This window comes from Chaetodon auriga, chromosome 23 (assembly GCF_051107435.1).
Source record: "Chaetodon auriga isolate fChaAug3 chromosome 23, fChaAug3.hap1, whole genome shotgun sequence".
Taxonomy (NCBI): Eukaryota; Metazoa; Chordata; class Actinopteri; order Chaetodontiformes; family Chaetodontidae; genus Chaetodon; species Chaetodon auriga.
Window position 1 is genome coordinate 6,570,791 of NC_135096.1, and position 57,065 is coordinate 6,627,855.

At 46.0% G+C, this 57,065-nt stretch overlaps 1 protein-coding gene across 1 annotated transcript; it reads left to right on the forward strand.

The window, feature by feature from the left end:
• Nucleotides 1-653: 653 nt before the first annotated feature.
• Nucleotides 654-53,834, forward strand: LOC143315776 (aryl hydrocarbon receptor-like). The gene is made up of 11 exons (XM_076723171.1): nucleotides 654-1,032; nucleotides 10,325-10,512; nucleotides 43,509-43,696; nucleotides 43,785-43,874; nucleotides 47,486-47,612; nucleotides 47,738-47,877; nucleotides 48,098-48,300; nucleotides 48,539-48,648; nucleotides 48,791-48,932; nucleotides 49,143-50,922; nucleotides 51,835-53,834. Exons 1-11 carry the CDS (start codon nucleotides 974-976, stop codon nucleotides 51,919-51,921), a joined length of 3,114 nt encoding a protein of 1,037 aa, XP_076579286.1. The 5' UTR covers nucleotides 654-973; the 3' UTR covers nucleotides 51,922-53,834.
• The last annotated feature ends 3,231 nt before the right edge of the window (nucleotides 53,835-57,065 follow it).

A 57,065-nucleotide genomic window follows, 5' to 3' on the forward strand; every position in this document is an offset into this window, starting at 1 on the left:
ATTATTTGAATTAATTGTAATATATGAAAATAGATTGAGACAGAGAATAGATTTATTAACACTATTGCAAATCTATTACTGCTAATAATAATAATAATCATTATCATCATCACCATAACAGTAATGATAGCAATAATGTAAGACTAATAGTTATCATAATAATAGTAGATTTAGTATAGCGTGAATCCAAATTTATCTAAATGTTTATTGAAATAAATATAGGAATTTACTATAATATTGCTAAATATATTCAATTAAATTTTTGTTATTATTGTCATCATCAACAAGAAAAAAAAATACAATAATGATGATTTATTCTCTATGCAAATAAACTCTTCTAAAATTATTTTCATACTGTAATGTAATCCGACGAAAAAAAATCCTACTTAAGGTCTGCCCGGTTGGAATGCAGTTTTCCAGTCATTCCTCGTTTGCGGAGTCCATCTCAATTGGCCCACATTCGGACGACCTTAAATATTTCCGCTCCCGCGTCACACACACGCACGCAGACAAACCGCGACGGGAGCGCGCCGCGGCGGCAGCAGCGGCAGCAACAGTCCTGTCAAATCAGAACGGGGGTGACGCTCAAGCGCAGAACTTACATAAAAAAATCCCCCGAGTACTTTTCAGGCTCCGTTTAACGTCTTATGATCACGGTATTCGCGGTGCCCCGATGTGGAACTACTCAAACGTCGGGATTATGAAAAGTTGTGTTTGTTAGCTGGCGTCTGGCGGACGTTTGGAGTAGCTTTGCACAACAGAAAGTAGTCTTTTTTTTTTTCCAGCTCCGAGGCGCACCGGACCATCCGAGGACTAACGTTCAGGGGATTTTACTGAGTTTACCGAGTTTTCAACTGTATTTTGTCGTTTTTCGAGGGATGCGAGTCGTCCGAAAACGCTTGGACCTCTTAACGTGTACATAAACTGCGGGGTAAAAGCCACTTCTTCTCCCTTTGATTGCTCTGAATTCAGCATGCTGGCGAACACGGCGCTGTACGCGGCGAAGAAACGGAAGAAGCCGGTCCAGAAAATGTAAGTTGGGCACCGTAAACACGCTCGGATCCCTGAAAATCTTCCGGCCGTATTCCTGCAGTAACTCACAGTGTGTTCTGGGTACATAAGAACCGGATATACAGTGGTTTGATTGTGCTCACTGATCTTATGATCTCTGTGGTATGTCCATGGTATTCATACGATATTCCTGTGTGTCTGGCGACCCTGTTGAACTCTCTTGTACTTTTACTGTAATACTTTTGCAGGACTACCATTGCAGCATTGTGGTTCAGTAATGAACTTATAACAGCCACGACACATGTTACTCCAAGACACAAAGTCGAATTACTTGTTGACTCGTGATTTATTGCACTATAATCTGTCTTTGTGCTTCATTTTTATTCCCATAGCATTCCAACAGGTAATACTATGCACCTTATACAAACTGGAGCTTGTTGTTTTTTAGGTGGTTACAGCTGTGCAAACACCTCCAGACCAGTCAGTCAGTATGCATTACAGCCTGAGTTACATGCTAATAAGAGCGTAGCAGGTTATGAGCTCCACGCTGCATTTGCAATAGTAGCTATATTGTATTTTAGTTGAATCCATAAGGCCGTAAAGTCGATTTTCTCTGCTTGTGGTTATGCAGCGTTGGCCAGCCGCAGCGAGGTAATGTTGAGCGCTCAAGTCCAACAACACTGCAGGCCTATCCAGCATGGAAAATAAAGAAAACTGTTGCTTCAGTATTACTTAAATCTAATTATATCATCCGAGACAGCTGGGCTTCCCAGACTGATTCGTGCAAATGGTCTCTGTGCTCTAAAACTGTACAAACTCGTTGAACTTGGTGCTTTTTCCCCCTCTGAAAATGCCCTTTCAGAGTCAATATATTGAATCGGAGCTTATTATTTATGTAGAGTTTTTGTTCGAGTGTGCTCTGTAGGCGGGGAGGTTAACAGAGCGAGTGAATCCCCACATCGGTAAAATCAGCACATCACCTTCTTCTGAATCCTTTTTTTTGAGTGAAACAAGTATTTATTTAAAGTCCCATACATATTGTCGCCTCATGACTTCCCCCCTCTAGGACCCATGGGTGGCCCCAGACCACAATTTAAGACCCGCTGCAGCACCAGAAAATCAGTCTCCAACAGACGAGCTTTTTGCACAAGGAGAGAAACTTTTTTTTAGTCGATTTCACTGATGTTTTAATCGTTTTCTGTGATGCACTGATTTCTCACAGGACTTTTAGGGGCTTTTGTACTTGTCAAGCAACGTTAATCACCACGTCTCTGCATCTTTTAGAACCCCCTTCAAGGACTTCGGGGTGGTCTCTGGAGCCCATTTTGGGAGCCAGTGCTTCATACTGGAGCAAATAAAGACAGTGGTCTCCTTCGGGTTGCACCGTAACAGAATCCTTTCAGCTCTATGAAGAACCGGACGAGGGCCTGTAGATTACAGACTCTGTAGTGCTGTAAAGAACCATTATGAAGGGCGCAGTGTTCTCAGCACACAACTAAACATGGCTCAAAATTGATCCTCCATGGTTCAGAATTGACCTTTCTATGGAGGAAACCCTTAAAATGATCTAATACTTCTTTGTAAAGACTTACAATGTTATCAAACACGCCCCACCCTAAGTTTTATAACGTCTGTAACAAAGGGTCATCACAGAAGCTTTCTAGGGAATCAGGCCTATGGTAGAGAAAAGCGTCATGCTGAAATAGTGTATTTGGTGCTGTAAAGAACCTTTTAGAGTTCTATCAAGCACCGTTCATGGTTCTGTAATGTACCTTTTTGCAGTGTTTTATGGGCCAGTGCGCTCAAATAGTTCATTGTTGATCCATTAAGTTGACTGTTAAGAGCTGTTTAAAGGTGTTCTCCAAAGCACCAAGAAGAGCTTTCATGGCGCTGTAAAGAACCTTCTCGAGAGATGACCTGCATCTCCACGCGGAAGGGTTCTTCAGCGCTTTAATCTCTTTGCAGACACCCTTCATGTTGCTGCAGACCCTTAGAGAAGTTCTCTAAAAGCACCGTTATGAAATGCCCCTTCATGGTGCTGTAAAGAACTTGCAGAGAGCTTCTCCGACCTCCCCGTCCTGCAGCCTGAACGCACCGCGGTGGCGTAAGGAACCCTTTGAGAACGCTCGAGCTGCTCTCAGCTGTCACGCTGTCCTCCTCACCGTTTTACCAGTTTGTGATTTTGTAACTTTAACAAGCCAGACGGGAGTGTTAACTGCTCCATACAGAACCGCAGGCCCGAGCGGGGAGAACCGCGGCAGAACCCTGCCAGAATCGTGGTTTCAGTGTGTGTGTGGTACTACCTGCATTAATCATAATCAGGACGTGGAGAGAGAGCACTCTCACGCGATGTTTCCACGAGGGAGGAGGGAGGGAGGGAGGATGGCGTAATCTGAGACGCTCTCTATTTTTTTTTTTTTCTCCTCCTCCTCCTCCTCTCGACTGCCACAACATACTTTTTTCCTGTCTTTTCCTTCTGTCTCTCTGTGTGTGTTTTTTTGGGGGGTTGTTTCTTTCCTCCCTCCCTCAACACAAATTAACATAGTTCTGTGTCACGCAAACGGTTACATAAGTCTGCCATGTTCTCTCGTCTTGGTTTTTAGGAAAAGTCGCTCTCAGGGAATTTATCTTTCTTTTCTTTGTCTTTTTTTTTTGGGGGGGGGGGGGGGGGGGGTGCAGTTGGTGGAGAGAGAGTCTGTTAAACTCACAAACAAGTCCAGAGATGGCGGTATAGCATTTTACCCTGAGGCAGTTTACCTTCATGTTTACACTGTGTTGTAAAACTAGAGCATTTAAATGTATGGTAATGTCTGTCTGTGTGTGTGTGTGAGAGAGAGAGAAAGAAAGAGAGGCTTTATTCAGCTTCACACAAGTGATGAAGCAAACACCAGGAACTTGATACATGGCCAAAAACGTGAACATCGCACCCTTACGCGATAGCTGAACACATCTTCCCGAAAAACCACGCGCGTCAACGTGCCGCTGCACCAGCCTAAGCTCCTCCGGGTCCAGTCTTTCCACCGGTTGCTGGAGCCTGTCATGCAGAAATTCGCTCCCATCCGACCGAACTGCCGGGCGATAAGATCTGGCTCGCAGTCAGCGTTCCAGTTCACGTCGAAGGTGTTGGATGGTTTGGGGTTTCGGGATGGGTTCCAGTAGCCGCTTCCAGTTTGGATCCGGGTCCAAGTTAGGAAAATACTCGGATTACTTAAGATCCACGGCCAACGGATTCCTTATCGGATCTGTCACGCACAATCTCTGTTAGGTGCCCCTTTCTGGCACCGCAGGCATCAGCAAGAAGGAAAAACTGGTGATGTGTACAAACCCACGGTGGATGGCCTAAACCGTAACATAAAATCTGGATACACTCAACCAAAGTTAACAAAGCAATTGCCCGACGATAAAGTCGAATTTGTGTGACTGTGTTGTTTATGCTTTACCTTCTACGGCCTCCGCATCTGCAGCACAGCTCTCCTCAGTGAGGAACAATCGCTGCTTTCCCTCCAAGCTCAAGAAAAAAACGAGTCAGGACAGGGTTAATGAATGTCACGCAGCGGTGGCTAAAGATGTGGCGAAAACGATGCAGAGTGAAATAAAAAAAAATAAAGAAAGCAGCGATTGGATTCGGAGCCGGATTCTGAGTTTGGATTCAATAAAACGCCGTCGAACCCCATTCTTAGTCGAGATCAGGGCTCTGACAAAGCTGATCAACTTTATTTCAAGTTAAAAAAATTAGATTGCTACAAATTCATGCCATGCCCTCAAAGTAGATACGGCCCTTGTCCTTTGTTACGATCGGTTGGATGTCAAAGGTGTCGGAGGCGTTTTGAAGTGCTTGCGGAGTTGATGAACTTCATGGAAAGAAACCTAAAACAACACACGCTGGCGTCTTTCCACAGCCGTACTCTGACACTAACACATGGAACATGCGTGCGCTTGTGGTTCGCGGTCAGCGTCGGCCTGCAGATGAATTCGGATGATGTCTGTTTGAAGGCAAAAAGAGGAGCGACTGGACCAAAAAAAACCGGTCAGATGACGACGTGCTGGTCAGATGTTGTTGTCTTGTGTCGGCCAGGGGTCGAGCTGGTGGCCGTGTGATGCGTCGCCGCGACAGTAGACGCCCTGTTGCTCTTTCCGACTGACATGTGACCGACATCAGCCTCTCAGCTTTCGCTTCCCAGACGTTACGACACCAGCAGACATCAAAAAAACAGTGATGCTGCTGGGTTGCTGCTCAGTTGTTTATTATCTTTAATTCCCTCAAACAGGATATGTCTTATATGCTGATGTCATTTCAGGAAATACACTGATGCATACCACGAGCTTTAGGTTGCCGTTGCTTCACTGTAACACTGGATTTGCATGATTTTAGCATCAATGTGTTTAAGTATCTTGATTTTCAGGTATTTCGTTAACTTGAGTAGCTGAAACATTCTTGCTCCCTTGTACTAAGGTCTGATGTCAGAAGGTGCTGATGATGATGATGCTGCTCCTCCCAGCTGCTTTTCCAGGTTCGGGTCAGTCTTTTTCAAGAATCAGCTTCACTAAGAGCTGATCACATTGGCAGGCCGTCGCATCCGCAGCTCACGAGCTGTCGGCTGTCAGACGCTGCGTCGCAAATACGTTCAGTTCCTTTTGTTTACTTTTCAAACCTCTCGTCGAAACGCCTGCGGGAGATTTCGCCGTCGCCAGCATGTTCAGATGTCACTGCAGCTTTTGTTCTCGCCGAGCAGGAACGGGCACGGCGTTTCCTCTTTCCAGTTGCCGCAGCTTTAATTTCTCTTGGCGTGTTTTCACGTTGGAAAGCAGAGTGTGCTGGGAAGCTGCCGGAGCCTGAGGTTCAGCTCTGAGAGGTCCTTAATGTCCGCCACGACGGCCAGATCACACCCGCGCTGAGTTTACGCTTCAGGCTTTCCTTCGTCTCTCACATTATATGATACAGAAACAATATTGTTGTTAGCCACGACTACAGTAGGTGAACATACACCGCTGATGTCGACCCTGAGCACTTTACTGCGGCTGAAACGTGCAGCTCCTGACGTATCTGCTCTGGTGTTGACTGTCTGATATCAGTGGAGCTCTGATGCTCCTCTTGTGCTCCTTTTTTTTTTTTTTTTTTTTCCCCTGTATCATAACTCCAGCGGGGAACAGACGCCAACATCGTATTTAGTTTCTTTTGTTCTGCAAAGGTGTCGTTGCCCCGTTGGAGACAAAGTGCCTTTGTGTGAACGCAGGGGAGTGTTTCTTCAAGTCCAACAAACCCCCACTCTCTCTCACACACACACACACACACACACTCATATACACACGCCCCTTCCAGGACAGATTTAGTAGATAAAGCTTGAAGTAACAACACCGGCTGCTCATTGTTCTTGCAGGGAGTTGTGCCGTCAGGAATGCAGCGATAGCCATCTCGCCTCGATTTCAGATATGTCGTGTTCTGGAGTATTATTGGAAGCAGATGTCTTATTTACGGGAGGGAGGGGAGGAGGGCCTCGTCAGGGCCGGTGTCCACATTTTACACGTTTATGTTACGGTCGAGGCAGTCAGCACACAGCTTTATCCCTCACAGACGTTGTGCTTTTTAACAGCTGGGAAAACGTGATCAGCGTCACAAGGGAGGGATTTCTTGTCAAATGAAATGTTTGCAAGTAAACAAAAAAATATCCATCTTCACATTTCTGTTTGGTATTTACAGTTATTGCTATTAATATATTTCACAATACAGTTCAGGCGTGAGTCGCTCTGGACCTTAATGCTGTTTTTAGCAGCATTTTGGCCCTTTTTGAGAGCAGTTAAGCTGTGAAATTGCACATTTTCTGATTTGAAACCTTCTGTTCTTCTGGTTCGTCTTCTGGTATTTTTCCTTTATTTACCCGACTGGTTGTTATATTTCCTCTAAATTTCACATATTATGGACATTAACCAGCTGAATGACCCGTGGATACAAGAAGTTACTCAGCCACAATGCTGAGTCAGAGCTATGGAGCCAAGACATGGTGTTAATCGTGCCCAGGGGCTAAATTATTAAATACTGTAGTGTTGATGTGCTGTGTTTTTTATTGGTTAAAGGGTAAAATATTGTAAAAAACACTGCAGCATCTTCTCTGCCGTCTGTGCCGAGCTCCTCCAGCTACTCTCTGAAACTTTTGCGAGCAAAAAGCCGAGACTTTCTCAGTGTAACTGTGCACAAAGCATAAAGACGTAAACTAAAATGTGCTCCGTCTGCAGTCTCCATCCGTCGCCGCTCTGTTTTCCGAAAGCACAGCGAGCTCGTAGCAAATTGTGACAAACAAGCTAAAACAAACGCTGCCTGCGTGTATAGTCTCACTGTTTCGCTTAGTTTGCCGCTTTTCTTGAAATTTGGCAAATTCTTTTAAACTTAGCTGCTGGCTGAGACAAAGCAGCCCCCTCCCTCGGCCAGCGGGACCGGCAGGCAGTAAATCGCATCAGCAAAGGGAGGACAGAGGACAGGAGGAAGGACAGACACTGACTAATGTCTGTGTTCTTGACTCAATTTCACTCAATACTTTATTGTTGCTCCTCCAGAAACCACATTTAGTTCTATTTAATGTATAAACTGAGCTGATGATATGATATGAGCAGTAGTATTGATAAAGTCCTGATGAAACCCATCCCTGGGGGGGGGGGGGCTCTTTGGAGATCACCTATTTGCTTGCCAGTGAACTTACCAAGCATGCAGATCATTCAGTCTTTTTATTGATTGACTCCAAAACGCTGACCTGTGTATGAGCGCTCATCAGGTTGTTGGCTTTGTGGTTTTAATCCACTTCCTTTACGTGCTTGTAGTAGTAGTAGTAGTAGTAGTAGTAGTAGTAGTAGTAGTAGTGGCCCTCCACTAAGATGCTGTGTTGAACAATGCATGAGCATCAAGATAAGTTACAGTTACTATATCACCAAAATAAAAGCCATCAGTGCTGAGCAGCTTTGGGTTGGTGTATTTGAACTGTAAAATACAACATTTGCATGCTACTTATTAGCAAATAGACGCTCCAGAAGTGTATTTTTTTTTTTTTGTTGTTGCTGAACTGGTTTGTGTTGGTCTTCAGGCTGCACGTTTCGACACTTGAAGGTACCAGTCATCGGGAGGTTAAAGGGTCGAGGCCACAGTGCTTAGAAAGTATGCAGTCATGCAGGTGCGCACACACACACCCAGTGAGAATCATTCATGTGTGCACACACATGCACACACAGTTAGCTTCACGATTGGCCTCACTTGACCCAAAATCCCCAGCGGAGCCATCAGCAGGAACATCTGAACCTGATTTAAGTTGAGAACCAGCAGACATGCAGCTGCTCCGCGTGAGACCGACCTGTAACTGAAGGGTCACTGGTTCCACTCCCGCAACAACCAAACACTCTGCTAAAGCGTTCCCCGAGCAAGACGGCGAAACCCGACCTGCCGAGATTCTTTCCAAGTTCAAAGTCTTCGTCATTTCATTTGATTAATGTTTTTGCTTCCCGGAGCCAAAGGTGATGTCTTTGAATAGCTGTGGAACTAATAGGCTAATCATTTCAGCTTTGTTCTTTGGATCCATGTGCTCATTGGCGGCAGGTCGCAGGGTTTTATCGCTGATATTTTTCTTCATTTTAGTTGTCTTTCTGTGAGTTCTTGAAAATAATTGCTGTTGCTCAAGGGCAGAGGGAAGTAATTCCTCCACTAAAGGTCTGAACCAGCATTCTTTCCACCTTATGCTGCAAAAAACTGCTTGGATGTCATTTCACAGTGTCGCTTTGCAGCCATCACCTGCTGCTTTGGTTTGACTCGTAGCTCGTCCGGGCTGTGATTGACAGGAGGCGGAGTTGCACAACCGCAGAGTTCAGCGCGTTAGCTGTTGGTTCAAAGATTTATTGTGCAGGAGAAAACACGGCCGTCAGTCACCTGGAAACTTTGAATGTTTAAGCGGAAAGCAGAAGTTAAGACTGCTGGTGTTTCTTAGTCGAGTAGATAAGAATCACTGAGCAGAACTTGTTTCTATTCTGATATCAGTTTTTGATGATCTTAACTGACTGAAGGGGAAGTCTCTTCTTGTTCTCTGTGCCGATTTGGAAATACACGGCTATAAATGAGCCCGAGAGGTTTTGAAAAGTGATCTTGTCAGACAGCGTGCGGGTAAAAACTGAAAAATTGTCTCAAATCAGGGGAAAAAAAAAAAAGCTCCGGCGTTCACCACAGAGCTCCATCACCAAGTGAGCCAAAACCAGCCAAAATCTTGGTGGAAACCAGTGGCATCACACCTTCTCTGGGAGAAAGAAAAGCCCCTCTGTGCAGCGAAGGTCTGGTTTGAGTTAAAGATGAGAGGCCGCGGGGTTTACCGCCGGTCAGCGGAGTTCAGTTACAGATACAGACCTGCCAAGCATGAGCGATCAGGCTTTGTTTACCTCTTTCCACAAGTTAAAACAACAGAACAGTCAGTCTTATCTAGCCAGCGTCCACCAGTCCATATTCATTTCACTATGTACAACGCGACAAACACCGAATCACATTTCAGAAGGTGGAACCAGAGAATGCATTTGTGCAGCCCACTGCATCATAACTCCACAGGTTATGCGAGTTGTTGCTAGTTGAACGCACAGGTGATAAACAAGCCGTGGAACAGGTGACATAAGGATGCCTACCTGGTTCCCACGGCAGCAGCGGATGGAGCAGGTAGCTTGTTGCTATGCTTCTGTGGAGAGAGGAGGTGGTCCGTTATTTTCCACTCAGCAAACCTTTTAACCCCAGACGTTCAGCAGCTGCGAGGTGAGGCGGCTCGGCCTGCGTGGGCCCGAAGACCGAGATTTGAATGAATTTGAATCGATTAGTGTGTCTATGTGGAAAAAAGAACAAGTGAAATGAAGCCCTGATCACCTGCCGGCTCCGTGCACTGTCATAAATCAAGTCTCCATCCAAATGTAGCACAAATTTTAACCAAATTTCATCAAAATTGGCAAAGGGACATGCAAACGTTTCTTTGCTTAATCACTGTTATGTGGCACCCTCACGTCTCTCCTGCTGTGCGTTGCTGTCCTCGCTGTCACAGATCCACAGACGCACACGCACGTCAGTATCCCGAACACGTTTAGCTTCAAGCTTGGTTGCGGCGTTCTCGTGACCTTTCTGAATCCCAAACTCAAGCCTTGACTCTCATGAGAAACTGACCTTTTCACAAAGTGAGATGAGGTTTGGCGTCTCTCTGATTGGCCTCTGTCAGTGTGTAAAGCTCCTTTTTACGAAGCTGTCCATTTGAGTCACCGTCCTAATTACTTCTTACTCTTGTGTTTTTTTAATGTCCTCTCTCTGTCCCTGCAGTCCCAAACCACCACCTCCTGATGGCACCAAGTCCAACCCCTCCAAACGCCACAGAGACCGACTCAACAGCGAGCTGGACAAACTCACCAGCCTGCTGCCCTTCACCGAGGAGGTCAGGGCTCGGCTAGACAAGCTGTCCGTGCTCCGCCTCAGCGTCGGGTATCTGAAGGTCAAGAGCTTCTTCAATGGTGAGTGTAGAAAGTATGAAAGTTTGATCATCGGCCGCTCGCTGACTGAAGCAGCCATTGCGTGTTTTACCGCTTATTTTGTGCCCTGGAGACAGCTGGTCTGGTTCTTACTGGGGTTGTATGAGGCATTTTCCCTCTTCATGGCCCAGTCTCGTGAGATGATGGTTCATGGCTTCTGTAAAAGCGATTTGGGTGCTCGTGCACGAACAAGGCCGATACAAATTGAATAAATTACCGTCGCCGAGTTGGGATTTTAGAGCCTTTTTTTCTGAAAATGATGCCGTGGGAGCGTCTAGAGAGAACCAGAACAGCACAGTCACAGACTCAGCTGATGATTCGCTGTAGGTTCATCATTTTTGCCTTTGAAACAGACGCAGTTCTGTAGATGACCCATCGTTTCAGATCGTTCTTTACGGATGCTGAGCTCTGCTGCTTTCCTGTGGGGAAAACCAGCTCGTGGAAACTCTTAAAATACACTCGACCAATCAAACACACTGCAGGAGAAGGAAAGCAGTTTATTCTAAGCCTTTTTATAACCAGGTTTAGTCCCATTGAGTGCCCTAAACAAGACAGAAGCATGGATACAAACACAACAGTGGCAAACACCCTGCATGGATTCGGCTGCGAGATGCCGCTCTTAGTTTTGTTGGCTGTTTGTGGCTGATGCCTCGACTGCAGCCCAGAGAGCAGAAGTTAGACAGGAAGGGTCGCACCAAAGACAATACAGTATTTTGGGGAAACGGCTTGGTAAAGTAAATCCAGGTTTTAACTTAGAATATCTTTAACAAAGTTGTCCTCAGCTGCGATTGGCACAAACAATAAATCCTCCCAACACAAAGCAGTAAATAAGCAAAGCAGAACACATCCAACAGAAACGTCTGGTTATGTCTCTTAAATACTGGAATAATAAAACCGCTCCAGCGATCACTTTATTGGTTTGAGAAATAGGCCCTCGTTGCTGGAATGAATGAGAGTTTTTGTTCTGAAAGTTCAAGCTGCAGCGCGAGCCAGAAATCTCAGCTGCTGGCGAGTAATCAACGAGTCATTGGCGCTGACTATCAGCCGTTTGTATCAACCCCCTGCAGACATGTTATGGTCTATTTGTGCTCCGAGGCAGTAAAAAAAACTGACTTATTGCCTCTTTAATATGTGTGTATCTGTAGAAACTGTTCTCATCAAAACAAAGGAGAGTTTCAGTCTTCTTTGTCCAACAGGCTCGGCCTGTTGCCAAAGGAAACAGACAGCGGAGCCTGTTGCTTCAGAGGCATCGGTTATTTGGCAGTCCTGGTCACTTAGTGTCGGCTGAACAAATGCATTTGGAGGCAGCGTCGGGAGTCTGGTTACTTTCAAGCTACGCTGTCACCGTGGGCTGGGGTTGTGTGTTCTCGCGGCTTCGCTCAGCGCTTTCATTTCGAAAGGGGATCAGAGGGCGGGAGAGAGAGTTTTCGATGGAGATTCATCAGCTCAGGAACGTGTCGACACACACGTAACACAGCAGAGCCAATTAATGAGTTTATCAGAAGATGAATCTGCAGCATTTACGATCGTAAATAGTCATTACAGGTCTTGAATAAAGCAAAAATGTTAAATACTCTGTGGTTCTGGCTTCTCTAAAGCCACCCTTAGCTGCCTTTCCGTGTTGAAGTTGTCATCTTTAATTGATAGTGAAATATGCTTGAGCTGCAGCCTTGGCACTGTCAGGAGTGAAATACAGCATAAATTAAACGAACAAAGGCAGACAACCAACCAAGACTGAAGGTTTTCAATGTCTGTAAATCAACCTGTACAGCTGCACTGACCTCGTGGCGCGTCGCCATTTTCTGCTGACATCCTCTTTCTTAATCTTGCCCTTAAGAAGCTCAGATAAGTCGGTTGTTTTTTCAAACCGGGGAAACAGTCGTCAACAACAGCCAAGCCCGTCTCGGTCGGACTCGGAGATGCGAATCAGAGATCTGCAGCCTGTGAGGCAGAGATAAAATAAAGCGCGGCCACGTTGAATCTGATTAACCTGGTGAAATGAACACCCCAGAAATACACAAATCAGCCTTTATCTGACCGAGGTTCTTGTTCTTATAGCTTGTAAGCTACATGTCGGAAGGACTAATTTACTTCATGAAGTGTTTAGAGAAGTTTTCATAATAGCTTCCACTTCTCCCCGCCCCCCCCCCCGACACCACCACCACCACCACCACCCATTTCTTGGCCGCTGATCCATCATCTTCCCTCCCACCGAGCCCCACCCATTTCCTGTGGCGGCCCCAGCAGCACCCCGGGGCCCCTCTTCCTTCGACTGTTCAGCCCTTTCCTCAGCGGCTCCTGCGTCTAAACTTCACAGCTCCTCCAACCCCTCTGCCCCCACCTCCAGCCCCCTCCACCTCAAACAAACGCTGCAGGAGTCCAGTTTGTTGTTACAGCAGGGAGGCCTGTTCGCACGGCAGGCCTGCACCAGGACACTCGGGGCTTTATGCATTCATGAAACTCTCCCAACCCCCCACCCCCACCCCCCCGCCCCAATTTTACTTCTTCTTTCCTGCTTCAAAGGTTTGCTTTAGTGCATGCATCAGACGTTATTTGAAGTGCATTGTGGTGCATGTGATTATCCACATTTGAGGCTTTTTTATGGATAAAAAAGCCCTCATTACTGTTGCTTTTGAGGTTTTACTTTTTCATTATGCAATTATGTATTAGTTTGTCCACCTTCAGATGAAAATCCAAAGAGCAATCTAGGATCTGCCAGCTTTACTGAAACCAGTTGTCCCTTCATTTGCTGGTACCTTTTTAGCATTCTCCATTATTTTTTATGGTGAGATCACGTGAGATGATTGTCAGGGCATTTACTGTCATTATGTGATATACTTTCTGCTGAAATAGGACATTTGGGCGAGACAAGGCAAGCTGAATTGCTCACAGGTGTGAATGTAAGTGAGTGTTTGAATGTCAGCCTTGTAATAGTCTCTCACCATTATTTCTCTCTTTGTGTCTCTTTGCTTCTCTCTAAACGTGATCATCAAACCCTATTTGTATAAGCATCTTCTTAAAAAAATGAAACCTTGATTTATGGGGCGCTTAACCAGTCAAATCAAAGCAGGCAGAGCCGGGGAATGATTGAAAGTGGAGAGGGCACCACGAGACAAAACGACAGAGGGTAAAAAGAACTGTGAAAGCGGAGACATCATGTAACAGCAAGTCTATAAAATTAAGTTTTACAAGGTGATTTTAAAAGCTAGTGCTGATACAACACAACTGCTCAAAGTCAAGATTTTGATGTTGAAGTGTCTGTTTCCCACACCCAGTTCCAGAGAAGCCGAAGCAGGAACTGGGAGCGAAAGAGTGGAACCCTAGACTGGTTTTGATGCCCTAACATAGGGGATTCATCAATACCAAGTACTGATCCAATACCTGGCATAGAGTGGGGAACAAAAAAGGCTCAGAAGGCCTCAGTTTGGATTCCAGTACCTGTCTTTTCTCTCACCTCAAGGGCCCCTTAAACGTCCTTGGATCTCCTTGTAAACACCAGTGATTGATCGATCGCAAAAACACTTCTCCTTAGAATCCAGGCAAACCTGCTACACAAGGCCAAAAATGCACGATTTGCCCCGAAATGATCGTCGTCTCTGGAATGTTGACACTTTGTAGATGATCCTTCACTTTGACTGACTGAAAGGAAGTGGACCGTATTATGTGAACTCACGTTGGGACGACAGACTCGGACAGCGACAAGGCAGGAGGTGGCTCTGATATTCTGAGACTGAGCTTTTCCAACCTTGGCGTCTGAGAAAATAGGCGTGTTTTCCAAGCAGAAGTGCGTGTGGACGAACTCGAAATGTAAGATCGTCACACAGATGTTGATTCATAGCCTCAATGTCTTCATATGGAACAATGGCGTAAAACCTGTACGCATGGGGAGAGCGACTGAGAATGAAAGCTGTGTGTCTTTCGTCCTTTCCCAAAGCGCAGACATGAACGTATCGCTTGTTTGCCGTCGGGCGAAGCTGTCCACGGGCTGCACTGTGCTGCTGTGTGTGGCCTCTGTGCCGTCCAGACGCTGATGGCAGCAGGAGTTTCTCAATTAGATTATTCTTCATGAGGAATTTTGGATGAACCGCAAGACCTCCAAGGCTGAGAAAGCCTGGTGCTCACCAACAAAAGACATGCTTCCTCCATATAAACACAGGCCAACCTTTTAATCTGCCATGATTGAGACTTGAAAATGTAAAAAAAAATATATATCACCAGACAACAAGTTTTAGAGTCTTTGAGTTAAATGGGACCTCTAATGGATGGATGGATACCTGCCAAATGTTAAATGCACTGAGAAACAGTATCCCAGACTTGGTTGCAGTACTAAAACATATTTACAGCCGCGATTTAGTGATAAAGTGTTTTGAGCACAGAAACGGTTCATTGAGCCGCAGATCAAAGCGTTTGGTTAAGTATTATTAGGCAGAAAGAGCCAAACCCATCACACGGCGTCGATGCAGGGATCGCAAATCCTCCCCATTCCACGTGAGAAAAGGCGAGTCGGTGTTTGGGGGGGGGGGGGGAACAACCAAAAAGGGCGAACGAAAAGCATTAAAATGGCTGCAAGCGTGGACGAGATCAACGCGGCTTTATTGTCCGCCGAGAGCGACAAGGTAGATGCATCGCTCTGCGAGCAGGGAGTCCGTTTGCCCGCAGACAGACAGACAGACATGAAGACACTGACAGATTGAAAAACAGACTGCCTGTCTGTGGCCTTGGTGAATCCCTCATTGTGATTGCGGTGTCACCAAACACACGCCAGTCAGAGTGTGTCTGATGGCGAGTTTCCCAACATGCCTCTCTCGCTGAACAAAGACGACCCCGGGGAGTGTAAAGGCTCATGGGAAGGCCGGGCCGGTGCGTCGCCGCAGCGCGATTTGACTCGAGAAAGGAAGGCTCTGTGTCCGTCCCGTCGTCCCGTCTCTCCCCCGGGGGCCGTGCCGCGGGACGGGGCGGACGGGATGATGGGAAACGCCGGGGGGTTTGATCTCATGGCCCGCGCTCACAACGCCGCCATTGTTCAACACTGGCGAGCATTTTCTCTGAACCAGACCTCCCTCGTCTTCAGACGCAGCTCTGTCTGCATGCTAAGTGTCTCTGTCTGTGTCTGTCTCTTCTTCCAGTGTTTCATCTTCTTCTTCTTCTTTGCCTCCGACTAAATAAGTTATTTTTAACTTGCAGGTATTAGAAATGATATCAGCTTAATATACATTACTTAAAATGTCCCAGCGGCCTGTCACTGATTCTGACTGTAAACATTTCATGTCGGGAAAGTCATTCAAAAGACCGCAAAGAGACACAAAACAGCTTTCAGAGACGAGCGAAACAAGCACAGAATGTCCACAGAGAGATGCATAAGGATCACATAAAGACACAATACCCCAGAGGACGACATGCTGTGGACGTTTCTGCTTTAAAATTTGAGAAACTAGTTTGAAAATACAAGGCGCACAATGCGGAAGTGGAGCTGTTGCTCGTCGCCAAAGGCAACGCTGCTCTCTTTTCTCAGCTTTTTCCAGTGTTTCTTGCTGTATCATTCGCATGGGAGGAGATGTTTACTCGGCTGACAATGGATAAAGAAAGCTTTCGCGCACCTGAGAGGCGGAGGCAGTGACAGGTGTGACAGTCGAGGATGATGTGTTTCATGCGAAGAGGCGACTCTGAGGACAAAGAGGTCTATTTGGCGTCCGTGTTTTGTTTTTTTTTTGCTCATCGTTGAAATACTTGCCCGCAAAATAGTTGTTTCGGATGAACGTCCTCTGTGTTTCCTGAAATCCGGAGTGACGAATTTGAGGTTTTCAACATTTTTCCAGAGTGGATGCGTTTGGTTTTTTTTGGAGTGAAGTCTTCATTGTGCTGTTGATGAGGCCCCAGCAGAGGAGATTTCTGGCTGTGGAGAGCCGTAATTTGTGGTCTTATAATAGCTCGGCTGAACTTCCCTCCTCTGCTGGGCCTCAGGAAGCACACACACACGCGCACACACATGCACGCACACACATACATGCATGTATACACACTTGCTTTTTTTTTCTTTGTTACACATTCAGTATTTTCTTGCTCTCTCTCCCTCTTCAGCACACACTCCCTTCCCCCCTCCTCCTCCTCCTCCTCCATGCGTTTTCCAGATGTGTTTCCAGTGTTTTCAGTTTCGGGCCTCAGTCAGTATTCCCAGCAGATTGAAGCCGCTAGAGGCTGTGGAGCTTCCTCTATCTGAACCATGTGACCCCCAACCCCCCCCCCACCGAACTCCAGCCTGACCTCTGACCCGTCTAACGTTCAAGAGCGGAGGCGGGTGCAAAGGTCAAAGAATGGCCGTACTTTAAGGGGGACTGTAGGCTGGCTTCCAAACTGATTGTGACATCACAAATCATGCTCATTGGCTCTTTAAAACACCTCGAAAAACTGTCAGCAGCGAACGTTAAAGCAGCCGTCTCGTGTGGAACTCTGCACCATCTGACCAATTCCCACGTCCAAATTAGAATACGCAGATTACAGACGTGAACGTTTGCCAGAAGCACGAAAAGTTTGTCTCTATCCAGCAAAACTGCAAGTAAAACACTCTTTAAGACCGACGAATAGGAATCATGGGAGTGTCGGCTTTTTTTTTTCCCCCTGCCGTTTGACTGACAGGCTGATGCGAGGTGTCGACAGATCCAAGCCGGTGTTGCCGTTCACTGTTGTGGTTGTTACACCATGGCGATGTACAATGACAAGTAAAGCTAAAAAAAAAAAAAGGGCCCCACAACACAAGTAAGTCTTGCTGCAGGTTTACTGTTTGGCAGAACTCCCGAGCCGGGTAACCGCCGTCAGGAAACAGATGCCTGGTTTAACTGTGTTTGGTCGGACCTGCCTGCGTCCTGAGGCAAAACAAGGCAACTGAAGCGCTGCCGTCGAGCTAAATCGAGGCTGGGAAGGTTTTTTTTGCGTCTCAAATCACAGGATTCACGCTGGTTATGGGACTCCTGGAATATTAGGGACTTTTAGAGATGCATTACAGGGAGGTCGGAGGTCAGACGTAATTTCCCTGCTGGCAGACGCGAGTAGATTTTGGGAAAGTCTTGAAAAAACTTGATTTTGGATGACCGCCATTGCTGGAAAGACCGTCCAACCCATGTTGTTCCAGTATTCTGGGTTTGGCTTCTTAAAATAAACAGTTATTTTCACTTGTTCGTGAAAGCAAATCACATTTTCGTCAATAGTTGATCGTTTGGAAAGAAATGCTCAGACGCTCGGGACGTTCATTGTAATGCTGAAATGATCCCTCAATTAATTGACTGACTGTCAATCGACGGAAAATTAAAACTGAGCTGTTATGCAGACATTGTTTAGGATTACGATGAATTGATAATGTGAAATAATGATTCAAGATGGATCGGTGATGAAAGTTATTGTTGTTGTAGTTGTGTTGGACCCCATGTTGGCCCCATTATAAAGTTTTTTGAACCATCAGCATCCCTCCAGTCGCGTAAGAGGCTTGATACTGCTGCCACTTCTAGATTTCAGCCAAAAATTTGTATTCAGGAGTTTATTTTGTGTCGTCTTTATCCAGCATAGATAGAACGAGAGAGAACTGGTTTGTGTCTGTGGAGTATGAACATCAATATTTGTATTGGCAGGAGAGACAAAGTCCAACAGAGAGACCTTTAGAACACCGCAACAAACCGGTTCTGTCAACACAGAATGAAGGTGACAAGATCAGAACAGAGAAGAAAACACGAGGAGAGAACAGAGCAGAGGAGCAGGGAGGGAGGATGAGGGAAGAGTTCAGGATGGGACAAATGAGCCAATCAGGCCAGAACGGTGCTTGTTATCAATGATTTAATGTCTTGGAGGGCCGTAGTGAAAAGAAAGGTCTTGTTGTCGTGGTGTAAGTTCTTGAATATGTCCTGGAAAGGTCCTGGAAGAAGTCCTGGGATGTCTCCAACGCGTCCAGTGTGATAACATCGGACCTGCAGACCCTCTGCATGGAGGATCGCAGTCAAAACACAGCAGACAGGCGGTCGTGTAGAAACCTGCCCAGGCATCTGGGGAAGACCAGAGTGTGTGTGTGTGTGTGTCTGTGTATGTGTGTGTGCACAAACATGCAGGCGGTGAGTCGTACCGAGCCCTGCTTTTAGATTCACTGCATCATATTTTGCTTTTGCTTTGCTTCTCTTTGTTTACTTCGAATCCACCGCGACTAACAAAGTCACTCTTCTTCTGCACGAGCGGGTTGCAGCGGCTCTTTTGTCAGTTCAAACTTAGCCTGGTTCGAACATAAGCGTTTACTAAAAGGATTTGAAATTAGAACAGGTCGCACCTCACGGACTAGTTCTCACAGAGAGACTGGTTGTTATCAGGTATTTACACCCTCGAACGGCCAGGTGTAGCATTAGCATGCTAATGTCTGACCTGTCTAGAGTAAAAGAGGTCGACATAGCTGAGCTGTAACTTCAGATTTTAGATTATATTTCGCAAAAATAACACAACTCAGCCGCTAACATTTGACTAAATGAATAAATAACACGAGTTATCTTTGGCATAATCGCATATAATAAACTGTGTGAGTTCTACCAACTGTGACACACATATTTCTCCATGCATGCAGGCATGAATAAAACAAATACTGACATTTGTTGTTGTTACGCTGGATTTTAATGCTACACTGACTTCCTGTTTACATAAGCGGCTGCTCTTGATTGGACGGCACGGCAAAATCCTCATGAGCTGACATGTTTCTCAAGTTTTAATAGTGCAACCTGATTCGATAAATCACCAGTTTGAAAGCAGCTAGTGGTTGTTAATAGCAGGCAAAACCCAAACATGACCACAGCTCCCTGGAATTCTGGGTAATGGAGTCCTTTTGCAAACATGTGCAGTGGCCACGACTGTGTATTTCCTCAGACTGCAGAGTTTTAGGAAGCGTCTCTGTATCCCTTCATGTCCCGCACGGTCGAGGTCACTGTGGCAGCATGCCAGGCATCACTAATCAATCACACACGGCTGACTCTCTTCATCACGGTGTCCTACTCTCCTATCAGTGACATCATCTGTTAGTGGTAGGCGCGCTTTGTTTTCGTGCCACGATGCTGTTTCTGTGCCGAGCTCTCTTCCCCATGTAGACAACAATCATAAAGCTGGCAAACAATGAAACGAGCCCCTTCTCTTTCATCTGTCCGCTCCCCGTCAGTGACTAATCCCTGACTCAGTTTTTTACCCAGGATTCTCAGCTCCAAACACAGCGTGCGTTTTCATGTCCAACACCTGTCAGGTCCACTTTTTAGTGCTGAATAGCTGCGGGGCAGTGGGAGCAGTAAAGCCTGCTTATGTTTGAGTTTGTTCGTCGTGTTTTTTTTGTTTGTGTTGTCCGCTCAAGGTGCGACGCTTCCCCCGAGCCTCGTCGAGATTTTTATCACCGCGATGCAAATGGGCGATTTGCATGGCCGTCTCGCTCAGCTGTCCCCGCAGAGCTCGCGCAAACATCCGAACGACAGGCGCGGAGTGATGGAAAAACGTGTCGTCGCTCAAAGGAAGCTGACTTTTGTTAACGTGACGGGTACAAGGCAAGCATGCGGCGGTGTCACAACACAGCAGCTGCCAGTCAGGGATCAACACACCTTCAGTCAGACGGGAGGAGCCTTGCAATGAAAGGAGACATGCTGAAATGAAAACAAGCCGACTCTCTGCACTTTATGGTTCATTGTCTGGTACGGAACACCAGATTTACGCTTAAGTCAGACGTTCTGCTGCTAAATGAGCTGCTGAAGCTCTCTTAACCCGCTTCGAAATCCAGTTAAAGCTCGAACACTCTGGACAGAGGTCATAGCACCAGTCGAACCAAGCAGCTTTTAACCGTGAATATAAGTCTGCACCCATGTTACACAGAGAGTTTCCAGTTGTCGGTGAAAGTAACAACCCCAAACCACAGAGCGTCTTTCAACAATAGCCTTTACACACTGAAACGCAGCACGGCCTTTCTGCCCTCTGAGTAAAACAGCAAAGCTATATTTATGTAGCACGTTTGGCAGTTAACATTCTGCTGCACGGAACACGTTCGGCGTCAAAATAAACGGCCTCAAATGAGTAAAACGGCAGATTTACCAAGATAAACTGAGAAAAAGTCAGGAAAATAAAACAGCGGGGAAAGTGGAAGAGTCAGAGTTATAGTAGAGGTTTTAAAGAAACAGCCCAGAGTTTAATGAAAAGCAGCAGATAGATTCAGATGGGCCTGCGCGTTGGCCTGACATGCAGCTCTGCCTGGAACTCGGCGCAGAGCTCCACGTGCTTCTCAGTTAATCGGGGGGGAAACCTGTAAAACACGTTGACTAATCTCTCCTCTGTGTCTTACAGGAAGTAATGTTTGTCAGAGGAAGTCAGGGCGGGAGGAAGCGCCTGGGGCGAAGTCGTGGTGGAGAGAAAGGTGTCTGCTAACCTCTGATCCAGCCACAGCCAGCGCAAAACGGGGCTAAACAGGGCCAGGATTAGCCAAAAAAGACAGCCATTGTTATTTTTAAAAAAGGGACAGGACGTAGTGTGCTCTCAGCCTGCGGTTTTATGTGACTGTTGCTTTTCCTCTTCTACGAGGAGAGCGAGACACGCGCCCTTATCCAAATTTCGATCGAAATAGAACGCAAAAGTCGCCAGAACGCCGTAAAGAAACCCAATGTGAAAAAGCGGATCAGGAGCCTGCAGGATTTCTCTGCAGTCGCACACGAGCTGATCAGCTGATTTCAATCTTCCGCCGCAGCTTCAGCCTGAGAGCAGCAGCTAATTAATGAAATGAGCCTCTGGTTGTGGTGATTTTTTTTTTTTTTTTTTTTTTTTTTGGGGGGGAGTGAAAACCAGCAGACTCCAGCCCCAGCTGCCGCACACGAGTGCCCCTCCCCCGATGCATGTAGCGGTGCGTTTCCCACACATGTCGAGCTGACATTCCGCGATTGAAATGCTCTCTCGCGTTCCAGCGTCCCTTCTGCAGCGGCAGACGCGGCAGACCAGGGAGGGGGAAAGCATCAGTCATCATCGCCGCAGAGCTGAGGACTTTGACATTTTCTGCCTCAGTTTGCTTCTGCTGTGTGGGAGCTGTAAAAAAAAAACACAAAAGGAAACAGACCTCGACCTCATTTTTCCTCCAGCAAGAGGTGAACGACTCCACCAATATTAGCAGAAGTGAAGCATTCTTTAATGAGATGTATGTGACCGTTCTGGGGAAAATAAGCAGATGCGCTTCATCTAGACAGCGAATGCCACACATTTCGATGGCGAGGCGACTGTTTACGCCGTCATCTGGTGACTAAAGCGGTGACTAATTGAACCACAAGATGAGACGCATCAGTCACATCGTAAGTTCACTTTGTGGGTATTACTCAGAGCGACATGTTGTGACGTCTGGGGAAACGGAATATATTCTGAGTTACAAGCTGTCGCCGCCGCTTGTTAGCTGTTGTTTTTTTTTTTTTTAAAGGCTCCAACGAAACCGCCGCTCTCCTTTCTGCATCACGACGGCTCTGTATGTTCAGCGCTTTAACTCATGTGGACGGCGTCGGGGTTCGTTTCCAGGAGTTATTTCAAAGGGAAATTCCGGCATTTTTTTCTTTTTTACCTTATTCTCATAAATGTGGCCGTCATGGTGACTTTGCAATCATCACCTCTGCAGCAGAAAATAGGGACACATGACTCAAGCGGTGTTAGTCTTTCAAAACAAATAAATGAACTTGCATACAAATAAACTCCCATAAATATTTTGCAAACGCTTGTCTGTGAGTCATGGAGGTAAGTGACCCTGCTGCATTAGTTGTTGGATCTCCAGGAGGATCCGATATTGCCCCTGTCGTTCAAAGCGACATTGCGATCTTCTTTGACCGCCCAGAACCCCCTTTTTTTTTTTTAAAAGAGTGTTGTAGTGCAAACATTTCCAGAGTCAGGATACAGTTACTAAGCTGTCATGATCTCATTTTCCTCAGAGGAACAAGCTGCTTCCTGACTCCACTTCCCTTTTATCGACCCAAATCTGTCGGTCAAAGTTAGCGTCTCCTTTCAGTGGATAATCTGCGAGCCGTTGATGGATGTCCTTTATATAACGAGGCGCTCCTGCCAAGCGCTCCGATTGGTCGGAGGCGTCCTCCGGCAGCGACGGTAATTCGCGGAATGGCGGTTTTCGCGGTAACGGGGGAGCTTTTTATCAATCTTGATTAGTTTCTCTTGCCTTTTTAAACATTTTTTTATGTTTTTGTCATCGCTGTGGGGAATACTTTCCAGCCAACGCACATGATGGTTGTTGATGTCAGACGACCTCTGAGGATGTTTTTCATTTAAATGACGGGGTCTTAGGTCAGACGGGATGAAACCGGACTACAAATCACTGCCTTAGATGTAGTCTCAGAGGGGTGCGTTGATTCATTTCTGATGATTAAAATACTCTGCAGCTCCAAACACCTCATATTCAACGAGTGTGGCTCTTTTTTACTTCCCCCACAGACTAAGTCGTGCATGGTCCCCAGCATTTTAAGACTATGTCGAAACTCCTCTCTGCCTCGGATCTTCCTCGCGGCGAGGAGGAAATCGGCAGCTGTCAGAGGTCGCCACCTGTTTTTCCCGTTCTGTGTTTGAGGTTCCTTCGCTCTCGGATGATCCGGAGTCGCTTCACGGCCGTAAATCCCACCACGCCATGTGCAGAAACAAGTGCTGCTGATCTGCAGTGTTTAAAACTTAAACCTCGTAACCTCAACTCTGATGGTCCGTCCAACACTTTCTCTGTCCTGCAGACAACAAATCCTGAGTACGTGGAGAAACTTACGCCTTTTTACTCACAAATAATAGCCATTAATCAGTTAATCAGGAGCGAGTTTTGAACAAACGGGAGCAATAAATGTGTGATATGAACGTTGGGAGTGTGCCGGTGCCGCTGCTGAGGTTTGGGACTCCCCTCGCGCTCGCTGCACGTCTGGAGCTGCAGCAGCAGCGCTGTTGTTTTAATGACAGGGAAGTGAGTTTGGTTAGATCTTTATGGTGGAAAATTACTGGCAGCCTCTCAGCCCCGCCCCTCTCCTTGTGAATGAGAGTTTACATAGGCAGCGAGGCAAGTATGCGTGGGTCATTAAGGATCGGGAAGCTGCCAAAGCTGCAAAAAGACGGTTTTGGTGCAGGAGGAACTTGATCTGCTGTTCAACACAATGTGGGATCTCCAGTCACAGCGGATCATCTGTTATAGATGAGAAAACAGAGATAAACTAAAGTCAACTGATGAGACGTTTGTTGCTTTTGTCGGCATGAATGTTTTTACATTTTGGTATTTATGAGTTTTGCAGTGTAGCAGTCTTGTTTGGCGCTGCAGGAACTCGACCTGCTGCAGTTTCTTCAGTCACAGTTTGTTTTCAATAATAGATTGAAGTCCGGCAGAGACGAGCAGAATGTGTGGAATGATGAAACGTGTCTCACCTTTTGACATTTCTGAGCCGTTTTCAGGTTTGTTTGGTGCAGCGGGAGCTTGAGTCGCTGCGTCCTCAAGGGTGGAGAAGAACAAGTTAAGCAGAACAAGGATAATCATATTTGTGTTTGTCATGGTTTCTTTCTGCCTTCGTGTCTCTTTTAGGAGTCAGTTTCGACTGCAGAAACGTAACAAATTGACATAATAACACCAGCGCTGGATAAAAACAACCAATCGTTCTGGATTTGTTGCTCACCCGGTGGTTTTCTACCCCTGGCTGCTGGATGAAGGTGACCCGGCGTTGCCTCATTGCCGTATTGACCCAGATTGTGTGTAATTAGGTGCATTTCGAGCTCAAGTCTTTCCAGATGACAAATTAAACGTCTTCCATTTTCAACACGCTACATGATGCAAGGAACACGGCACAAACAAGTCAGACTAACCCATGCTCATCAGCTCGTTATTTCACACTCATCATCTCCCATGCCTGCTTGGCTTTCTCACCACAGCGGTCTAATTAGGTTTTCAACACAGCTCAGACTAATATATGTTAATGACACCAGATCTTCACGTTCTCCGACTCAAATTTGATCTGCTGCAAGGCAGCAAACACAGATTATCCCGGCGATGAGCTAAGCTGAAGTAATCAGCTGCTTCTGTCGCCCTACGTCTACCGTCGTCTCACTGTTTTTCATCTTTTTTCTGTCTTTTCTTCAGAGACACTTGAAGCCAAAGCATGAAAAAAAAAAAAAGCCTGTCGGAGCAGATCGCCCTAAATCCCCCCCTCCCACCTCTGGCTTTCCCAGCTGTCTCCGCAACCATTTCTGGGAATATTTTTAATCTCTGAAATCAAAGTTGTGTAATTGATAGGTATATGTGCCACAAGGCAAGGCAAGATGGTTTAAAGTAAAAAAAAAAAAAAAAAAAGGCCCGTTGGCCGAGCCTGCGTCGCCATCTGAACAGCGTTTTTGTTGTGCGTCTTTTGCGTCAGCGTGTCTCACAAAGCTCCCTGGCTGTGATCGGACGCCAGGAAAGTCGAAAAAAACAAAAAAGAAAAATAAGCGTCCCCCTGAGCAGAAAGGTGTGAAGGAAGACGGCGAAGAGATCCAGCGTCGCTTTCATCTCGCTGAACGCCAAAGGAAGCCGTCTTGTGAAATCTCCACAAAGGCATTTTGACATCATGCAGAGTTTCACAACACGCAGCCTGCGGTGCTCGTACTTCAGCCCAGTAGTTTGACTTTGAACGCGGTCTGTTTTCACTTCTCTTGTTTTACTTTGAAAGCGTTTGCAGTTCGCGGAGATGACTAAATGTTTTCACAGTTTCTCATTTAACTTCCACGGTGACATTCGCTGCTCGAATTTGTCCTGGCATTTTTCTGATGCAGTGTCATTGCTTTGTATTAGTCTGGCTGAGGCCGCGCTCGTCGGAAAAACCACAAAGTTGCAAAAATCGGTAAATAAGACTGGGTGTAACAGTCCTTAACGGGCCATCAGTGCTCGCTTGTGGTTCCGTCTGTAGGAGGGCTGATCTGAAATCTGTTATTTTTCTGTCGACTGACTAATTGATTAATGGCCTCAGCTTTGGCTGTAGCGTCGGAAGGTGTTGGTTCTCCCTTCCTCAGCGTTCTGTTGACCGGCCAACTGCGTCTCCAGAGAGCTTTGATGTCCCAGATTTGCCAACATCTGCGTCTTCCTGTCTTTCTGGCTGATTTCGGCGGTCGGCAGCTTCAGAGAACCGAACTTCCTGTGGCTGAAAGGAGCTCCTGACCGTCTGACTTTGGAGAAATGCTTAAAAACAAGGTGCAAGTCTGTGTTTTCACACGTGTGGGGAGTCGTGAGCAAACCAAAAAGCTGCTTTGTGGAAACACCGTCAGCGCGAGGTGACAGCTGGCCTCGACTGCAGCGCCAACCGTCCCCGCTCACATTCATTCATTCGCTCTGTGAGACCGCAGCCAAGTCGCCGAGTGCTTCGATCCAAATACTTAGTCAGGAAATTAAAACCTCTTTCAGGTATGAGTGATGCAGTAGAGGTGTGTGTGTGTGTGTGTGTGTGTGTGTGTGTGTGTGTGCGTTCATGTGTGCGTGATGGTTTATAGTAGATAATCCCAGCTGTAGGTGTTGGCGTGTTGCTGCAGGATCCACCGTGACACTTAGAATCAACATCAACACGTGGATTATCTCAGTTTTCTTAACGGGAAAAATATGATCGATATCTGACAATAAATCCGCATAACGGAGCTTAAATCTTGATTTCAGTTTGATGCTTCGTAATCTAATGAGGCGTGCAGTCTTGCAATAAAGCGAGCAAACCTATGAGAGGAACAGAAAGAAGTGCTTTTCATCGGACAGCACAGTGAAGTGAGCGGACTAAAGCGAACCGACCTGGAATAAACCTGAACAGTGCCCGTGGTTCTGCCTGGTTCTGTGCTTTAGGATGACACAGGAGAGCAAAAAGGCAGAAAATCAGACCTAAAAGACATTTTTTTTGTGACATTTTAGAGCAGAAGCATCCTCAAAAAGCAAAACAATGTCCAAGAAACATCTCAGCTATTATTCTGCAAAGGAAGGTCTGAAGTCGACTGTGATATTAAACTGAATCTTTGGACCGTTGCTCACAAAACAAGACACTTCGGTGTTGTCAGCTCGTGCTCGGGACGTTTCGAGTCGTTCCAGGTAGCTTCTCTGGGAATACTGCGGCACCTTTTGATCGTGAAGTCCATCTGGATACGCCAGAGAAATGAGCTCATGTCTCGTGTTCACGCTGCACACCGTTCGGCCCCTGTCCCGGTTTTAAAACGCCGTCGCAGCGCTGCTCCGCTTGTTTACATACTTCAGCTCCTGCAGATGAAAGAGGAGCCGGCGCCTCCTTCCAGCTGGTTCAGACATGTCGGCAAACTGGCCCTCCTGGCCGCCGGGCCCAAACACCAAAACAATGGCTCCGGTTGTGTAATCACTCTACACTGTGCTGGAGAGGGCTGCGTTAACCCTTCAGCGTCCTTTCAGGAAGCAACGCACATGTTAAACATAAACACCGGCTGTGCAGAGCAGATGTCGTGAATTTTGGGGATCGGAGGTGATTTTCGAAGGTGTGACGCTGCAGGAAAAAAACGAAATGGAAATGCATTGAAAACATCACGCTTGTATTTCCGAGCGTAGTTCCACCTGTTGTGGGAGTTTTGCAGAAGATACCTTCAGTTAAGATGATCAATTTAGTCCCACATTGACTCTTAAAGTCTTTTGTTTCTGTTAATATTTACTGATATCATGATGATAATTCCACATTAGCCTCTTTGTATATATTTACCTCACACCACCTGGAACCAGAATGGACGGCTCAGGCGCACAAATACCTTTCACCTCCATGCATAAAATCATCCGGGAATCGTTACCTTCACCTCTGATTCTTGTGGGGAAGCGCGGTACGTGGAGGTCAGAGGTCAGGGTCGTCAGCTAACAGGGATATTTTTTGCAGCAAAAGCCTGAATTCATGAACAAATTAGACCGAAATGACTTAAACCTCGCCGTTAGATGCATGCACACGGGCTGCGGGGCAATCACACGCAGAGACCGGCCGCCGCGCCCTCCGACTGTTTAAAGGTAGCTGATCATGTGTTTCTTATTGGGCTTCGTGTAGCAGCAGCAGCAGCTGATGGAGCTCTTGAAGCCATCAGCGTCCATGTGCGCGGCAGTCCTCCGCCGAATATTTTTAGCCACGCGTGGTTTATATTTAGGAGCCAAATAAAACCCTGTCGCCCTCCCCCCCGCGACGCTGCAACGGGAAGGCGAGAGATTCCCAACGAGCAGATCCGCCGTCTCGTATTAGATGTTTGGAGCGTGTGCCAAGAGGTGGCACCCCAAGACGAACCTGGATAGACCTTCGCTGTTTCCTGTATATATTCAGACATTTTACATTACCAACAGATTGATTCCTTGATGGACTGATCTGTTGATTGGCTAATTGTTGCGCATCTTCTTAGTAAAATCACAGCGTGAGATGAATTGGATCAAACAGGATCACCACAAAGAGGTTCACAGACACTGGAGAAAGAGATAAAAGCGGGAAGAGGAGGGAGGAAAAAAAAAAAAAAAGAAGTGAAGCTGAAGGAAAACAGGGCCAGAGGGTGAATTCACATGAATGAAGGCAGAGTGGAGTGAAAGCTGAGAAACAGCTGAGAGACAAACTGCAGGGAGGGACCCGCGGAGGGAGGAAGAGTGAAGAGATGAAGTCGTAATGAGTGTTTTCATGCAGATGTTCCTGCTGTGGCTGCTCTGTACTTCCCTGTCAGACGGCGTGGGCAGGACTGGCACGGTTTCTTTTTTTATTTTGGGTTTTTTTTTTTTTTTGCAGTGATTTAATGGGTAACATTATCAATTACGCTGTTTTTCAGCCTGTGCACCCACTGCGTGGACAGCTGCGTGCAGGAAGTCAGAGGAAACGATGCGTGCACTCATTGGATGCGCTGCGGAAGGCAGAATCCGGCGCGTGCTCCCGTCTCCTCAAAGCGAGCGCCGTGGAAATCTTTTGGATTATTTAACCTAAAATGATGATCCTACAGTTTTAACTTGAGGAAAAATAGTAGAAAAATATTTCAAAAGATGCGATTAAACGAATGAAATCCTGGCAGATGCCGCGGTGAAGTCACAGAGACTTCTTTCCGTTGCGGTCAGCGTGACGTAAAGACGGTGACGCTGGCTTTGCCGAATGTGCAGTTTTGGGTAAAACCCCAGCGATCTCCAAAGACTCTTGACTTGCTGACGGAAAACAAGCGTTTCTGCAGTGTTCCCATGTCGTCCCGGGCCAAATGTAGGCCCCCCCCCCCTCCCCTTTTTTCTTTTTTCAACCGCCAGTGTTTACTGACAGTACAGGCATGAAGTCACGCTCCGTTTATGATTTCCTAAGCCTAATTCTGCTCTGATGCCATCCAGAGGCCCTGTCACTCCGTCTGGGGACGAGCAGCTCGCCTCCGGTCCCACTTTGGACTGTTTAGGTTGAGAGAGTTCTGTGGCGGGGCCGACTCAGAGTTTACATTGGAAGAGTTTCATTCCTAAACACCATAAATCTATTTAGGAAAAGAAAATGGATGCCCGATGTCTGTTGCTCAATAAAAATTAAAGAAAACATCATTCTGTCATCTGAGCGATGCTGTTTTGGAGTGAAGATAGCTCAGAGCTTCGGGGTATTGGAGTTTGACTTTGATGTCAGCGGTTAGTTTGGCAGAAAAGGTGTCTTTGTGCTTCAAGTGGCGGTTATGAATTCAGTTCTTTTAGTTCGGAGAGTTTGGATTTCTGCATAGTTTCCACTTTGCAGTCACGGGGGTTTCGTTTCGTGACAAGACGTGATGATCGTGGTTGGTTTTCGGAGCCGCAAAGAAATGGAAAATGCCCTTTTGTCCAAGACGACTGTGACAGCTGAAGAGCAAATCCTAAAAAAAAAAAAAAGGGACACACAAAATGTTTATTTGCTTGTATTTTGATATGAGCGTCGAATATGAACGCAGTGTCGGTCATTATAAATTCTTGCTGCGTAAGCCGTTTGAAATCCACAAAACTTTAAATGACGATGGAGATCCCAAAGTTTCCTAATATCTCAGGCTGAATTTGGGGTAAAAGTGTCGAAAACGATGCACAAAGACATCCACAATATTTCCATCGAATGGAATGATGCAGCCACAGACTCACGCGGTTTAAACACCCTGTTTATTTCCCCACAGTCGCTTTAAGGCTGAAGAAAAATCATCTTCTTGCACGCTGGCTGATAGCACCACGTGTATAAACTGTCTGAAATGGAAAGAAACCTGAGATTCTTTCCTCTCGTGTTTCTCCAATCAAAACAAAAACTCCATGATTGAGATCCACGCACGTCCAAGAGCCCTGCAGGACTTCACATATTTATCTGCAATTTGTCAAACAGGACGCCCTGGGTTACCGCTGTGCATGGAGACACCTGATCCTATTACCTGCGCGACCTTATTTCTCTAACTAACTTGGTATCTCGTGTGCGTGGAAACGGACTGGATGTGAAACCCGAGCTCGGAAAACGAACCCTCGAGTGTGATCGTTTTGAAAGAGCTTTCTTCTAATGATGTCTGTTTTTCTTCTCTTTCATGGTCTCCTTGGTCTCCTTGGTCTTCTCTGCCACAGGTAAGAGGATTTTCAGTCCAAATAACTGCTTCTTTTCCTCATTAGCATCGATTTTTTTTTCCCCCCACAGGCTTTCGGTAGCTCGCTGCAGTGCTTTGTGGGATATTTGAGAGGTTTAATTCATTTTGTGTCTTTGTGAAGACGCAGGAGAAGTCGTAGAATCAGCAGCATCAAGGGGATTAGCAGTAGTTACTGTAGTACTTTTACTTTGAGTGGCATTCCTGCAGACACGCTGGAGCAAACCCACCCGGCCTGTTTGACCGCATTCACCTCTCTTACACTGAGACAGTGTCCTCACATGTGCTGCAGCTCTGTGCACGTGTGCCGCGTCTGAGGCTTTGCAGCGAGACAGCGAACGCAACGTCGTGAGTCTGCACAAAGAGCTGACGGCTCGAGTTCACGTTCAGCGGGTCGCAGACGGTCGCCGCTTCGCAAAGGAGATCAATATGTGAGTCCCGTGTGAGCACAAACCTGAGAGTTTTAGTCTCAGTTTCGAACAACTCACGCTAAATACAAGGATGCGCTGCGAGATGCGATGACGCGCTCTCATCCTTGCGCCAAATTTGCGACGTGTGAGTTCTTGTAACCCATGCACGAGCGCACATTTAAATGCAATTTGCAAGCAATGAGGCGTTCGAGTCACTGATTTCTGGACATTGCACCCACTCGGAGTCACACAAGTTAACCCTTCCAACAGCTCATTTGGCTCTTGAACGATCAGGGATGCGTCAGTGACACCAAATGTCTTCAAATTTGAGTGTCGAGACCAAAAAGTTTCCGCTTAAATTGGTAAAGTTAGCAGCTGTTGAAGTCAAAGTGACTCACTTGATTCAATACTTGGGGATTTTATTGTGTTTTAGAAAACATTCTCAAGCGTCTTGTTACAGGTTTTCCAGACTGCTTTTCTCCAGCTGTGATCGGAGGCGGACGGTATCTTCTATTTAATAAAAGACAAATATTGGCCGTGTGTATCAGATTTCCATGTTATTCGCAGTGTGTGCAGGTGTGCCGTCTGGATTTGATCGCGCGGGAGGCTGCAGGGAGCGGACGGCAGAAACACAACGCTGATCTTTAATCAGCCCGCTGTTTCTTTCTGATAACTCCTGCACTCAGACATCCAGCTGAAGCTTTTCAGCGCACACTTCAGAGTCAGGAGACGTCCCCGGAGTCTGTTCTGTTGAAGGCTTCTCATGCCGTCGACTCCGTTTGCGCTCCGGGGCAAATTGCTTTTAAAGCGCAATAAATTCGCCAAAGTCGTCCCCCGCCTTCATTTTACGCAATCACGCCGTGTCAGTTTTCAAGTGAGAGCTGTTCATTAACGGACGATCGAGTGATTTATGGTGTTATTCGCGTCTCCAGTAGCAACATTTATCCAAAACACACATGATTTTTCAGATCAAACCCTTCAAAATGTTTGCAGTTTTTTTGCCTCAAGCCAGCATGAAAAGAGGAAGTGATAACATTCTCACTCTGCCCTCTGCCTTTTATCTCCTCCTCCTCCTCCTCCTCCTGTGTATCTGACTCAATTCATGATATTTGGGACAAAGAAATAAACTTCAAATACACTATAAGACCATCAAAAACTGTTCAGCCACACTGTTGTATATTTAGCCTATAGTATCTCTCAATCAAACCACCCACCGATGGAAATAATGAACCATCACTGGCATTTACATACTGTGTGTGTGTGTGTGTGTGTGTGTGTGTGTTTCACCACAGTGGCAGCCAAGTTCTACCACTTCCGTCTTGTGGCACCCGCAACACGTGGCATCACCCATGAAAAGAAACTGGCTCGTTTGAGGGTTTTAAAGGCGCAGGCTTCACTGTCAGCCAAACCTGCCTTTGCCTCCATAAATGACCATTTATTGGATTTTTTTGCCTTTTTTTTTTTTTTTTTACTCGCAATCGCCTCAGATGTGACTGAAAAGTCGAATTGTTTGATTGTTTCAAGTCAAAATTCAGTCACAGTTAATGAAAAGGCAATTGCGGAAGTCGAAATGCACCTGAATTTTTGGAAGGTTTTGTTCAAGAAAAGCTCAAATTTACATGAAAATCAAACATTTCATGGCTGAATGTAACTGACACACCTCAGTTGCATCGTGATGCGCGTGGACTCAAAGATTCCTGTATGTGTGTCAGTGGCAGGTGAAAGCCGACGGGAAGGCTTAATGCTGATGATGTCATTTTACGGAAGCTGCTCGGGGTTTCACAGCCCACCGCCGAGCGATGGGCAGGAAGCTGCTGAGGTCGGCTGGGTTTTCCTCTGATTCACAGCTCAGAACAGGCCTCATGTGTGCTGGGAAATTTCCCTGAAATGCCTCTGAGTGGCTTTTGTTGATGCTGAATTTGACATTCGTTTGATATGGAAATGAACCGTCGCTGTCGCTGAGCGCACTGCAGTGCCTTTAATGTGTGTTTCTTCCATTTTTCTGCGTCGGTTTACTCTATAAAACAGGAAGAGGGCGCTGTTCTTCCAGAGCAAACGAACGTCCAATCGGACTCGAGGATGAACTGATTGGATTTTCGTGGTCAAAGGTCGCCGGAACCTCGCAAAACACCTTCGACCTTAACTCAGGAATTCACACGGCGATGATGACAGAATTTCACACGCATGTCTCAGAGGGTGAAATGAAGAAGTGAGGACATTTTGTGTCCAAAAGGTCAAAGGTCAGCTTCACTGTGGCGTCATCATGTTCTGCAAAAAGACTTTCTCGGTCCTCTGAACTCCTCTGGAAGAATGGACAAGACAGCATGTTTCTCACTGCTCATTATGCTCGTGCATGAATGTAAAAGCAGGATTTTGCTGTTGTTGGACTGCAACTAATGAAAGGAGAGAGAGAGAGAGGGAGAGAGAGAGAGAGAGAGAGAGAGAGAGAGAGAGGGACAGAGAGGGGGGGAGAGAGAGAGAGAGAGAGAGGGAGAGAGAGAGACAGAGAGAGAGGGAGAGAGAGACAGAGAGAGAGAGAGAGAGAGAGAGAGAGAGGGAGGGGGGGAGAGACGGAGAGAGAGAGACAGAGAGAGAGAGAGAGAGAGAGGGAGGGGGGGAGGGGGGAGAGAGAAAGACAGAGAGAGAGGGAGGGGGGGAGAGAGGGAGAGAGAGAGACAGAGAGAGAGCTGCAGCAAAAGAGATAAAGTAGGTTAAAGAGATGAAGAGAGAGAGAGTCAAAGGCAGAAGAACTTATCACTCACACATGATCACACACACACACACACACACACACACACACACACACACACACACACAGTGCAGAAAACACATTAAAACAAGCCAACTCCTCTGATCAAACTGATAGTGTCTCCATCTAACACACACACACACACGCACACACACACACACGCACCTTTGGCAGGAACAGAGCATATCAGTCATGTTGTTTGTGTGTGTGTGTGTGTGTGTGCTTACATTCTTCTCACTTGTACGTGTGGAGTTTTTTTTTTTTTTTGCATGTTTTCGCACATTATATCTTTGTGTGGCTAACTTTATGGACAGTGTGTATGCACAGATGTCTGCCCACAGTTGTGTTTGTGTATCTGTGTGTCTGTTCATCATCTGCATGTTTCATATGCTCCTGTGCATGCGTCTGAGTGTGCACATGCATGTGGGTGCGCAGCTGCGTGCATGTGTGCATTTGTTTAAGTGCGTGTACATGTTTAAGTATAAGTGTGTGTTAGTGTTGTGTAAACTCTATCTGGCTTCCTCTTTCTGTTCTGTTACACGCGCGTGTGCACACACATGCGCACACACACACACACACACACACACACACACACACACACACACACACACACAGCGTATAAAAGACAGCACCCGGTCAGTTCGAGCGGTTCTGTTCCGTTCGGACCTTTCTTTCGGTTCCTGAGTTCTGACGGGAGTGAGACCTCTTCCCTCTCTGCAGTAGAAATGATCCCTCAGGCCTGAACAAAACATCTTTGAACAGCCAGCCCCCCTACTCCTCTTTCCCCCCCCTCGCTCCCTTGTCTAAATAAACTCTTTACACGCAACTCCGCTGGCTGCCTGCCGAGCCAGTCTGCTGCTGAGAGCGCCTGTCAGTCATCACTCAGGGTTACAACCACCGCCAGGCCGGTCTCAGGGCATGCCAGGAAATCAACGACGAGCCGACTGACTGACTGACTGCATGACTGACTAACTGGCTTGCTGACTGGGAGACTGATTGCTAGTTTTCTCGCTGGATTACTGGGTTACAGGCTGACTAACTGGTTTACTGACTGGCCTGATCATTGATTGGTTTACTGACCAGCTGAATGGATTACTGACTGGTTTACCGACCGAGAAGGCAGTTTACAGACTAGATTACAGCGTGCGGAACTGGTTTACTGACTGACTGACTGCATAGTTTACTGACTGAATGAGTGGTTTGCTGACTGGGTCACTGATTGCTAGTTTTGTCACTGACTGACTGGATTACCGGTTTACTGATTGAGTAGCTGGTGTGCTGGCTGTGCTACTGATTGGGCATCTGGTTCACTCTCTGACCAACTAGCTGGATCGTTGACTGGTTTACTGACTGGTTTCCTGTGTTTTTAACTTCTCAGATGTGGAAAAAGTTCCCAGATTAAAACGATCTACCTCGACCTGCCGGCGATTGATGAAAGAAAAGTGTATAATCAGTGCTCAGACTGTTCAGACTTGCATCGATTCCACCACCGCTTTTAGTTTTCACATCGGTTCAATTGAAAATGTCTTTTATTGACATTTTGCTCAGACTCCTGCTTAAAAAAAAATCACAGATGAGGCAGATTCACACGAGATCAAAGTGTAACTGCAAATCTTTTCAAAATCACTGGTGCAGTGAGTCATGCTACTCAGGCTTTACTGGATTAAAATTACAGCTGCCACTGGCAATAATAACAATTACGGAACCTCCTCCAGTAACACTTGAAGTTGTCACCATGTTTTTCCATCAAGACAAATTGCTGTAGTGAGAAAAAAAAAAAAAAAAAAGTGAATGAAGGTTAAGTGAAAGGCTGAAATGTGCCCGCCTGCAATTTTGGTACATAAGCTTATTATTTCTGGCAGTTTTGGAGGCTGCATTCATCTTCAGAGCTGCAGTCCTGGACAGAAAGAGTTTGGGTGGAGGTTTTAATGTGGTGCAGACTTTGGTGTGGCGCATGGAGGAAGGAGTTTGGTTATGGTAGAGAAGAGGCAGAGCAGCTGTTCAGAAGATGAAACGGGACAGCGACGATTCTGTATTTTTAAATGTGTTCGTTTTTTTTCGTTTAGGTTTGGTTCAGATGGACACTTGTTCATCTAAAAATAAGCTTTGCTCCTGAGTTAAAAAGTCAGGGGCGTGTGTGCGTGTGCGTGTGCGTGTGTGTGTGTGTGTGTGTGTGTGTCGGTGGGTGGTTTCCTGTCCTCAATGGGCCCACGGCACGACAGCGATAAGGCTACATAATGCTCCAAACTCCATTACAGATTACTGCCTGTTGCTCTGTCGCCCCCCCCCCCCCCCTTTCCTTTTACCTTACACCACCCCCCATTTCCTTCCCCCTTTTACAAAATCTTCTTCACCTCCTCCTTTCACATCCCTTCCCTTCTCCATCCCCCGTCGACCTCGCTTTACCTCCCTCCTCTTTTCACCTTCGTCGTCTTCCTCTCACCTGCCCTCCGCCGCCCGTTTCTTTCCTCCCAGTTTACCAGAAATCTCCCCGTCCCTCCCTTTATTTCTTTTCTGATTCCATATCTGTCCCTCTCCTGCCTCCTGTCAGCTTTCACCTTCCCTCACCCCCTTCCTCTCCCTCACCCCTCTCCCCCCACCTCGTCACTTTGTACTGTGCAATAACATTTAGCAGTAACAAATTAGAGAACTTGTAATCATGCAAACCGTTCAAAAGCCAGTTAAGACATATCTGACACTGTGACAGCCGTCGCCCTGTGTGTGTGTGTGTGTGTATGTATGTGTGTGTATGTATGTGTGCACACATCATACTGAATGTTTTCCCTCTCTCTCTCTCTCTCTCTCTCTCTCTCTCCCCTCATCTTTTCCTCCGCCGACCTCCTTCCTCTCCTTTCTCAGCTCAGGATGCCGGGGATTGAAAGTTCGCACGCAATGCTAAGTGTGTGTGTGTGTGTGTGTGTGTGTGTGTGTGTGTGTGTGTGTGTGTGTGTGTGTGGGTGTGTGTTGGAAGGGGAGAGTTCATTTGAAAATAAGCAGCAACTACAGCAAATTAGCCGTATTTCCATCAGTTGTGTTTAAACAAACTTCAGACGTTTCTTTCTTTCTTTCTTTCTTTCTTTCTTTCTTTCTTTCTTCCTTTCTTCCTTTCTTCCTTTCTTTCCTTCTCTGTCAATTTGCCACTCTGGGTGTGGATCAACCTCATGACTTTTGAGGTTTCTGAGTAAACACCTCTTGCCAAAGTGCTTTCAACCCATCATTTCTCTTCTCCCCTCGTGTGAAATCGACCTGATTATTTATCCTTATTTAAACCTCACGGTCTGTCCTCGCCGCACTGTCATTTTTGGAAGGAAAAGATTATCGCACAAATCCATCCTCTTGTCAAAGTTGTGACCTCAGATACTCTGCAGCTGCGCTAATATTCAGTGTTGTGGTATTTTCATATCAGTGATCAGTCTGTCGGAGTGAAAACCTGTTGCACAGACGCGACTTCCTCACTCTTATGAAGCTAAGAGCGGTTTAAAAAAACTATACATATGTTATATGCAAAGAGTCTCATCTGAAGTCTTTTGATCCAGTTTGATTCTTGCAGCGTTGTGACACCTGTGTGTTGCTGGGGGAGGCGTACCTGTAAATAAACAGCTGACCTGAAGCACTCACCTCGACTTCCCCCCCTGCACGCTCCACCATCCTGCACCACTATCTCACCAAACTTTGGCCTTTTTTCCTCCTTTCTCGGCCTTTGCGCCACACGTGTTACCACGTGTAAACAGTGTAAGCTGTCAGTTGGCGTCCATGTTTGTTTTGGAATAAGAACGCGCAACACATGCCGTTCTCACGGGATTTTGCAGGGTCGTCTACCGCCAGGAGTTCTGCGGAGTTCTGCGTGAAATTCCCACTCTCACAAAGTGGATATGTAGCATTTTGGAGATTGCCCTTCATTTAATGAGTGATTGGTATGAGCCCAGAGTGTGTGTGTGCCTGTGTGTGTGTGTCAGGGTGTGGTGTGTCAGTGTGTGCAGTATCAGCGGAGGCAACCGAAGGTGACCTGCCATGCAGCCAGAGGAATGTAAACGCTGAGATGTCTCCACCAGACTCCAGCCTTATCGTAGCAATGCAGGGGTCAGAGGTCGGCGCTGTCATAGGAAGAGCAGGTTCAGGGCTGGAGCAGCGTGTGTGTGCGTGTGTGTGTGTGTTTGGGACATGAACTCTCACAGGAGGTTGTGTGTTGTTTCAGAGTGCGAATGCGACTACAGCCTGTGTGGACCTGTGTTTGCCTGCCTTCCTGTGCAGTGTGTGTGTGTGTATGTGTGTGTGTGTGTGTGTGTGTGCAGTCTTTCTAGATTATGACAGATTTTTCCAGGAAACGCCTGACAGGAGGAATCATCCGTCAGCTTCAGGCCCGCAGCGCTGGAAGTTACTCCACAGCCTGAAGACATGAGGTCTATAAATATAAATCCTAACCTGCTCTTTGACACCTTTTCTCATTAAAGTGATAAATAAACAGGCTGTGTTTTACACCAGCCGTCTGAAATTGTTGGGATGTTTACCATCTTCTGTCGGCTCGCCATTTGGGCGCGGCCGTCAGTGAAATAGCTGCGGTTATCAAGGTAAAACATTTAGCCGCAGAGCAGGAAGTCACAGTAACGACAGCTGCGGTGGAGAGCAGGAAGACGAGAGGTTAGAAAACAAAATTGTAAACAGTGCGACGTCGGCCATCAAGGCTTTGTAGCCGCTTCACGATCGCGGTTGTCAAGATGAGCGACGCTGATTAACGCAGGAGGGAGGAAAAGCTGCAAAATACGCTGAAAAAGTGGATGTTTTCTTTCCCAGGATAACTTCAAAAATGAACTAAATTGGAACTAAATACTTGCATTGAGTGTTAGTGATGATAAAAGTTGACAACACGTGGCGGACGATGGCATAAAGAGTTGCATGTGCATCTCAGATTTCTAAATATATCCAGGTGAAACTTCGCCACAAGCAGGGAGGATGTGAGGGCTTATTATAGCACCCCCTAATGGACAAATAATGGCAGTTTGTGGTGGAGTGAACATGTGGTCCGCGCTACAAGATGTCACCGATCAAAGGGACAGTAACGTAACAGGAAAGTACACAACGTTAGACAACAGATGATGCATGTTAAGAAGGTGGAGAGAGGGTTTAAAGCCCGGAGTCCTGATGGAGAAACACTGAGAGGGAGCTCTGAGTCTGAACCCCTTTCTCGCTCTCCAAAACGAGACAAGGCCTTTTCTGTGCTTTTGCAAAAGTCCTCGCCGTTCATGTCCAAACCTGCACCGAGAGGATCAGACGGGGGAGAGCGAGCTAAAATGAGAGTGAAAGGGAGAGAGAGAGAGAGAGAAAGAGTGTGTCGGTGATGCTGATCTCCTGTCACCCCCCCCCCCCCTCCTCCTCCATTCTGCAGTCCAAAGGGATGAAGAACAATGACTCCATTCAGCTCTTGGGTTTCAAAGTCGACAGAAACCGCAAAGTGCTTCAGAGCGGGTGTCGGGAGATGGAGGCGAGGGGGGGGGGCGGTGGCGTGTTCGCAAATATGATAGAAAAAGAGAAATGGCGGTGAAGGTAGACGGGCTGCTGCTGCAGCTTCAGATGTTTTCATGTACTTTGGGTTTGGGCGACGGGGTCGTCGAGTGCACAGGGTGGGTTTTTTTTTTGTGGTGGAGGCCCACACCCAAAAAAAGAAAAAGTTTCCTCAGAGGTCCTTTTTCTCAATGTAAAGGATCTATGGGACGCTTCTAAGAGCTGCAACCTGCACTTATTTTCCATTAGTGAATAATCTGCCAATTTTTTTCTCGATGATTGAAGTAAATCTGAGTTGTTTGGTCTGTGAAATGGCGAAAAAGAACCCATTTTCACGATACCTAACCTGAGCGCTATCAGAGCAAAATTTTACCGTCTTTGATCGTTGCGCTGTACCAGGATGAAGCGGGTGCTGGTGGTTTTTGGGGGGGGTTTCTCCCCGTGTTTTTACGAGGGCTCTGGCGGTGTGGAGGGAGTCAGCTGTTCCTTGTTAAAACCTCAGCGTTGGAGGTAAAGAGGTGAATGCAGTGGGGTTTTTACTATGTCAGGGACGGAGCTGGGAGTCCCCCAGGGCACCCACAGCGTCCCTCTGTGTTTCTTTTTCTCAGCTGATTTTTTTTGATTCATTTGTGTGAATTTTGTATTCAATCCTTTTCGAGTTTGTTCTTTTTTTTGTTTCCTTAATTATCACACCGTTTGATTCTTTCGTTCTCGCTCTATTTCTCTATTTATACCTCACATTTTTCTTTCACTTCTTCCCCATCCACCTCCTGTCTCACCCCGTTTTTCTTGATACTAAAATAGCTCATTGTTGCCACACTTTGACACCGAACAAGTAATTCAGATTGCCTCCAGCTACGAGTGTGTGTGTGTATGAGTGTGTTGGAGGCACTGACTCCGAGCATGCCCGGACAGACCCCCCCCCCCTCCACACACACACACACACACACTCACACCAAAACCACACTAAGGCAACAGTGAAACCGGAGACAAAGACATACACTCTTAAGAACATTCCCGTGTCTAACGTACATCTTTACTCAATATTTGTTAACAACCCACACACACACACACACGCCGCACATTGCTCGTGTTGTGTTTATGGACAGTTGATTCATATTTGCACTTTTAATCATGATCCTCTCAAAATGGGCAAAAGTGTCTCATTTAGTTAACAAAGAGCACAAGTTTCATCTTGTCCAGTTTCTGTTTGGATTTCAGAACGTGTTATTACCGTAAATGTCCCTTTTTTTTTTTTTCCAGGTGGCAGATTTCTAAATTTAGAGCTCCAGTCATGTGTCAGCTGTTGAGAAAATAGGTGTTTGGCGTCGCCTGTCATTCCTGCACGTCGGGGGAATATTTGCGCGAGGTCAGGGTTAAAAGGAAAGGATGTCAAACCAGGTGTCTTCAGACTGCTCTGCACGCTTTGAGATGAGGAGCTAGCAACGTTAAAGCTACAGGCTCACGCGTCATCGCCCTGCCAGCCGCTGCTAAAGCTGCTAAATGTCTGCGGTTGGACTGGGAAGCTGTAGCTCCCAGGTGGAGATCTCTCCAATGGTGGTGATGTGAAGCAGGGCGTTGCTGGGAAAGAGCGCATGTGCTCAGCTAATCTTTCTTGGATAAATAAACAGTTAAAAAAAAAAAAAAAAAAAAAAAAGCAGCGCCTGTGCTCACCTAAACGCTGCTGTAGGCCTGCGAAACAAAAGAGGATTCAGTATTTAAATTCATGAAATTCGAGAGCGCATGAAATCGATTGGCGCCGTCGGGTTTTGCCATAAATCATGTTAAACGTTGTGCAGATCGCGCCGTGGGAGCAGCGGAGGTTTGGCATGGCGCGGGGGTGGGGGGGTGGGGGGGGGGAACTTCCCCAAGAGGAGAGGGAGAGGGAGGCAAAGGAGCATGGGATTGAAAGTCTGTTCTAGCATGAAGCTGCTATTGAAGCTCGCATGTTGACACATTTCATTGTTGACAGGTCCGGTCTCCAGTGGGAGAAGTCACCAACCGGCCCTTCGCTGCGACTCAGCGCTCTTCGTCTCTTTTTCAGTCCCTTTCATGTTCATTTTGCTGATTGGTATTGCATCAGCTGAAGAATTGTTTGAGCCTGAGCTTGCAGGGTGGCAAACCTCCAGAATGTGCGAAACAAGTGAAATGCTGCTTTGGGAATACGAGCGGTTGGCAGCGCCATTAATCAGACTAAAGAAAACAGGCAGTGTAAGAGACCGTGGCGTAAATCAACACGAGAGGGCATCTCGGTGCCATAAATATAATCAAAACATCACACGTTTTTTTTGTTTTTTTTTTGCTTTCTTCTCCTTAACAAGCTGATTTATTGCTCCAGTCAAACGAAAATCTGCCTTGGTTCTTTCTCCAGCCTCCATCCAAACTATCTCCTTGGCTCTTTGGTGTATTTTGGTATTTGCGACAGCTGTTTTACAGCCCAGATTAAGTGTTCCCTTCATATTTTTATGGCTCCGATCAAACCGGCCACTCGTGGCGTGTTTTCTGTTTGCGTTCCGAATGGTTCGGCCGCTGGCGTCGCCTAAATGTCGTCAGTATTTGATTTTCTCGAGTGTTTTCTTTGATGGAAAGCTTTGAGCCTCTGAAACGTAACGCTCCCTGGTCTTCCTCTAGAAAATGAAGCAGATACACCGACAGTATGTTCCCAGCTTTAGCTCCCTGGGACATTTCCTTCCTTTTGTGCTTCAGTGTGTTTAACCATCCCATCTGGTTTGGTCGTCCCCCGGGGCATGTTCTCGTCTTTGTGCCAGGCTGTTATGGCGAAGCTCAAATTATCTGACCCTGTTGGTACTTTTATGGCTGTAACCGATCTGCACTTAGAAAGACAGGGATTGTTTTGAATCAGTAAGATCAGTGTACGAAATACGTCCTCATGTCAGTGTAAATGCTTTCAAACTGACCAGGTCGGAACAGACCAGACATTCCTGTTTTGCCGCATTAATGCGCTGAAAAAACTGGAACATCAGAGTCTCGGGACGCATCTCCGTGGTCATAAAAGACTGGGAATGACGGATTCTTTAAGAGCTTTCAGAGCCGTTATGGTTTCAGAATAACGGGTTTCACTCACAAACATCACGCCATAAATCTCGCTTCCTCGCCGATTGGAGGAGCACCAAACCGAAAAAATAACTAATAACCCAAACGCCGAAGTGTTTTCCACCTCTTCATGTCAGCAGTCATTTTGTCATAGAAGTTGGGGATTCAGAGATTTACAAAGGCCTCACCAAAGACCACATGGACGGATGAAATGTCTTTACTGGTCAACTAGAAAACCCAAAATATTCTGTATTTCACATTTGTGTGCCTTCGTTGTTGCCTCGACTTGAAGTTTCTACAGTTTTGGGCTCCTCTGCAGACATTTTTAAAGAGTCTATTTCAGAGCAAAACTTGAGCTTGTCACATATAATCACCGTAAGGAAACAGGGACGTTTCTAAAAAAACGCTCTATATAACTTTTTTTTTCGGGGAGTCCTAACTTATAATCAGAGGGTTATTATCCAGTATCTCCAAATTACACATGAAATGCTTTTTGCTGGATGAAGACGCTGCATGTTTCCATCGGTGGAGATCTCGTTTAGGAACAAAACCTTCCTGCACACACGAGCGCTCGAGAAAAACCGGGCTCGGCCCGGAGCGATCCGAGCCTCCCCCGTCGGCGTCTGAGGCTTCGTCGACCACTTCACATGATTCTTGTCCTCCAAAATGGCCGCCTCCCCGCTGAGCTCGGTCCACAGGGGGAAACGGCGAGGCCAACGGGTAATTTTGTGGCTCTGCCTGTTATCCTTGTTTGGCCTGGAGTTTTCTATCAAGGACGGGGCTGAGCCGGTCTCCATTCACTCTGTGAATGCTCAGATACTCCCGAGTGCTTCTTTTGCGTGAATCATACAGCGGACAGAGGATCAAACTCCGGGCTAGAACACAAACTGAATCACGCCTCCTCCTGCGGCTCATACACAGTAACCACCCCACATGTATTTACATGATACTTGAAGTTCTACACCAACGTGCAAATACTTTGGTGTCATTTTAAGACCTGAAAAACCTCAAAATATGCAAAAGATAAGCGCTCAAAATCAGCGTTTTTAGCTGCATCGCGGTCTTTGCTTCTGTTTATTGACAAGAGTCCAATAGATTAATTTGGCTCCCGAACTTTTCCACCTCCATCAGTTCATCCATCATCATTTTTTTTAATGGCTTTCCTTTCAAAATCCACCTGCTTCCTCTCTCGGAGGATATTTTAAGGTGCTCGGGGCCGCTTATTTTTCTCTTTGATAAGAGCTGCTCGATAAACGCCAGAGGAGGAAGAGGAAGAGGAGAAAGAGTCGAGTGACGGTGTTGTAAGACAACAGGAAGCGTCAGGCGGCTCCACCCTGATGGGAAGAGATGCTGTGTTCCTCTTTCTGTTTTTCTCACTTCATCATTTCGCCAGATGGGTCAGTTTTGTAAACACAATCAGCTGTTTGTGACCTCCAGGTCAGCTGTCTCTCGAAATGTCGTACAAGTCGGCTCGTGGATTTCTGCTCTGGGTGGAGGAGAGTAAAAGTCCTTTCAGTTCCTGTCTGTGGTTTCTTCTTCTGCGTTTTTCTCAGAAATGTGTAAAAGGTGAAATAAAATAGAAGACAGCAAGACTCGAGTTTGGCATGCATTCTTTTCAATCCGGCCGTTTCTTTGTGGAGGTTTTAGTTCTTCTTCTGGGGGTTCAAAAGGTGACAGCATCTTTCTGTCTTCTCCGCCTCCAGCCACCATGAAGAAAGGCCCGAACGGCTCCAGCTGGACCGGCGAGCGGAGCCGGATGTTCGGGGGAAACGTCCAGAACACGCTGCCTCCGTCCTCCGCGGCCTCCACCCCCTCCTCTGTCCCCTCCTCGACCTCCCAGGTGACGTCCATCGACAGAGTCAGCTTCTCCGAGGGGGACTTGCTGCTTCAGGTGAGGCCTTGGCTGCGTTTATCAGGGATGTTAGCATAAAAAAAAAGAGTTTGTAAGTTCTGAGTGAAGTCTTTTCTTTGGTCTTCAGGCGCTGAACGGCTTCGTGTTGGTGGTGACGGCCGAAGGCTACGTCTTCTACACGTCCCCCACGATCCAGGACTTCCTCGGCTTCCACCAGGTAAAACACCAGTGGGATAATAATAATGACGCGAGTGAGGCGTTTTGACACCCGCTGGGAGGCTTTTTTTTAGGGCGCAGGCCATTGCGAAACTGAAGAAGAAGCAGCAAATGAGAAGTGGAGCTGTGGAGCTGGGTATTTTTTTTTTTTTTTTTGTCTTCAGAGCAGCAATTATCTGTTCCAGAGATGATAAAATCAGCCGCAGCGAGGAGGAGTCTGTACGGAAATAACTCCTTACTGCACAACAACCTGTTTCCTATTCACTCTGATGTTCCTCTTAATAAAACGTCCTCTGAAGGGACCTTCTGCTGCTTTCTCTGTACCTCTCTCCTACCTTCCTCGAGGCAGCCGGTTTCGGTTCATGTTTGTGCGCAGCCTGCAGAGATTCGAAGCCGTCACCGCCAACATGCTGCTCTCTTGTCGTCACACGTCGTTCTCTCTTGAACTCCCCCTTCTGCTGCGTCCTCCGACACAGTAAACAGACAGATGTCATGAATAGAATTATGTGTTTTTGCCATAAATCTTTTTTTTTTTTTTTACGTTGTGCTCAATGTAATTGCTGAGAATTCCATAAGAGGAAGTCGAACTGGACGAGAGAGGTTGCGAACAAACCAGCAGCTTCCAGATAATCTAAACTTCTTTGGTGGTAGAACTGAAAGCGAGCGCGCTGGAGATGTCAAAGGGTGAAAGTTGAAGCGGGAAGTTTGTGTTTAGACTGTGATAGAGGTTTATATTTACGCTGCGTACAATGTCAGCCCAGTTTAGAACAGGACATACGAAGATGCAGGCGGTACACTGCAGCTTTAACTGCGTCCACAGCAGCTTTCTTATGAGTTCCTGTGCGCATTAACTGCAAGTAAAGTACATTTTAAAGGCAGAACATGCAGGAAAATTTGTCGGTCGGAGACATGTGACTGTCCGTCAAAGTGAAACCGAGCAGATCCCAGACTCTCTCGGGCGGGAGGGAAGTTTCCCCTCGTCTGTGTGGTGGAGGATTTCTGACATGTGATGCTCGCTTTGGGAATAAGTTCAGCTCTTATTCAGAATACTCGGTGTGTTTAGAGAGGAAGCTTTCTCGCTCTCTCCCCTCCTGGAACTGCCCGTCGTTCTCACCGCAGAGTCACTTGTTCCACCGCGTTAAAATTAACATTTTTTCGAGCTGCTGCTTTTCCTCTTATTGCAAATAAAAGTGGACATTGTGTGGATCATTTCAGAGCAGTTCAGTCAGTCAGCCTGGCGACATGCTAAATGATGAACACGCAGACACACACATGTGAGTCATGTGTGTGTCTGCGCGTGTGTGTGTGTGTGTGTGTGTTTGTGTGCATGAGAACTGAACTGCTTTGTTGGCTGTGAACTCCTGACTTGTAAACACATCCGTTTTGAACCGGGGTTGACGATGTCTGCAGTCGGGGCGAGGGGGACGTTGCTGGGGGAGAGTGCGCGTGGTAAACAGCTCCCTCTCGCGCGCACACACACACACACACACACACACACACACACACAGGCTTACATACACACCACAGCTTTTCCACCACACAATCTGAAGTCAGGATGCCAATCAGGGCAGGAAACATTTTGTCCTCCAGACCTCAGTGGCTGGTAAAGCCCAGATTTCACCAGCTGCTTTGACTATTTATTACCGTTCTGAACTGTATTTATAGAGCAGCTCTAAATACAGGTAGTGAGTAGATAAAAGAGGAAAGAGACTGGAGATAAAGAGCAGACAGGCGAGATCACACCGGGGATAAACCGGGGTATAAAAAGATGAAAGCTTTGGAAGGAGATTTAGATGATGCTGATTCGACGATGCCAAAGTGTGTTTTGTTTAAATTTTAAGGAGCAGAAATGGGAATCTAACTCGCCAGACATTGTTTCTGCAGCGGTAAAAGCCTAAAATTTTGCCTCGAAAAGCTCTCGTGCTCATAAATCCCGACTTCAGGGTCGCTTTGAACTCAACAAAGCCTGGTGAGCAGTTCGAAGCCATTTTTCAGCACCGTTGACAAAGGAGGGTTTGTGTCGGGTTTGTTTGTCGACGGTTGAGTAACAGAAAGAGGCTGAAAGGTGTGGTGCTCTCAGCACGTCGGTCCTCTGGCACAACGGCGTCTCTTGTGTTTCCAGCCTGAAGTCAGCGCCGTTCATCCACTCGGTGGTCTGTCAGGGTTGAGAGCATTGTTCACCGTGTGTGTTTATGCTTGCATCGGTGCTCTTGAACGCAGCCACCAGGACAGACGCTGGAGGAGATGCGGCTCGCCAACCAAACGACGACGCATATAATCAAACTCTGGACTGTGATTAGAACTAGTTGTGGTCTTCACACGTGCACCACCAGAAACAAGTGGTGACAGACGAGTATCATGCATCCTCTGGCTGATGATGAGACTTGTTTTAAAGCATTTTAAACGTGCATTATGCAACATGCACGTGCAGTGATCGTTCTCTGAGGATGCAGGACGCAAAACCAGTGAAAAAAACACTTTTAATATTCAGTCGAATCTCACTTTCATGCCTACGCAACCACAAGTAGAACAAGAACAAGTTCAAAGAAGCACATGTTTTCATTTTTAAAGCCTTTGTTTGAGCATATAGGACAGATTTTTCCCAAAATTGTGCATTCAGCGATGCAGTTCCAGTTGTTTCAAGAACTGGAAATGTCCTAAAAGTCTAAATGGGCTCTAAAGTAAATGTTGTCCTTTTGCCAGTTTTCGTTTAATTTTCACAGTAAATCAGTGAGAAAAGGATTTAAATAGTTTTCACAAAGCAAAATCATTTTAATAAAACTACCCAGAATTTGACAGAAGGTCAGCTGGAAAGGCCAGGATGTCCATTCCGCTATATGTGTTTGTGATGTCGCAGTGCTGTTTCAGGCCCACATAAATTTTGTTATCTCATTGTTCTGTCATAATAATGTTTTTAATGGCCCGCCTCTGCTGCTGATGAGCGTCGAAGTGTGTTTTTTTTTTTTTTTTTTCTTGGAAGTGGAGAGCAAATCTCTGTTTGAGTTTAGTTCTGCTGTGGGAAGTCCTACATGACCCTCAGCATCAACATTTACATTTGTGCTGCCAAGACGTGCGCAGCAGCCAAGTCTTCCAGGCTAATATACCCCGCGCTGACTGGAGATCAGCCAGAACAGCTTATGGGACAGAATGAATCAATGGTCTGGAAAGCCGCTCGCCTCAGCGTTTTTTCCCCTCTGCTCATTAAATACAGAGGTTGTATTAACAAACTGTCGGGGTGTATTTCAGACTTAAGTCCTCTCAGATTAATAAACGTTTAGTGTTTATTACTGTTCAGAAAGCACTTTGGAATAACGTGAATCAAAGTGAATCATTACTATTATACCACTGAGATTTTTCTGTATATTTGCTGTGCTTGTGCTTTTTAAGTACATTTTATTATTTTATTTTACGTATTATTATTGAGGTTTATTGACAATGATTACACCACGCTTGCTTTTTGCACTTTATAGTGCATATAAAAAAAAAAAAATTACCCTGTAATTTAATTTTATTTGAAATTCCAGTTATGAAAAGTCGTCATAGTTCTGGCTTGCAGTGAATCGCAGTTTCATTCACATAATGCTGACAAATGATTTGTTTTTCTGTTTTCAGTCGGATGTTGTCCATCAGAGTGTGTTCGAGCTGATCCACACGGACGACCGAGCTCTGTTCAGGCGGCAGCTTCACTTCGCTCTCAACCCAAATCACGGCCAGCAAGATGGCGTCACGGACAGTTCCAGTAAGTCCAGCATCCTGCTCATCGTGGAAGATTTTTGTCATGAGTCATTAACTCGTTAATGGAGCGTCTTGAATGATCGACACTGACTGTGGCGACATTGCGCTCATGAACATTTCGTCCTTCAGGTGAGCAGAGCTCTGCGGAGGTCAGCAGCAACGTGATGACCTACGACCCACAGACCATCCCTCCAGAAAACTCGTCCTTCCTGGAGAGAAACTTCTGCTGTCGTTTCCGCTGCCTGCTCGACAACTCCTCCGGCTTCCTGGTAAAACACACCAGTAAAGGCTGGCTCTCTGTCTCTGTGTAGCTCAGTACATTTACTGAAGTACTGTACTTATGTACAAATTTGCAGGACTCTACTTGGAGAATTTCCATTTTGTGCAGCTTCATACTTCTACTCTGCTCCATGTCATCATCTCATTTTACTCCACTTGATAACCCCTGACGTAGTTTCATGTGAATCTCCATCCTTTGTTTGGCTCCAGGCTCTGAACTTCCATGGACGCCTGAAGTTGGTCCACGGGCAGAACCGGGTGTCTGAAGATGGGACATTGGTTCCCCCACAGCTCGCTCTGTTCGCCATCGCCACACCAATGCAGCCGCCATCCATCCTGGAGATCCGCACCAAGACGCTCATCTTCCAGACCAAACACAAGCTGGACTTCACTCCCATGGCAATCGACACCAGGTAGACACACACATACAGGTGGAAACAGATTGTCTGTGTGAAAGGATTTGACATTTCTGCAATTATCTGTAACTTTACTTGATTGGGTTGCCTCATAGAGATTAAAATCTCTTTTCCAAAATTAAAAAAAACCCTCTAAGTATCTGCACGAGCGCTGCAGAACACGTTGTGAATCAGATAATCTTCAAGTGATGCCTTGATTCATTTTTACATTAATTCAATGTTTTCTCCTCCTCAGAGGGAAGGTGGTTCTGGGTTACAGTGAAATAGAGCTCTGTATGAAAGGTTCAGGCTACAACTTCATCCACGCTGCAGACATGATGTACTGCGCCGACAACCACATCAGAAGTAAGTCAGACATGGAGTCTGTAGCATCTGACAGTTTTTACCTGAAAGCCACAGAATCCATTTAGACATGAGACCAACACGTTAAAGACTAATGTGTCGATGGATGTGTTGATGTGTGTGACTTTTTCTTTGTCATATCCAGTGATAAAAACAGGAGAAAGTGGTTTCACCGTCTTCAGGCTGCTGACCAAAACTGGGACGTGGGTGTGGGTCCAGGCCAACGCCAGGCTGGTCTTTAAAGGAGGGAAACCAGACTTCATCGTGGCCCGGCAGAAAGCTTTGACGTAAGTCAACAAGCAAAGAGTGTTTCTCTTTAATGGTTTTCACGGAGGCAAAGCATGCTTCATTACCAACATTATTACAGTTGTTGATGATGAATTTCTGTCGATCAGCTAATCAATTAATTGGCTAAATGTTCCATTGCTACATTAGTTGCTGCCACTGCTGCAACAGCTGCTAATGTGACCTGCTCTTATTTTTGTTTCATCTTGCAGAAATGAAGAAGGAGAAGAACAGCTGCACCTCCGCCGAACGCAGCTGCCATTCAACTTTGCCACTGGAGAGGCGTTGCTTTATGATGTGACTCCGGACGTCGACCACCCTGATTCCTGTTCCAACCCCAAGCAGAGGAAGTTGGACAACTACTCCGTCAGCCCCAACTCCTTACTGGGCTGCATGCTGAGTCAGGACCAGTCTCTCTACTGTGAACACAACAATGCCAACACCATCAGCTCCCTCAATGATGTCGCCTTCAAGGACACGCACGCTACAGTCAGTGTTCGTGGAGATGTCTGGCTGGACACTACACCCAAACCTGTTGCGGGAAGCCTGATGAAGACCGAGGCCACAGTTCAGGACATGATGGACACTCTGCAGCAGATCCTCGGGGACAACGACCTCACCGACACCCTGGATGTGGCGCCTGACGAGTTGAAGAGCTGGGAGAGCACCCTGCTGAAGATGAGCACCAGCAGCTGTGAAATGAGCGAAGACCTGAACGACATCCTCAGCAATGACATCCTGTCTTACGTAGAGGAGCAGCTCCAGAAGGAAGGTGGGCTCAAGTTGCCAGATCAGCTGGAAGACATACCACCCTGCCTCTCCACGTTGGATCTCCAGAACCAGAATCCTGACCAGGATGGGGAGCAGATCTTTGGCTGGTCTCTGGAACCCCAGAACCAGCTGATACCAAATGGAGGGCAGCTGATAGCAAGACAATCGACTCCAGTGCTGGGGATGATGAAACTGACCCACATGGATCTTCCTCAGTTGAGTTCCGGTTTAAACGGCCCAACCCTTCAGCAGATTGCCTCCCAGCAAATGCTCCCCACTTCTGTTGGTCTTCAACTGGGCACCACAGGCAACATGGATGCCCCAGTTACCTTCACCCCTGTCTTGGCGGACTCTTGCAGTCAAACACAGAACCAGCTGAGAAACGTACAAGTCACTGCCAACGACAACAACCTCGGAGCATTCTCGCTCAGGCAAGCTTCAACCAATCAACCAATGCAGAACCACCTTCAGATGAGGACGCCCAACCTGCCAATCGGCCTCCAGGACCAAAGTGCAAATCCTGTGTTCAACTTTCAGGGCAACCAGTGGAACTCCTCCGTCCCCAACTCAAACCAAGCTGACAACTTTGTTGAAACATACACCCAGAATATTTCAAATGAACCAGGTTTTATCTCAGATCCTTCCACAGCTAGCTGCTTACAGGGCCACTTTGCACTTCACACACAAAGCAATGAGAATCAGAGGCCGTCTTGGCCGCTGGAGCAGCAACAGCAGCAACAACAGCAACTGATCTCAAGTGGGCACCAGCAAATGGGCGCCTGCCTCAACCAAATGTCAGGATTTCAGAGGAGTCCTCTTCCTGGGGTCGTCGCATCCCAGAACACTGTCAACGGCAGGCCGATGTTCAGGACTCCAGAGACTTCAAATGTACCATTTCCTGTTCAACAGAACATGGTGCCGCAACCTCTGGCACCTTCAAGCAGTTGTATGTTCAAGAATGCCCCTCCCTCTGTGCCTGTAAATGGTATACACCTCAGTCAGGCGCCATCCTGCCAGAGACTAAACCCCACCAGCAACCAGATCCCCTCCAAGCCCTCCTGTTTCTATCAGAGTCTTTCCGGAGGCGGACCTGTGCCGGGGATGACAGCCATCCCGAATTGTGATGAGGCAACGCTGTCCTGCCAAATGGCCGCTGGTCTCGACCCGGACGGCCTGCTGGTGAAACAACAGCAGTACTTAAACTTCAGTGAACAGACACAGGTAAAAATACTAGATTATAGAACTGGTTTGCTCACTCCTGATCCTGTAAAGTTTGCATCAGAGTCTGACGTTCCATCAGGAATTTGGCAGGTCAGTGGATCCTGTGCAGATCCAGAAAATCCGTTACAGCATCCTATTTTCCCAATTTGGAGCCTGACCAGAAGAAACCTAATTTTTAATTTAAAGGACCAGCATATTCACTGTTCTTTACATTTTTTCCAGTCATGCAGCTTTGTTTTTTTTTTTTAGATATGTTTTCCTACTGTGCCAGACATCTACTGGTTTCAGTTTATGTCTGTGTGGTGTTTGGTGAGATGTAACTGTGCTGAATGTGTTCGATACACTCAGTGAAATAAATATAATATACAGCTATACATGAATAGTAAAATATACATACATTCTGAAATAGAATAAAATAAAATATAAGTCGAACAAATGAAATGTAACAGTGGTGGAAGATTAAAAAACTCAGATCTCGCAGTGTGAAAATAGTAATACCAGTATAGAAATACTCAGTCACAGCTTAAAGTCTTGCATTCTAAACTGAAATACGAGAGTTGGTATGAAAATATACTTTAAGTTCCAAAAGTAAAAGTACTCATTATGCAGAATTGTCCATTTCAGAAAAAATGTTGAACCTCAGTTGCCAAAATAAATGTAGTGGAGTCCAAGTGTAAAGTCACATAAAGCGGAAATACTCAAGTCCAAATCGTACAGTGCTTAAATAAACGTACTTTTAAACTTCCAAAAAAGCTTGAATGGACAGCTGATATCATTGGCTGATTTTAACTCATAACAAACATTATCCTGACTCTGAATGGCTCTCAGGTATTTGTGGTTTTATGTGCATGATGGGCTCCTCAAACAAACCTTTGTGAAGTCATACCTAATCTGTCCTTTCTCGTCTCACAGATCAACAGCCGTCCAGTCGTCGGGAACGGAGGTTTCCCCTTCCCCTCGCTGCCCAATGGGAACACATACTACTCAGAGAACAAATAGGAATCAGCCACTGTGACTTCAGGACGGCAGAGGATCCCCACTTGGACTGAAACGGCAGTTGAAAGGAAACAAAATACTCGTGTCTCTAAACATGGAAGCGGAGTAGACTGAAGACCGGAATTGTGGCCCGAGAAGGACCAGGAGACGAAACGGGCTTCTCCTCTGTTTTTTTCTCGTTCGGAAAACAGCGATGAAAGCTCGAAGAGCTCAAGTGTTTGGTTCAGGCTGGCTGATCATCTATCGAGGAGGAGAAGAAAAAGAAGAAAATTCTGTTTGGAGTTTGGTCTGTTTTGGTCAAAGAAAAAGTATGAACCCCCTCTGTGGAGCAGCCCCGGCTGATGTCATCAGCCAATCACGCAACAGCACTGTCCCTCTTTTTCCCATGATCGCATTTATTGCATCAGATAAGTAACCTTTTGTTTGTTTGTTTGTTTGTTTTTATGTCTCTAAGATGTCTGTTGTCATCTGTTTGTTATTGGAAATATGTAGATATGTGGGAAAAGACAATCTCATGTGCGACATGAGAGACGGGCCTGGATGCTTCCTGCAGAAAAGCTTCGAGTGGCGAATGTGTGCTGCTCTGCGTCAGAGCTCTTTTCTCCTGTAAAACCAGCTCAGACTGTTTGAAAACACTTCAGGCAAAGCCCAAAACTGACCTTTGTGTGGCTCGTCCAAGTACGTTTTCCAGCGTCGTCTTTGCCTCGTTCCAAGCTGTAATGAGCTCATTACTGCCCCCTTGTGGCCAGAGAGCATGAAACACCCACTGCAGCGACACTGAGTGAGAGTCAGCGGCGGCAGTAGGTGTGTTTCCCCTGCTAGCCACAAGCAGTGAGCCCATTGGACACTGGAAAACGAATGAAGGTGTGAATGTGGAAGTCATTCAGGAGGAAAGTGCATGCTTGCCGCTGCTTAGAGGGCTGCAAGGAAAAGCTAACAACAACGTACCCTAGATCAGCGGGGCGGCGGCTCTCTGCTTTGTCTTTAGAGGTCCCCAGCTGACGGCGCGCAGCTCAGAATACATGCAGAAAATAAGGATTTAATTGAGAGTGAAATTGATTTCTTGGAGCAGAGGCTTGAAGAGTTTGTTGTGAGAGCAGGTGATCGCAGTCCAGAACAGAAAAACAGTTTAAAGACGTCTGTTAAAACTATTTTTGTGTCTCATGAAGCATAGTGTTATAGGCCAGTTCTGGATTTGTCTGCAGGACGGGTTTTCGAACAGTTCGTTTTACAGGAGAAAAGACTTAAGTGGGTGTTTTGGTAAATCCACGTGAGGTTGACTGTCCTCGACAGTCCCCCCACACGGTGGACGAGGCGGTCCCCGGACCTGAATGAACGCTGAGACAACAGCCTGTTGATCCTCTGCCGTCCCCGACGCACAGACACCCTGCTCCCTGAAAATCTCTATTTTTGAGCGCTCAGAAGGATAAAATATATCGACTTTTTTTTTGTGTGTGTTTTTTGGCTGTTTTTGTCCTTTTGAAAGTGCGTCTTGATTAAGTTCATTTCAGCTCTTTACTGTTCCAGTGAGGGAGATTTGTTTTACAGACAGGGTATAGAGATAAAAACGCACAACGACGTCACAGCATCATCCTACTAACAGGCGATTTGTACCATTTAAACATGGCATGATCCATCGAAACAGCTGCTTTTTAGTGCCTCTTTTATATATTTTTAAAGCATTCAGATTTTGTCATTGAGCCAGTTTTTGTTTCATATTTCTTTTCTTTACTATTTCTGTGCTGTTGTTTTCCTGTTGTAGTGGAAAAAAACACATGGACGGTGCCTTAAACTGACAGAACTGTTAGAAACTTTAAAGGGACAGTCTGTTGACACTATCAAACATTTCCACCGGGATATTGGCAAAAAAAAAAGAAAAAAGTGTAATGAAAACTGATATTTGACACGAAACCAAAGTTCAACTTGCCTTAACTTCACCGTCGTTGAGATGTTTTGCACTATTCCTTTTAAAGTGTTTGCCAAAGCATAGCAAAGAGAAAATAATTCACAAATCCTTCGTCTGACAGGACAAAAAAGAGCTTTATTACAACAACGTTTGCACAAATTAAGATGATTTTAGTACTTTGAACAGACTGGATCCTCTCGATTTGATACATGTTGGGATTATCTGACTCAAATTCAAATTATAACCAGTTTTTAATGACACCTTTTTGTAGGATTAAACCCAGACTGAGAGTCAAAGCTAAGCAGACTTACTCACTGCCTTAAGATTTTCTTTGAAACCAGGATTTGGATGAAACTAAACCTGGAAATGTAAGACCAGGATGTGAATCGGTCTCTCCGAAAGACAACGATTGTGAGAGCGGACCCTTAAATCACTTTTCTCCGCAAACAAATTTCCGTCCTCTTTCTCTTTCCTGTTTCTGTCTTTGTGGTTAATTTATCGACGTTCTTGCTCGGACGGGGAGTATCGACGATCGTCCGGCAGCGAAAACAGAAGTAAAACGGTTAAAGGCAGCTATTGTATATTTTAAATGAGGAAAAAAAGGAAAGAATTAACACTTAATGAGTTAAAAAAAAAAAGGGGGGGGGGGACTTTAAGTGCCCTTTAATTGACCTCTTTATTATGTCTCTTAACAACAACATGATTCAGCACTTAGATTGAAAAGAAACACGGTGAGAAAGCCTCAAACTGCAGGAAATGCGCATCGCTTCATCTAGTACTGAGCCATGAAATCTGAATATTTGACTTAAAAACCATCCGTGATGCTTTATTCTCGAGGATGCCAAAGGGACAAGACAGACAATAGAGATCTCCTGCTGGAAATTCCGTTTTCTGTCGGCCGCGTTGCGCTTTTGACGGTTTGTCGGAGTGATTTCATGACATGAAACAGCAGGAAATAGACCAGAATGATTGTAGTGGTGGTTTCACGAACTGTGAAGAAGTTTTGATATTCAGAATTATGCTGCGTTCAAGTCGCACGGGAGTTAGCGTAATTGACAGTTTCCAACTTGTAAATAAAGATCACATGAGCACGTTTCTCCAGGTGTTAAATCGCACTTAAAACCGGGAAAACGTCGATTTTTCTGACAGCTTCTATAAATCCAACAAACAAATATGGACTCCTCAAATTCCAATTCTAGTAGTACAGTGTTATATTATCAATGCAGTGTTTTTAACTGTCATGTGACCAACTCTGCAGTCATATAACCGAAGTTGCAGCCCGAATGACAATCTTTACCATCTCGACCCTCCATCTCATATAATGTGAATGCAACATGAAACGTTCTCTATATCTAAATATATATGAATAGAATTCATTGCTGTCATGAGTGAAGAACAGCCCTGAGCATCTTTCACATAGTCTTATGTGTTTTTTTAATGGTTTATTTAAGCCAACAGGAGACTTTTCTCAGCTCTTCATCCTTTAGCTTCAAAATCTTATACACGGACTTCACTGGAGATATTTCACATATATCTGAACTTTCGCAATAATATTACCTTTCTCGCCTTAATGATGACGTGGAGGTTGACATGAATATGAGCTACGAGTCAGAAACTGTTGCTGCGTCCCAAATCCATAGTACATACGAATTTTACACTGTACGTACTGCACACTAATCATCACAGTACTGCTAATGAAAATATCTACATACTTAACTGTTTTCTATTAACAGGAAGTGACACAAAATCATCCACTGATGGCTTAGTTTTGCGTCCGTGTCAGCGCTTACGTTTCCTCTGTGCATTGCATTGTGGGAAATTTGTGCCTTACGTGTCCTCCATTGTGCCGCTTTTCCAACTATGTCGTAAAAGCCAGCTTAGAATGAGCATGTAGTATGGATATGGGACATGCGATGGGACGTGAACGCTGCATTGGCAACAGCCGCCCCCCCCCCTCTCTCTGAGAGTTGTTGAAAAGCATTCTGGGTAATGTAGTAAACCACTAACTGCAGGAAGTGAGTGAAGTATCATAGTAGGCCGTGAATTTTAACAAAGCACCCCCCAAATCCCCGAATCTCTCCCCATGCAGATCTCAGTTGACCAGCGTTGACGAACTTTCTAGTTGGTGCTATCAGGTGCAAAAGAAAGTCACCAGCAGACTCACCAAAAATCTTAAATTCGACCAAAAATCATCGCAAAATGGATGGTATCCATTATGTAGACACAGTACAAAAATGAAGCGCCTTTTTCTCTGAGGTGTGTTATTTTTCACAGCGCACCTTAACGCCTCTTCTGTAAAAATCTGGAGTGCTTTCATCAAAATATGATATAGAAATATAGATATATCTTGTTGCTTGCTTCTAGATAATAAAAAAAAAAAGCCTTTGTACTTATTATTATACTTTTATTTTTCAAACCCCAGGAGGCCGAGGCTCCAAATTGCAGTATCTTTGTGTACCTGTATATAAATATATATATTTGTCCTTTTTTTTTTTTTTTTCAAAATACATATTGTCCTGTATTGTGTATTTTAATGTCGTATTGCCTTGACTCACACCTATCATTTTTTGTACATTTTCTGCACAGCATAAACACATGTAACCCTTTATTATTATGTTTTCTTTTGTAACTTTTCAACTTATTATATTTTGTGGATTTGCCTTCAATATTTTGCCTCAATCAGTGTATGAGTGTTTGAGTCAGTCTTTTCATGCTGACCATATTAAAGGTGATCTGATCACACGAAGTCTGCTCCGTCCCCTGAGCTTCAAATACATGTTTTCATTGTCATATCTTAACAAAGAAATCTTGGAAAATGTTTTGGCTTTGATCGATGTGAAGGTCTCCAGTGTCCACTAGAGGGCAGTGTGACTCTGTTCAGAGAGCAGCCTCGTGTTTACACTTAAATGCATCTGCTTCCAGTTAAGCCTATAATGGTTTTCGCTGCAGGACCAAACTGGGCCAGGAAGGCTCAAACCCAGTCTTACATTGTCTTTCTATGACACGCTACATTACTAAGCACATTAAATGTCCACAAATGGCTGCAATAAAAAAAAAGTGATTGTAAAGCAGACAAGCTGATATGAACCTGGGGGGTGGGGGGGTGGGACCTTTAATATTTTACTCCAATATGGAGCATTCACAGCCTTTTTGCTTTAGTAAAAGTAGCAATAATGTAAAGATTTTGGTTGCAAATGAAAGTATTGCATTTATTATATTACTTTTCGTATATTATATTTTT

Excerpts from the sequence above, each read along its gene's own strand:
- LOC143315776 (XM_076723171.1), top strand. The coding sequence starts at position 974 with ATGCTGGCGAACACGGCGCTGTACGCGGCGAAGAAACGGAAGAAGCCG. Across the intron at positions 1,033-10,324 it reads AAGAAGCCGGTCCAGAAAAT|TCCCAAACCACCACCTCCTG; the intron begins GTAAGTTGGGCA and ends CTGTCCCTGCAG. Across the intron at positions 43,875-47,485 it reads ACTTCCTCGGCTTCCACCAG|TCGGATGTTGTCCATCAGAG; the intron begins GTAAAACACCAG and ends TTCTGTTTTCAG.